The sequence below is a fragment of the Pelobates fuscus genome, chromosome 3 (assembly GCF_036172605.1).
Source record: "Pelobates fuscus isolate aPelFus1 chromosome 3, aPelFus1.pri, whole genome shotgun sequence".
Classification (NCBI taxonomy): domain Eukaryota; kingdom Metazoa; phylum Chordata; class Amphibia; order Anura; family Pelobatidae; genus Pelobates; species Pelobates fuscus.
In genome coordinates this window covers 322153293-322225381 of record NC_086319.1, presented here as the reverse complement: position 1 = coordinate 322225381, position 72089 = coordinate 322153293, and the positions used below count along the sequence as shown (strand labels likewise).

The 72089-nt window shown below is 42.4% G+C and overlaps 1 protein-coding gene across 1 annotated transcript; it reads left to right on the top strand.

The window, feature by feature from the left end:
* The first annotated feature begins 52730 nt into the window (after positions 1-52730).
* Positions 52731-71319, top strand: LOC134601202 (zinc transporter ZIP1-like). The gene is made up of 3 exons (XM_063445658.1): positions 52731-53142; positions 69274-69404; positions 69686-71319. The coding sequence occupies exons 1-3, from the start codon at positions 53028-53030 to the stop codon at positions 70316-70318; spliced, it is 879 nt and encodes a 292-aa protein (XP_063301728.1). The 5' UTR covers positions 52731-53027; the 3' UTR covers positions 70319-71319.
* Positions 71320-72089: the final 770 nt, after the last annotated feature.

The following is a 72089-nucleotide window of genomic DNA, read 5'->3' as shown; positions in this document are numbered from 1 at the left end:
AAAATAAAAACAAAACATTTTTTTTAAAAATAAAACAGCTACAAACTGTGAAAATAAACAGCTCATAGAGGTAAGTATATAAAGTATTGCCACTATACGTGAGGAGACTATTCAAAATCCTATTGTTACAGAGCGAATGATAAAGGGCTGTCTCAGTGTCAGGTAATAAAACATTCAGCCAGAGGGTTGAAATAATGCCACAAGGATTTAATTAAATACAGTTACCTGGTAAGAAAAAAAAGAGGTACAGTGAAGGAAAAAAGTATTTGATCCCCTGCTGATTTTGAACGTTTGCAAACTGACAAAGAAATGATCAGTCTATAATTTTAACACTGAGAGACAGAAGAACAAACAAAAAAATCCAGAAAAACGCATGTCAAAAAAGTTATAAATTGATTTGCACGTTAATGAGTGAAAAAAGTATTTGATCCCCATATCAATCAGCAATATTTCTGGCTCCCAGGTGTCTTTTATACAGGTAACGAGCTGAGATTACGAGCACTCTCTTAACCCCTTAAGGACCGGACTGTTTTTGCGATGTTGTACATTTGCGACCAGGCATCTTTTTACACTTTTGTGGTGTTTGTGTTTAGCTGTAATTTTCTGCTCTCTCATTTACTGTTCCCATACAAATTATATATTGTTTTTTTCAGGACACCAGGGGCTTTCTTTACATACCATTATTTATATGATCTCATGTAATTTAATTTTTAAAAAATGAAAAAATATGATGAAAAATTGAAAAAAATACATGTTTTTTGACTTTTATGTGAAAAATCTTTTACTCATCTACAAAAGCGAATGAAAAAAACTGCAAAATATATTCAAAATGTTGTCCTGAGTTTAAAAATACCCAGTGTTTACATGCTTTTTGCTATTTTTTTGCATGTTATAGGGCTATAAGTACAAGTAGGATATTGCGGTTTCAAAACATACATTTTTAAAATGTATCAATAGTGACATTGTAACACTATTATCTGTCATAAATCGCTGAATAACACCCCACATGTACATATTTTTTTTAAAGTAGACAACCCAGGGTATTCAATATGGGGTATGTCCAGACTTTTTTAGTAGCCACTTAGTCGCAAACACTGGCCAAAGTTAGCATGCATATTTGTTTGTGTGTGAAAAAAGTAAAAAACTAAATTGAACGCTAATTTTGGCCAGTGTTTGTGACTAAGTGGTTACTAAAAAAGACTGGACATACCCCATTTGCAATACCTTGGGTTGTCTTCTTTTGCAAATGGTATGCCATCATGGGGGTAATTCTCATTCCTGGGCTACCATACGCTCTCAAAGGCAACGTAACCAACCTGGCCATTTTTAATGTAAAAATATTTGACCCATATATTTGACCCTGTAACTTTCAAAAACGCTATAAAACCTGTACATGGGGGGTACTGTTATACTCAGGAGACTTTGCTGAACACAAATATTAGTGTTTCAAAACTGGAAAATGTATCACAACAATTATATCATCAGTAAAAGTGCTGTTTGTGTGTGAAAAATGCAAAAAAAGTCACTTTCACTGACAATATCATCGCTGTGATATGTTTTACTGTTTTAAATCACTAATATTTGTGTTCAGCAAAGTCTCCCGAGTAAAACAGTACCCCCCATGTACAGGTTTTAGGGTGTCGTAGAACGTTACAGGGTAAAATACAGTGATAGCAAATTAAATTCTCTGGACTTTCGGCCTGGGTTGGCAGGCAGGTCCCTTAAATTGCAATCAATAAAATAACTTAATTATGTAAAAATATTACATAAATACGCACGTAGAATTTAAATATATATGCATATTTATATATTTGAAGTCTACGTGTATATTTATATAATTATTTATGTAATTTTGTATATGGACATATGAATAGTTCGTATTCTTTTTATTTATTTATATATACATAGATATATATACAATTTCATTCTAAGTGTATTTTGATATAAATATATATATTAATATCAAAATACAGTTAGAATAACATTTCGTATAGATATATAATTTTTTTTAAAAATGTTATTATTATTTTTACATGTTTAATTTAATTTAAATTACTTTTTATTTGTATTTTATAATAATATATCTATACAATATATATAGTTATTATATATATATTATATATATACACGTGTGTAATTTAATTATAAGTGTATTTTTATATTAATATATGTACATATTAATATAAAAATACACTTAGTATGACATTATATATATGATATATAGACATATATTATATAGGTATAATATATGTCTATATATCATATATATATACACATATATAATAATTTTTTTTAACTTATTTTTTTTTAATGATTTTATACTAGCAGGGAGACTGCCTGTCATCACAGACAGTCCCCCTGCAGGCAGACACATGGACACCTATTGTGACCATGTGGTCGCCCTGTTGGGCGATCACATGGCCACAGGGGTCCTAATCCGCCATGGGGAGACTGTCTGGGCTGCAGGCAGTCTCCCCACAACGGGAGCACCGCCGATCGCCGCCGGGGGAACGACGGCGATCGGGTAAGTACATCTTAGATTTAGGACGGTTCAGGACCGTCGTCGGTCGGCAATGGAAAAATGCCGATGACGGTCCTGAACCGTCCTGCGTCCTTAACCCCTTAAGGACCAAACTTCTGGAATAAAAGGGAATCGTGACATGTCACACATGTCATGTGTCCTTAAGGGGTTAAGGGGTTAAAGCTTTGTCCTAATCTCAGCTCATTAACTGTATAAAAGACACCTGGGAGCCAGAAATATTGCTGATTGATATGGGGATCAAATGCTTTTTTGCACTAGGATTTGGTCATTTTTGTATTTCAGCTACGAATACGCACACCTCTGTCCAGTGCAACTATTACCAATATATTGTTTTCATACAACACGCTCCACCTACTGTATGAGTTTTGTGAAGGTGTATCAAGGGCTAGGGAAAACCTAAACATAACCTCAGCTCATGAGCGTACAAATAATAAAAGGTAAAACAGTCCTAGCAATATATAGTCTTCAAATACCCTTAGACTACCTGAGCACACGATAGAAAGAGCCTACATAACCAAAGAAGTTCACCCACTCAGAAGGAGCAAAAAGGAAAATAAGGTGCTATGTGCTACCCAAGTGTAGGCAAACAAACACACATTTCAGTGTGTGCACACACCTTCGTCAGGGGAGTTAAGTGGGGATCAGTCACACACCTCATATTTAAAGGACCACTATAGGCACCCAGACCACTTCAGCTCAATAAGGTGGACTGGGTGCCAGGTCCATCTAGGATTAACCCTTTCTGCTGTAAACATAGCAGTTTCAGAAAAACTACTATGTTTACAAATGGGTTAATCCAGCCTCTAGTGGCTGTCTCATTGACAGCAGCTAGAGGCGCTTCCGCGCTTCTCACTGTGATTTTCACAGTGAGAAGACGCCAACGTCCATAGGAAAGCATTGAAAATGCTTTCCTATGGACTCGCTGAATGTGCGCGCGGCTCGTGCCCCGCTGATGACGGGAAAGGAGGCGGAGAGTCCCCACCGCCGAGGGAGCCCAGCAGTGGAGAAAAGGTGTGTTTAATGTGTTTAACCCCTTCCTCACCCTAGAGCCCGGCAGGAGGGGGACCCTAAGGATGGGGGGGACCTATTGACCTTATAGTGCCAGGAAAACGAGTATGTTTTCCTGTCACTATAGTGGTTCTTTAAACTGGTGCTAAATAATAAGAGTTGAACATTTGTCCATCTCGAAAACGAGATTGTGACCTACATCCCCCCACCCTCTGTATATTTTAATATCTGCTTTGGTTTTCTTGGGAAGTTGCATTGTGTTATTATAAACTCAGTCACTGTCTATTCCAGGTTTTAAATTAAGGTTCTGTAATTATACACATATATTGTCTTAACAGGGTTTCAATGGATTCAACACATTGTATAGCACTATGCAACATTTAAATCCCTGCATTATAATTTTATAGGAATTAATTTAGCATTCTTTTACTTTTAGGGAACTGTAATTTGACCGGTGTTTTGCTTACTTCAGGATTTGTTACTAATCAGATTTTTTGTAGTCAATTTAAAGCATACTATAATCACCCGAACAACTACAACTTAACGTAGTTATTCTGGTGTGTATAGTATGTCCCTATTGGCTTTTTAATGTAAGCACTGTCTTTTCAGAGAAATGGCAGTGTTTACATTACTGCCCAGTAACACCTCTGGTGGCAGTCACTTAGATGGCCACTAGAGGTACTTTTTGTACTGGAAGAAGTCACAGTATAATTATTTATTTATTTATAAAATATTTTACCAGGAAAGATACATTGAGATTTCTCTCGTTTTCAAGTATGTCCTGGGTCCACAAAACATTGCATTGATACATTAGGGTACAATAAAATACAAAAACAATATCAATACACAATATGATATAAATACACAATACATATAGAATACTATAAACATTATAATAAACAAGACAGGGTTATTAACCAGACTTCGAGTTGTTTCGAGTTATAAACCGAATGAAAAAATGTTGGCAAAAACATTGGTTCTGTAAAAAACTCGAAAAACCCGAAAAACTCAACTATAGTTACAGAGTAGTTATTTAATCCTAAATTTTACTAGGAGTGAACTGGAGGTCAAGCACTGGCTGTGAACTTCAGCTAGCTTCTGATTGAAGTGGAGAAAAAAAAACCATACAGATAACATTAGGGGGTTACTGAATAATGGGTGGGGGAGATAGTTCACTAAAATGCACTGGAGACTGAAAAGGACAGTAAGGTAAAAAGAGGTGGAAATTAGGTAGGGGCTTATGACTTTTAATGCTGTTCTTGTTTCCAATATGTCTAGTTGTAGTATTGTAAGTTAGCGCCCTCAACTGGTCACAAGTGAAAATGCACTTTAAAATTGCTTTATACTTTATAGTTATTAATTCTATTCTTCGGTGTTGTATAACTGCAAGTTTCAAATGGAATTAAAGAAATTAGGAATGTCATCTAGCTTAATTAGTACTGAAAATTAAGAGAAATAATGATGCAGATAATCTATGATGTGTTTCTTCCTTTAAGTAAAGCTAATTAACTGAATCATGTTGGTAAAACAGTAATTGGATAATTATTTACAAAACAAACTAGGACATTTACTAATAATTGTATTAAAAATGTATGTTCATGCTTCTCCTTTGCACTCTTCCAAGTAGAAAAATAGCAGGCGTATAATAAAATATACTTGTAAATGAAGAGTATTCTAAAACAGAATAGACACTAATGGTCATTTTAAGGCAGGATAGGCTTTATATGAAAAATTACAAAGTGTGATTATAGGTGCCGGTATCTTGGCCAACCCCTCAGACCAAAAAATGAAATATCCAAAATACAAAAATTGTATTTCATATAGGAACGTTGATAGTGTATTTTATTAATATTAATAGTGTAGTTTATTATAATATTAGCACTTTAAGGTGCTAGTAGTGTACCCATCAATCTCCTTACTAGATGAGGGAGTTTCGCTGTTGGCATGTCTTCCGAAACACCTCGTACCTTCAAGTTATTGCAGCGGTGCATGTCTTCTAGTACAGCGAAGCGCTGTTCAAACACTTCGTTCTGTTTCTTGAGTGTTTGCATTTAAAGTTGTAGCTCCGCAGTGGACTGAGCTTGTTTGTCCATGGAGGCCACCCAGGTGACCCACCAGGCCCGTGAGGTCTGTGCAAAGCAGGACTATATCTGCTTGAATAGTTTTTTGCAGGTTACCCAGCATGTCTTTTAACATTGTGGCTGTTACAGGCCTGGAATCTCCATTCTTTGGGGCAGTCCGTGGTTGCAGGGAATGCAGCATCTCACCTCTGTCTCTTTCCAGGGTTAGGTCTATCGAGGAGTCCAAGAAATCCTTGAGGTCGACTACGGCACTGTGCCTCTATTCTTGAAGGGATCTTCTTTCACTGTATTGACTATCAGTCTAATTGTCTGCATTTGTCTCCACTCCTGTGTAATTATACTGCTTAAGCCTAATTTGTGCTTTGGGTGAGTCCTGCCTGTTTGGTCATTTCTTTCTATACACACCTTATTAACCAGATTTTGGAGTAGCAGTGGGCAATCCATAGTCTGGCAGCAGACCAGAACATTGGTATTGCATCCCCACTGGATTGAGACAATTGGACAGTGATATGTGAGCTAGTGGTAGTCCTTTTTTTTCAATTCTTTATTTCAGGCCCAGTAGGTGGTATAAGGAATCGCAGTAACACTCAACATGACAGTACCTAGTAGCAGTCCTTAACCCCTTAAGGACACATGACATGTGTGACATGTCATGATTCCCTTTTATTCCAGAAGTTTGGTCCTTAAGGGGTTAAACCATTTAGGGAAGCCACTGACAACATGAACTACAGTACTGCCAGCCTAAAGCTCCTGAACTGATGCTAGCTTGCCTATGGGGTCCTAGAACTAAAGGGAAACTGGCACTCAGAAGCCTTGCAACTTGGCTGCGTTAGCACCACAACACTGCTGAGTGGAGCAGAAAAGAGGTAGTGCCTCCAGAATGGTCAGAGTTTACCTCTCTGAGCCTCCTTGGCCCCCTAAAGTCAACCCTCTTGGCTAATGAAATGACAAGACGCGTTTGTGGCCTAATGTCTCTCTGATTGCATGGAGCTCTTAACATGTCTGCCAACAAGAGTCCAAAGCACATTGTTTTAGTTATAGTAGTAGGGAATATTCTGAATCCCTGACAAATGTTACCTCATCTTATGAAGCAGGTTGCCTTTCTGAACTTCAATTTGCCCAAGTTGGGTTAATAAATGTTGCCTGCTGCCTTCTGTTGGCACAGCTAAGTTATCACTATGTTAGTCTGCTTCCTACACCAAGGACTGAAGGTTTGCAAATGCATTGTCCTGTGGCAGAAACAAGGGAGTGTGGTCGTCAAATGCCCACTCACTCCACATTCCCACTTTCATTTCCATCTCTCTTTCTTTCCCTTTTATATTTTAACCCTTTCAAATAATTTAGTGGTGCTTGTGTCCCCCATTTAACTTTGCTTGTGTTGTGACAATGCCTGCCTCTGTCCTCTGGCAAAGGCTGTCACTCACCAGGACACTCTAGAAGACCGCTTCCTATGCCAAGGACTGAAGGTGTGCAAATGCCTTGCCGTGGGGCTGAAACAGGTGAGTGGGTCATCAACTCCACACTGACTCAATTCTTCCAACTTTCATTTCCATTCAAATTACTCTTTCTCTGTAAATCTTAGTTTCTTTGTTTTTCTCTTTTTTTTAAGTTTCTTAGAAAGAATTCACACAAATAAACGGTCACACACACAAACAATAATAAGCAACAACACACAGTCTTGATCTCAAAAAAAGTTAGTGTTAGTAGTTATCCATGCCACACCTATTGGCTTTATAAGTTCAAGCGATAGCACCTCAACACACAACCAATACCACATCCATTCCATCCTCACCAATAACATATCATGACATAACATCTCTAGATTTTCAGTGAGTGTGTGATGCTGTGGACTTTAGACTCTATGCACCACCGTGCACTCAGAGACACTCAGTACAAAATCCACAACCTCACACACTCACTCACTGACCCATTCAAACACAGTAAGCAGGAATATGAAGAAGACTGTTGATGGAAATGGAAGAGGACTACATGCAGACCAGGGGGAAGGTAAATAGAACAGACAGTTGGACAACAACAGACCATTCCTGCTGCTATACACAAAAGTTTTTGTATTTCTGTATTATTGGAATATTTTTTTTAATCTGGCTCCATAACACTTACAGTGCAATGTAACATGGTTAGGTCCAATTCTCTCCAGGCCAAATTGTCATTTTGCATAGGCGCTAGCCGTGAGGGAGTTGACTCCCCCCTATGAACAAAGCATTGCCATGCTATGGAGAAAGAAAAAATAATGCTCTCCCTCACTGACTGCTGCTGTGCCTTGATGACATCCTCAGTGTTCTATCAGCTTCAGGCTGCCCTTATGATGTCACTGAACAAGCACTTTGACCAGCCAGCACAATTGAGGTCCAGGCTAGTTCAGCATAGACTTTGTCAGAAAAAGGTAGCAGTATGGCACAGCTCAGCACCAGAGAGGAATGATGTATCCAAATTGGAGGCAACACGAAGGCAGGTGGGGTATTTTAAAGCTATGCCCTGTGCAGACAAGGTAGGAAAGAAGAAAATGAAATTTATTTTAATGTTGCTGTTTTTCGTGTGCTGTTATTCATGTAGCTGTAGTATATATTGGTTGCAGGTACTCAACCGTATTTGTAAGTGTGGTGATGATACCACTCTCACATAAAATAGATATTCACTGTTATCCTTTATAAGAATGCTTTTGTACACTACAATCTTGCAGGCACTTAGAGCTGTGGTAGGAGACGTAGTGCGTGTCTGTAAACGATGCAATGCGTGTAGGAAATTCAGTGTGTGTAGGGTAGAGCTATAGCTCGGTCACTTGTCAAGCGGAGAGGAAATCTATGTTGGCACTCCCCTCCCCAAATTGGTGTTTCACATTTGCATCCACTCATCCCTATATCTGTTAATCTTACTTTTTGTAACTTCGTGTACCTCGTCTCTGTCTTAACATTCTTACCCTTTTTTGTCCTTCAAGTGCATACACAGTGACATGCATGCATGCATACATAGATATGCATTTATACATGCACTCAAAAACAAACATGAAAAAGCAGTTATATTGAAAGATGCACAATCACACATAGTCGCAACATAAAAAAAATACTCAGTTCTACAGAAAGTGACTTACACATACATACCTACGTACCTGAACACACAGTCACATACATGCACACAGCCACACACATAGATAATGAAACAATCATACGCAGTCACACATCTACAGAGTCAGATAGACACGGTCACACGGTAGTCAGGTGCACAAAGTCAGACACATACATACACACAGACGCAAACAGTCACATGCACACGCATAGTGAAACAAACATAAATAGTCACAGACACGCACATAGTCACATACACACGCACAGTCAATGGCACATATTTACAGTGTCACTAAGTTACAGACACACACACACAGAGTTAAACATCACAGATGTCATCACAAGCACACAGTCACAAATAAAGTCAGTGTCACTGTTACAGGGGGACACAGGCACACACACAGTTACAGTCACATACACAGGCACATACTCACAGTCACAGGCATACACAGTTATAGGCACACACAGTGATGTATCTATCGCAAGGCAAACAAGGCATTTGCCTTGGGTGGCACTTTGCAGGGGGCGGCAAAAAAAACACCCCCAAACGCCCAGGCAGATCCCTTGTTTGCCTCGTGTCCTGGGAGGCTCAAGAGCTGGCTGGCTGGCTGGCTGGCCACTTTTGAGCCCCCCCAAAGGAGCATGCTCACCTGAACTGTTCCTGCTCAGCTCCCTCGCACGCCGCTTAATGAAGACGGGAGCCGGAATATGACGTCACTCCGGCTTCCGGCATCACTAAGAGGCGCGCGAGGGAGCTGAGCAGGAAAATCAGCCGCCTTCTCAGCCTCTCCGCCCCCTACCTGCCCGCCCAGCAGCCCCACTGGGCTAACAACAGGTTAGTAATCCACTCCAGCTCTCCCAGGGAGGCTGGGTGGATTTAAATTAAAAAATAATAATAATTTGTTAGTGTTGGGGAAAATGTGTGTGTGTGTGTGTGTGTCTGTAAGTGTGTATGTGTGTGTGTCTGTAAGTGGTTGTGTGTGTAAGTGAATGTGTGTGTGTCTTAAATGAATGTGTGTGTGTCTAAGTATGTGTGTCTCTGTAAGTTGGTAAGTGTGTGTGTGTCTGTAAGTGTGTGTGTCTAAGTGAATGTGCCTGTGTGTGTATGTGTGTGTCTGTAAGTGTGTGTGTCTGTGAGTTTTTGTGTCTGTCAGTGAGTGTGTATGTGTCTGTCAGTGAGTGTGTGTGTGTCGGCCAGTGAGTGCGTGCATCTGTAAGTGAGTGCGTGCGTCTATCAGTGTGTGCATCTGTCAGAGTGTGCATCTGTCAGTGAGTGTGAGTCTGTCAGTTTGTGTCCGAGTAATAGTGTGTGTCTGTCTATCAGTGTGTTAAATCAGTGAATGTGTTTGTATGTCATTGTTTGTCAGTGTATATGAGAGTGTGTGTCTGTCAGTGAGTGTGCGTCTGTCAGTGAGTGACTGTCTGTCAGTGAGTGAGTGTCTGTCAGTGAGTGAGTGTCTGTCAGTGAGTGAGTGTCTGTCAGTCAAAGTGCGGCCTTGACAGGAAGAGGTGGGGAAAATTTAAATTAGGTAAGGTGCCCAAGCACCGTCCTGCTTAAGGCAGCACAAATCCAAAATACAACACTGGGCACACACACAGTTACAGCAACACACAAACATTTAGAGGCACATACATACAGTCACACACACACAGTTACAGTCACACACCCTACTGTCTAGTGGTTTGGACTGCCTTCTGCTTCCCAATCAACATGCAGTCATTTCCAGGATGCCGTAAAGGCATGGTTTGGCCATCGTAGTAAGCCTCTGCGGCTGCTGTTTCAGTGGAGGGTGGTGCCAGCTCCCCACTTCATACGGTGCCCAGGGCACATGCTCCCCAAGCCCTCCTCTAGTTACACCACAGGTGAAGAGGATATGTTGTGTGTATAGTGGATGCAATGTGCAATGATCAGTGGAATAAAAATGAACTCAAATCTGGGAATGACAGCTACATTAAAAATGGCAGAAGAAAAGCAGCACCATCACCATGAAAAGACATTTCTTTTTCTTCTTGCCTACCTTGTCTGCTTTGTCCGTTTTAAAAAACTTTAAAAAACAAACGCCTGCCATCTTGTTGCTTCTAATTTGAATACCGTATTTGTTCCTGGTACTGAGCTGTACCATACTGCTACCTTTTTCTGACAAAGTCTATGCTGGACTAGCCTGGACCTCAACTGTGCTGGCTGTTCAAAGTGCTTGTTCAGTGACATCATAAGGGCAGCCTGAAGCTGATAGAACACTGACGATGTCATCAAGACACAGCAGCAGGCAGTGACGGAGAACATTATTTGTTTCTTCCTCCATAGCAAGGCAAATCTTTGTTCAAAGTGGAGAGTTAACTTCTTTCACGATGAAAGCCCATGCAAAAGGAAGGAATGGAAGGGATTTTTCATCTGGACAGTTTGGCCTGGGGAAAATTACCAGATTTTACTAATTACATGACGTAAAGTCATGATTTTATTAAGGACACGGAGGCTCATATTAGGCTTTATCTTTTTCTTTATTCCTCAGCAGCAAAGAAAGAATATTAAAGGGACTCTCCAGGCAGCCGAATTTACTTACCTGGTTCCAGCGCCAGGAGCCTTGTGAAGCCGCGCCCCCTATTTCGTCAAAATGACGAAATAGGCGGGCACGAGCAGGGAGCAATCAGACGCTTCCATTTGGAAGCGTCATTGCTCTCTTGTGCGCATGCGCGGCTTCGCCGCACATGCGCACATACTTCAGAGGGCGGCATTCTGAAGTCCTCTGAAGTCCTGAGCGCATTACCGCGCATGCGCGCGGTGCGCGGCTGCAAGCTGAGCTGACTGACCGCTCAGCTCGCGGTCTTTGCCCGCCCCCCTCCTCTGCTGACAGGCTGGAGAGAGAAGGCGCGCACACAGTGCCTTCTCTCTCCTGCACACGTCAGACGTATTTTAATACGTCTGACGTGTACAGGGCCTTTTTAGGGCCCTGCCTGATAGGAAGTCCCTCTGGTGGCCGTTTGAGTGACGGCCACTGGAGGTATTCCTATCAATCAATGTAAACACTGTATTTTCTCTGAAAATACAGTGTTTACATTAGATTGCCTGCAGGGAGCTATAGATCATACCTGAACAACTACATTAAGCTGTAGTTGTTCAGGTGACTTTAGTGTCCCTTTAAGATATTAATAGAAAATAAAAACAAATACCCTTAAAGGGTTAACCATTAACATATTCAACCAATGGGAGCAGTCCTCATTCCATATACTTCCAGGTGACCCTAAGCCACTCCTCTTTCTTGATGATGCGGAAGCCGAAATTCAATGATAAACAACCAACATACAACAACTGACTCGACATGACCAAGAGTCCAACATCCGAAAAATGCGTAGATATAATGCAATAGTAGTGGATCCTAGAGAGCATTGCAATCATGGGAAGAAAACTGGTCCCAATTAACCCATTGTAAAGGTTCAAGCTGTAAGAGACAGAAAAACAAGTGGTAAAATATGTTCAAATACCGATGTCGTACATTTGTATCCGTGACAATTAAAACATATAAAACTGAACATGTCACCATGAGTCCAGCAAGAGACACAATTATTCTAAGTATTCGGTAACCCAAACTAAAGTCAAGTCAAAACCATGCATGTCGTCGAAAAATTGGGTGGGGAGACAAAAAGTAAGACTTACCTGTCTTCTGGGTGGGCTAATACTCGCCTCGGTGTCCTTAAAAAATCATGACTTTACGTCATGTAATTAGTAAAATCTGGTAATTTTATTAACCCCTTAAGGACCAAACTTCTGGAATAAAATGGAATGTGTCCTTAAGGGGTTAAAGGATACGGAGCCTCATATTAGGCTAGTTTAAAGCTGTGAAATAACCATGGAAGAGATGTGTTCTGCTGGACGAAAATAGTAATCTCTGAACGTCGATTCTCGAGACCAATCAGCTGTGCGGAGAAGGTCCTCAAGTTTACAACTCAATGTGAATGCTTTTGAAGCCATAGCGCCTCTAGTAGAATGAGCTCCATAAACTGATGTGTCAATGTTGGCAGACGACATTATGCATTTCACCCAGTGGGCCAAAGTCACCGTGGATACTTGGTGATTAAGTTTTTTCAGATCCAGGAACAAGTCGTGGTATGTTGGGTTCCGGAATGACTGAGTCCGTAATTCATACTCCTGAAGGCATGCCACCAGGCAGAGATTAACATTATGAGGAAAAGAGGGGTGGAAGACTGAAGTAATCTTTGATTTTGTACGCCTGGTGATATTAAACAAAACACCGGCGGAGTTTAGGAACGTGCGTCGATATCCACAGCTCGGAAATCTGACACCCTTTTGCAGGAAATTAAACACAAAAGCATGGACAATTTTGCAGACACTTAATTGAGCGTAAGGTCCGGGTTTGTAGGCCAATCCTCCAACAGATGATGAACTAGGTTGACGTCACACAGAGCCGTGTATCGAAGTTGGGGTGGACGTGCAAATCTAATGCCTCGCAGAAGGCGACTGACCAACAAGTGTTTCCCAGCCGGAAAACCATCCCTTCCGTTGTGACCAGCTGAGATCGCCGATCTATATACGTTTATCGTGCGGTAGACCAAACTTTGATCATAAAATTGTAAGGGCTGCGACAATTTCTATAACAAAATATAATGAGCAGTGTAAATCACAACATAAAATAAGTAAAAATCACAACACATAAAATAAGTAAAAAAATCCAAATATCAATAAAAAAAGTCCAATAAAAAGGATCTTACTCAGATCAAATATAGAATAAGGTGCTTAAACGGGAGTAATATCCTCAGTGTCTTTTTAGGGATGAATCCACTCATATGAAAGAAAAAAAAAACAGATAAAAAGAACCAATAGTGCAATATGAACGGTCCAATATGTATATAGATTAAATAAACGGGAATAAACTCACATTTAGTAGAGCTATAGCTAGTTCTAGTGTGAAGGGCGTACAGCGGTATAATCCCCGCTTATGGGATATGTTGTGTGTTTCTTCCGTCTGGGGTATGACAACATTATATAATATAATTAAAATAGTACTAACAAGCAAAGAGCAGGCTAACTGCTCCATGGTAACAGCGCTGGTGGTATGATCCCCAGCTCGGATTTCTTGGAGTGCAGGATACTAAAAAATGCCAGGTAAAAATCAAGTGTATAAAAAAGATAGTTGGCACAAAGGAAGTGGTATTCCTTTTTGATAAAGAAACACTTTTGTGGATTTTTAATTGTGTATTGTAATAAAGATTATTTTGGTTTTTCTGCATCAGTTCTGGTCAGTTCTGCATAATGGCACTAGACTAGCAAAAGGGAACAGTCACCACAGTGGGTAGAAAGGAGTTAATCCTGTCAGCAGTAGGTAACTAGTGCTGAGCAAGGGAGGAAGCACAGTGCATGGGCGGCGGCAATGGAAGCAGTTTAGGGCAGCCAGGGAGACTCGGCCTGAGGTAAAGGGGGGGGGGGAGGAGGACCTTGGAACCCCGAGGTTGTCCCGTGAATGGCTAAACCAGCTTATAAACAACCCGAAGTTGCAAAGGGGTAAGGGTTAGCCCTGGGAGAGGGGGTGGGGAACCCCTGTATGGAAAAACAAAACCAAGCAAAGGGAGAGGAGGGGCTGTACAAGAGGGCCCACCCCAAATAGACAAACAAATAAAAACACAGAATAAATGCCGTAGATTAGTCTATAGAGGAGTGGCTTAGGGTCACATTGAAGTATATGGAATAAGGACTGCTCCCATTGGTTGAATATGTTATATGGTTAACCCTTTAAGTGTATTTGTTTTTGTTTTCTATTAATATCTTAATATTCTTTCTCTGCTGCTGAGGAATATATCAAGAGATAAAGCCTAATATGAGCCTCCGTGCCCTTTAACCCCTTAAGGACATATGACATGTGTGACATGTCATGATTCCCTTTTATTCCAGAAGTTTGGTCCTTAAGGGGTTAATAAAATTGGATATTGTATAATATATACAATACACAAGAACCAGCGCACTCACTTATCCACTAAACAGCAACTTCAATGTTGACAGATTTTATTCATTTTTTTCAATATACGTTTTATTGGGTTTTTGGTAGAAAAGTACATATACAGGTTTAGGTACATTTCAAAAACAATATGCAGTTGAAAACATTGCGTCAACAGGGTATGCAGATGAAACATCAGGGTCAAGGTACAGGGGGGAGTTGGTACACCAAGGTAGTTTGAAGCGATATACATCCTCATTAGTAAAGTTTACATACAGAGAGCTTTCCTGACATGGGCCCTGGATCTATATATTGGCGTGGAGGTTCAATTTATTGAGTATTAAGCACGCCCCTGCCCAACTAGCTGCTGGTTGTATAATTCTACCCACAGTGACCATGTTGTGTTAAAAATCTGTGCTGATTTGGCATAAGGTGTAGCCATTCTTTCATAAATGTAGAATTGTTGTATTTTGTCCCATAGCTGGTTTTTGGTAGGGCACGTTGTGGACTTCCAATGTAAAGCTAATAGGTTGCGGGCTGCTAGGATTGTGAGGGCACTTAGTTGTCTGTGCGAGTGTTTGTACGTTAGAGGGAATCTCAGCAACAGGTACGTTTCAGGGGTGTTTTGAGCGTCAGGGAGTTTAAGGGCGTGTAGTGTAGTGCGCACTTCTGTCCATAGGGGTTTGATTTTGGGGCATGTCCACCAAATATGCAGAAATGTACCGACTGCCGCAGAACATCTCCAGCATAGCGGGGGGGGGGGTGTTCGGGTAAGTTTTGTGAAGTTTGTGGGGAGTTAAATACCACCTGTATAGTAGTTTTTTATGTGCTTCTATGTGCGAGTAGCATTTTGTCCATTTAGATAAGTTATTTAGTATCTGTATCCATTCCTCATATGTGAGAGTTATGGCACAGTCCGTTTCCCATAGCGTTTTGCAGTGTGGTGTCGTGTTGGGTGTCGTGTTCCCCCACGCTGTGTAGCACATGGAAATAGTTTTTGGTTTTGTGGGGTGCTTCCAACATCGGTCTAGTATTGCCATTGTTGGTGGTGACATGTTGTCGGGGTTTGTGTATCTGCTGTGTACATGCGAAGTAATGATCCCCTTAATTTGTAAGTATGTGAAGATAGTGTTGTTGGGTAGATCCCATTTCTGTTGCATTTCTGGGAATGGTATCACCCCTTGGGGTTGGAATAATTGGTGTATGTGCGTTATCCCTGCTTGCTCCCAGCTCTTTAGGCGTATATCTGGTGAGATGGATCTGAGGGCCATCAGAGGGGCCCTATCATGGAATGTGTGTTTTCTCCCTATGGTCTCCAAGTATGTCGTCCAAAACTGGCCAGTGAGTTTCGTGGTGGGTAGGAGGTGTGGTTGCACTGTCCTGAAGTTGTTTGGTGTCCAAAGATGTGCCAGTGCCTGGTTGTCCCTGAATTGAGCTTTTTCCATGTCCACCCACTGTGTGGTTCCCTCCTCGGTGTGCATCAGTATCCCCGTGGCCAAGGCAGAGGCTTTGTAGTAGAGGCCTATGTTGGGTAACCCTACACCGCCCTGTTTTGTGTGTTTATATAGTATTATGTGTTTTTTTGTTTCCCCAGATGAAAGCATTACAGATAGCCTGGAGCGTTTTTAGAAGTGTTTGTGGAATGCAGATGGGGAGCATTCTGAAAATGTAAAGTAGTTTCGGTAAAATCATCATTTTGTATGCGTTTACTTTGCCCAGCCAAGAAATGTGTGTCTGCGACCATTTGTGTGTGTCTTTTTTGCACTGTTGTGGAAGGGTGAGGTAGTTTAATTTTTGCATTTCGGCTATAGAAGGTGCAATCTTAACACCAAGGTAAGTAAGTGAGGATGTCCTCCAATCGAACGCATACTGCTCCTTCGGGGAGGATGTAGTGTGATGGGGAAGTTTGATGGGCAATGCTTGGGTTTTGTCTTGGTTTAGGCGATAGTGTGATATGTCTCCAAACTCCTGCAAGGTCTCCATCAGGTGTGGTATTGAAAATCGCGGGTTTCCCAGTGTTATTAGGATATCATCTGCGAACAGTGCTAGTTTGTATTCACGTCCTAAAATAGTAATGCCTTGTATGTTGGGATCATTTCTTATTTTTTGTGCAAGGGGTTCGAGAGATAGAATGTAGAGTAGGGGCGACAGGGGGAACCCCTGTCTCATTCCATTAGATATCTGGAAGGGGTCTGAGATGTAACCACCATGAGCTACTTGTTGAGCTACTTGCTGGTGTTGTGTACAATGCCATAATGCCTTTGATGAAGTTATCAGGGAAACCGAATTTTTGCAACACCCTTAGCATGTATGCCCAATTGAGTCGGTCGAAGGCCTTCTCCGCATCCAGTGCCATGAGGAGGCCTCCGTCCGATCCCCTCTCCATTATGGCCAATATGTTGAGGACTTTACGGGTATTATCTGAGCCCTGACGTCCCTTGACAAACCCCGTTTGGTCATTGTGGATTAATGTGCTGATTATGGGTGTGAGTCTATTGCTTAGAATCTTTGCGTATAGTTTGGCATCCCCGTTTAGGAGGGAAATAGGTCTGAAGTTTTTGCAAGCGGTGGGGGGCTTGCCCGGCTTGGGCAGCGTGGAAATGTGAGCTAACAATAGTTCCGAGGGGAGCGTTCCAGTTTGGACACTATGCTGGTATAAATTTAATAGGTGAGGGAGCAATATCCGTGAGAAGACCTTGTAGTATTTATTGGAGAGACCATCTGGCCCTGGGGACTTGTGTGATGGCAAGTCAGCTATGGCTCTGGATATTTCCTCTATGGATATCGGCTGGGTCAATTGATATGTTTTATCAGGTGATAGGGCTGGAAGGTGTATATGATCTAAAAAATTGTCAATGTCTGTAAGTGTAGGAACCTTCGTCCCGTCATCTTCTTTGAGATTATACAGTTTGTGATAATAGTCCGAGAATTCATTTACTATTTGCTTTTCTGACCATTAGATTTGTTTAGGAAGGCAATCCTGGAGGCGGTTGATCTTTGTTTGAACTGTGAAGCTAGTTTAGCTCCCGCTCTGTTTCCAGAGGCAAAGTATTTGTGTTTATGTTTTTGTAGTAGATACGTGGTTTTAGCCAATTCAAAATTTCGTAGTTTGGTGTGGGCTTGTAATAGGGCAGTCCGTGTCGTGGTTATGGTAATCGTTTGTTCCTGTGGGTTAAGGAAGTTATTTCCGTGATGATTTCTGTGTATGTGGCCTGGCGTGCTTTCTTGGCCTGACTGGCATGCTTTATAAAGCTGCCCCTTATTACCGCTTTGTGTGCAAGCCAGAGATAGTCTGGGGATGTGTCAGGGTGTATTGTACATTGTCAGTGAAGTAATTTTGGAGGTCTGTTGTAATGTGGGACACTATGACAGGGTCATTCAGTAGAGATTTGTTTAATCTCCAAGAGGTTTTGCCACCCATGGGGAATTGTTCAGATATAGTCAGGGGCGTACCTAGAGCATTTGGCACCCGGGGCGGATCCTCCTTATGGCACCCCCCTCCCCCCCTAAAATGTAAAAAAAACACCCAATTTTTTTTTACAATGAATGTAGCACTGAGCAGTGTTTGTGCATCTAAATGTAAGCATGGGTTTTTGTATGGAAAATGTGTGAGTGAATGTAGGGGTGTGTATTGTTGGCGTGTGAATGCAGGCATGCATTTGTGTGTAGTGTTGGCAGTATAGGGCAGTGGTGTGGTTATATCAAAAACATGGTGATGTTTTAAAGGTGTGTTTGTAGTGTTGTTTGAATGCATTGGATATGCTTGTGTGTAGTGTTGGCAAAATGCTAAGATGTATGCACATATACACATACACAAATATATACACACAATCAGACAACACATTTGCATAGAATTCATACTAGCCACCCAGATTTCCTGTTCTGCGCTGGCTGACACCTCTAAACTTCGATCTTTATTTAGCAGATAACTCCTCTATTTGATATCCCTATGTGAGATTGCCATATTTATATCTAAAGAGCACTCTAATTTGGCATATTTAAATATGGAAATCTCACAAAAAAGCATTAATTTAGGGAATTATCTACTAAACTGCTAAAAGATCAAAATTTAAAATGTCCACCCAGCTTCCCTACCTTGCTCTTGGATCTTCCCCATGGTGATTAATGGTTGCTGCTGGGCGCTCTTCCTGCACAGCTCACTTGTGCTCCCAGTAGTGATGACGATGCCATCTTATCCCAGCTGCCGGATCACTGCAGGACGCGCACTAACCTCACTGCCTCCCAGAATATATCTGTCCTTGTCCCTTGTGCAAAAAAATGTGTTTGTGACAGCATATGTATGTGCATTGTGTGTGACTGCATATGTAACTTGTGAATGTGAGTCTGTGTGTAATGTGTCTATGTGACAGTAGGGGAACAGTTGTATGTGCCTGGGTGGGTCGGAGTAGATTGGGGTCTGGGACTTCGTGTGTGATATTGCATGGGGGAATAGGGCAGGGAGGGTGAAGGTATAATGGCAGGGGGGTTATAGGTTGGGGGGGTATAGTAGTACCTTACCATTTAGGAGGGTGCAGGATCAGCAGTGTCTGTTTCACCATTTGGTGGCTGCTCTGGGGTTATAATGGTGTGGTGGAATCTCGGTAAAAATAAATTTAGTAGGCCGAGATTACCACGTGGCATGTGTACGTGCATATGCTGACGTATCGATCAGTTAGTTGCACGTGGCAAGATACGATCAGTAGTGTACGGAGCATGTGCAAGAATACAGGATATAGTATTCCCCCTCCTCCATTGTGCTGGACAAGCCATGCGGTCAAACAGGAAGTTAATTCTTATTTGTGTTGATTGGTTAAGAGAATGTGCGGGTGGAGCTTAATATGGGAGGAGTTATATGCCTATATAAGGAGCCTGCACTATTGTCCGGGGCTCAGAACTTGCTGTATTTTGGTGACGCTAGTCCCTCTGAGTCCCGATCGGTGATCCAATAAAGAATCTCTTCCTTCCTGAAGAAACCTGTGTCCATCTCTCTGTGCTTGGCTTCCGTCAGTTTCTCCGGTATCATTTGGTGCATTGGCCGGGAAGCTCATCGTTCAACGGTAGCTGAGAGGCAGAGGCGTGAGACGGTCTATCTTTGCCCACGTTCTCTACGGCTGCACCCCTGAACTTCTGCGTGGACCTCCCTTCGTCTCGGCGCCACTGGTCTGTTGTCCAGGAGATCATCGGCCTCTACGTGAGAAGTGCTGGGGTGTCCCCGTCGATGAGTGTGAACTCAGGTTCAGGAACGAGGAGGTAAGACAACTGCTGTTTTAGACGGCAGGACCCGCTAGGGGTATACCGATTGTGCGGTAGGCCCAAAGGGGTTTTTGAATCTGTATCTGCCCCCTCTGTCGGAGGGAAGGAGCGAAGGCGCACCGCTCGATCGAACGCTCTTTAGTCAGACCGTTTGATTTGGTTAGTCAGGCAGGGCGCTCTGGTGTAAAATAAGCCCTAGCCGGACACCGGTGTCTTGTCTAGACTAGCGTTCTAGGGTGTATATTTTGTTCGCTAGGTCGGAGGGACCGGGAGACTAAGCGGCGTCTGTGTAAATCCGGTTCGCTAGTTCTCATCCTATCTGGGCTAAGTGGGAAGGCGTGTAAATTTGGAACCCACTAGACTTTTGATAGTACGACTAAGAGGCGTCTGTGTAAATTCGGTCCTCTAGCTCGTTGTATAGTGCGACTAAGAGGCGTCTGTGTAAATTCGGTTCTCTAGCTCGCTATATATGTGGTGATTGGGCAGTGTGGCTAACCAAAACGTATGTAGATTGTTTTTAGGTAGTCCATTCAAGGTACTGGCCAATAGTTTAGTTGGGAATTGTAAATGTGTTAGCGATTGTTTAGTAAAGTGTATATCTTGTTAGATAGCGCGAGCTCAGCCGTCTAGCGAGAGTGTTAATAGTGTGTTGCTGTATTATAGTGCACGGTACCATAACCCTGTATATTTACTGACATTGTATAATAAGTACTAATCATTGTCGTCCATTGCATGTTTAACACCATAACCACTAATAATTGTATTGTGACCTTAACTTGTGCCTTGACCTATGCTAACCGTACTGTAACCGCTATTTGTAAAAGACGATGTTACTGGGGTGTGTTATAGACGGGTAATTCATATATAGAGAATTATAGCGTGGGTGACTGTATAGTTACGCCAAAGGGCATAATATTGATTATATAGTGACTGGTGTAACAGCTGTGTGTGTACGGGAATTCCCTGAGTGTTTATTGTTATTGTGTACGTTTCACTTGGTAACCGTACCACGTGGTGCTGTTGCCAGAGGAAACGGGTGTGACTGTTGAATAGTACGCGTGTATAGTATTCGTTGTCGACGACGTTCCATTGTTTAATATGGGTGCGTCGCAGTCAACAATTCCGGATCCCTTAGGATGTATGGTTAAGAATTTTAAAAAGGGATTCAAAGTTTGTGATTTTGGGGTAAAGATGTCTCCTGTACGTTTGGTCACTTTGTGTACTAGGGAGTGGCCTACTTTGGTTGCGGCATGGCCGCCACGTGGCAGTTTGGATCCAACTCTGGTACAGCGCTTACACGTGGCTGTATCAGGTAGGCCTGAACTTTACGGCCAGTTTCCTTATATTGACTGTTGGAGACAGGCCGTAAATGACTCGCCAAAATGGCTCCAGACATGCCACGAGGAGCAGTGTCGCCTCATGGTAGCTAGGACTTGTTCGTCCACTAGGACTGGTGTTAGGCCCATTTTGGACACGCCCCCTGAGTCCGAGATCCCTTTGCCGCCCCCTTACTTTCCGTTAAGAAGAAGTGACGCAAACGCAGGAAGTCCTGCACCCCTCCCCTCATTACCCTCATCCACTTCCGCTTCCTCCTCCAGTACAGGATCCACCCCCCCTCGTACTAAATCTCCCCTTCCGGAACCAGAACCCACCCCCATTAGAAACGAATATCCTGATTTGGCGCCACTTCAGACTTCCGGTCAAGCTTCATCTAGCTCGGCTCGAAGTGTTTTATTTACGACCTTTTCCCAAAACCAACCTCCCACATCCCCATACCCTATCTCTCCCCGACCGGAACCCATGACTGACGCCTCTCTACGTAGCCCTATCCAAACCCGACAGTTGACCGGTGCCCAACAATTAAAGCACTATCAGATGCCTCTTCGCCTGAATCCCGGGTCAGCCTATATCGATGCCGCAGGTCAAATGGCACACGCTGACCCAGTCTTCGTATATGTCCCATTTACCACTACCGACCTTTTAAACTGGAAGACCCATAATTCCTCGTATACTGAGAAACCACAAGCCATGACTGATCTGTTCACCTCAATAGTACAGACGCATAATCCGACATGGGCTGATTGCCAGCAGTTACTAATGACTTTATTTAACAATGAGGAAAGGACAAGAATAAATCAAGCAGCCATTAAAGCATTAGAAGATAGAGCCCGTGCTTTGAACCAAGCTAATCCAGCAGCATGGGCCGCAACACATTATCCCAACACTGATCCCGATTGGAACGTAAATGGTGCTGATATGGTTCAACTCAGAGCCTATAGAGACGCTATAATTGCTGGCATGAAAGCCGGAGGAAAGAAAGCCATTAATATGTCGAAGACAGTTGAGGTGATCCAGAAAAGCGATGAAGCGCCCAGTGTCTTTTATGACCGATTATTGGAGGCGTACCGCTTGTACACCCCCTTTAATCCGGAAGACGCAGACAATTCCCGAATGGTTAACTCCGCCTTTGTCAGCCAAGCATACGGAGATATTAAGCGCAAGCTACAAAAGTTAGAAGGGTTTGCAGGTATGTCCATCACCCAACTAATGGAGGTAGCAAATAAGGTTTACATGAACAGGGATACAGAAAGCAAGAAAGAGGAAGAGCGCAAGATGCGTAAAAAGGCTGATATGCTAGCGGTAGCGATCGCAGGCGTAGATAGACGGGGCCCAGATAGAGGCGATAGTAAGTGGAATGAGGAACCTCTAAGTAGAAATCAGTGCGCTTACTGTAGGGAAGAAGGGCATTGGAGAAATGAGTGTCCGCGAAGAGAACAGTCTGAGAGAGACAGACCTAGGTCAGGTTACGGAAACTTTAGAGGCAGAGCGAGAGGTAGAGGAGGCCCCGGAGGGAGTAATGGGTATAGAGGGAGTAATGGGAACAGAGGAAGTGTTAGGGAAGATAGGTATATTCCAGCAGCGCAAAGGTCCCGCGATAGAGAAGGTAGGGACTTCGTAGGATTGGCTGACACGGTCATGGAGGACTATTGATACCGACCGGGCTCCATCCCCCTTGGTCGAGCGGAGCCTATGGTCGATGTATCAATAGGGGGGAAAAGGAGTGCGTTCATGATCGACACTGGTGCTGAACATTCAGTGGTGACTAATCTAGTTGCTCCTCCATCTGGAAGGACTATTACTGTGATAGGAGCAACTGGAAGAAGTGCTGAAAAACCGGTTCTTAAAAGTCGACTCTGTACATTGGGAGGCCACGTAGTAAAACACCAATTCCTTTATATGCCTGAATGTCCAGTCCAATTGCTGGGACGTGATATGCTATCAAAATTACAAGCGCAGATTACGTTCCTACCAAATGGAACAACATCCTTAAAGTTTAATGGACCTTCAGGTATTATGACTTTATCCGTACCAAAGGAAGAAGAGTGGCGACTTTATACAGTGTTGACTAGCCAAAACCCTAGGAGTGATGAGACATTGTTTAACATACCAGGAGTTTGGGCAGAGAACAACCCACCAGGACTGGCCCGCAATATTCCACCAATAAAAATTGAACTGAAACATGGGGTTTATCCAGTGAGCCTAAGACAATATCACATTCCGCAGAAGGCTAAGAAGAACATCCAATCCTATCTGGATAAGTTCATACGGTATGGTATCCTAAAATTCTGTACTTCCCCCTGGAACACCCCATTGCTGCCTGTTCAAAAGCCCGGTACAGATGAGTATCGACCTGTGCAGGACTTAAGAGCAGTCAATGATGCGGTTGTTAGTATACATCCAGTTGTACCCAATCCATATAACCTGCTTGCTTTAATTCCGGGCGGGGCTACTTACTTCACAGTCTTAGATCTCAAAGATGCCTTCTTTTGCCTCCGAATTGCCGCAGAAAGTCAATGTATTTTCGCTTTCCAATGGGAGAACGCTGTAACGGGCTCAAAACGCCAAATGACTTGGACAAGACTGCCCCAAGGGTTTAAAAATTCACCTACCCTATTTGGTTCAGCCCTAAGTCAAGATCTATTGGATTTCGAGTCCATCCCAGGAGAGTGTGTCTTGTTACAATATGTAGATGACTTGTTGATAGCAGCAGTTACAAAAGAAATCTGTCAGCAAGCAACGCACGATCTACTACACATTCTCTGGAAGGCAGGATACAAGGTGTCTAGAAAGAAGGCTCAGTTGTGTTTGTCAACTGTCAAGTATCTGGGATTCCATATCTCTGAAGGTCAAAGGATTATGGGGCCAGAGAGAAAAGAAGCTGTCTGCCAAATACCAATACCCAAGAATAGAAGACAAGTGCGAGAATTCTTGGGGGCAGCAGGCTTCTGTAGGATATGGATTCCCAGCTATGCGATACTGGCAAAACCTCTGTACGCAGCTATCAAAGGTACAGAGCACGACCCCTTCTTATGGACCCAAGAACAGCAAACGGCATTTGAAGATGTGAAGAAGGCTTTGATGAGTGCCCCAGCATTAGGTCTACCTGATCACACACGACCATTCTACTTATATGTACACGAGCAGAGAAGAATGGCTGTGGGAGTGTTGACACAGTACTTGGGATCATGGCAAAGACCTGTTGCCTACATGTCTAAGCAACTGGATGCAGTGGCCAGCGGACTTCCACCTTGTCTAAGAGCCGTAGCTGCAGCCGCCCTGCTAGTAGCTGAAGCCGATAAACTCACTCTGGGTCAAGAACTTTATGTACGAGTCCCACATGCAGTACAGACGTTGTTGGATTACAAAGGAAATCATTGGTTTAGTAACAGCCGTATGACCAAGTATCAAGCAATGTTGTGTGAAAACCCAAGAGTGCATTTAGAGACTGTAAACACCTTAAATCCAGCTACCCTTTTGCCACAACCTACTGAAAGTCAACATGATTGTTTGGAAGTAATGGATGAAGTATTCTCAAGTAGACCAGATCTTCGTGATTTTCCCATCCAGAACCCCGATGTTCAATATTACACCGACGGCAGTAGTTATGTGAAAGAAGGGATCCGCTATGCAGGATATGCAGTAACAACGATAGACAAGGTGATAGAAGCTCGGCCACTGGCAAAAGGAACATCAGCACAAAAGGCAGAATTAATAGCACTAACACGAGCGTTACAATTGGCTGAAGGTTTAAGAGTAAATATCTATACGGACTCTAAGTATGCGTTCTTAACCACTCATGCCCACGGAGCTTTGTATAAAGAAAGAGGACTACTGAATTCAGAAGGCAAAGAAATCAAATACGCAGCCGAAATCCTACAACTATTGGAAGCAGTGTGGGAGCCGAAAGAAGTCGGTATTATTCATTGTCGAGCGCATCTGAGAGGAGATGGTGATGTAACCAAGGGAAATCGGATGGCAGATAGTGCAGCTAAGCGTGCTGCTGAATCAGGAAGACAGGAGTATGTGGGGCATATAGCTGCTCTTATACCAACTCCACTGTCCCAATGGACTCCAGTTTATACAGCTCAAGAAGAGGAGTGGTTAAAGACTGAACCGGGAAAGTATCTGGAGAACAAGTGGTATCAGCTAGAAGATGGAAGAATAGTTATACCAGCATCGCTAGCGGTAGAAATTGTCCAAAATTATCACAACGGGACACATTCTGGGAGATACAGTACTGAAGAATCTCTCAGGAAACATTTCTACATACCAAGATTGTCCAACTTGACTCAGGCCATTGTACGCAGATGTGTAACGTGTGCTAAGAATAATGCAAGACAAGGACCAGTAAAGCCACCAGGAGTCCAGTTTATGGGGGGACTCCCCATGTCCGATCTACAAATAGACTTTACAGTGATGCCTAAATCGGGTGGACATCGTTACCTGCTGGTAATTGTGTGCACCTATTCAGGATGGGTAGAAGCATGTCCTACTCGTACAGAGAAAGCAGGAGAAGTTGTAAGATTCCTGCTACGAGAAATAATACCTCGATATGGACTACCCTGTTCTATAGGATCGGACAATGGTCCAGCTTTTGTTCACCAGTGCCTACAACAACTGACTCATATGCTTGGTATAAAGTGGAGGCTTCATACTGCATATAGACCCCAGAGTTCTGGTAAGGTAGAGAGAATGAATAGAACTATAAAGAACCAGTTGGCTAAAATGTGTCAGGAAACCCAACTTAAGTGGAACGTTCTCTTACCTATAGCTCTATTGCGAATCCGCAGTACCCCTACCAGAAGGATGGGCCTCTCTCCTTTTGAAATTATGTATGGGCGACCACCTCCCGTACTTGGTAACTTAAGGGGGGACTTGAGTCAGTTGGGAGAAGGAATTACCCGGCAGCAGGTTGTAGAGTTGGGTAAGACTATGGAGGAGGTACAGAAATGGGTACAAGATAGATTACCTGTGAATATTTATCCCCCTGTTCATAGTTATCATCCAGGAGACCAAGTGTGGATTAAAGAGTGGAATAATGTACCGTTAGGGCCCAAGTGGAGAGGTCCTTATGTTGTTCTTTTGTCTACCCCTACAGCGATAAAAGTAGCAGAAGTGACTCCGTGGATACATCACTCCAGGGTTAAACCAGCAGCAGTCGATTCTTGGCAAGTTACAGCAGATCCAGAGAATCCCTGCAAGATCCGATTGAAACGCACTACTCAGTCGGAGTAACGAGGAATTATTGTGGATTACAAATTTTATTGTTACAGGTGTGAGTGAGAAGGCCATAATAAAGCCTGTCCGCTTACCATCACATAGTGTATAAGCCAGGAAAGTCTCGAAGGGACACCTGTGAAGACGAGCAGAACTCCATTCCCTGCAGCCCTCACATCCTGGAAGCTGAGGTTCCATCGCACGGACGAAGACTGAGGATGACGGCGAAAGATGTGCTTTTGATTGTGTTTATTTACATGTGTTTTTATATTCAGGAAGGTAGAGGTACCGACACTCCTAGCTGTGAGGTATGCATTAAGACTACGAGAACAGGTAACCATATTTCCCAAACCCTAATTTGGCATTCACAATACGAGTGTAAAGGAGATGTATCGAGATGTAGATACTTAAATATAGATTATAGTGTGTGCCATTTAGGAGTAGGAGAACCTAAGTGCTTCAGTCCGGAGTATCAGCCTCGTACAATTTGGTTGACTCTCAGGAATGGAGATCCTCAGGGGACCCTAATTAATAAGACGGTATTAGAATCCGTACATTCTTCGGGTGTTCTGCTATTTGATGCGTGCAAAGCGATATCGAGTGGTAGAAAGCCGTGGAATGTATGTGGGGATCTTAGATGGGAGAGGACGTATGGGTCTAATGATAAATATATTTGTCCCAGTAGTAAAAATAAATATGTGAGTCCTAGATGCCCAAATAAAGACTATAACTTTTGTCCATATTGGTCTTGTGTGGGGTGGGCGACTTGGGGACAGACAGTAGACAAGGACATGATAGTGACTAAGTTGCCGACTAGCCCATATTGTAAGTCTATGGAATGCAACCCAGTCCATATACTTATTAATAACCCCGACAAGTTCCTAGATAAGTATGGAAATTTATTTGGGTTTCAGATATACGGGACGGGTTTAGATCCTGGGACATTATTGTTTATAGGAATAGAGACTGATACGGTATCCTCCCAGACTCATCAAGTATACCATTCCTTTTATGAAGAGATGAGTATAGATAATAAGATCCCCCATAATGCTAAAAACCTGTTCATCGATTTAGCTGAAAGTATTGCCGGTAGTCTTAATGTTACCAACTGCTATGTGTGTGGAGGTACTAACATGGGAGACCAATGGCCTTGGGAAGCAAAGGAGGTAATGTCCGGTTCTGAGGCAGTTGACCAATTAATATCTACACAAGCCGATTATCATATGAGTGTTAGAGGTAAATCTGAGTGGAGATTAAAGACCTCCATCATAGGTTATGTTTGCATAGCAAGGAAAGGAATAATGTATAACACTTCTGTAGGAGAATTAACTTGTCTAGGGCAAAAAGCTTATGATGATGATACAAAGAATACAACTTGGTGGTCGGCTTCAAATGTCTCAGAACCATCTAACCCGTTTGCTAGATACGCCAATTTAAAGGATGTGTGGTTTGATCTATCCATCACATCAACCTGGAGAGCCCCAGCAAATTTGTACTGGATCTGTGGTAAGAAAGCCTATTCGGAGCTGCCACAGGACTGGGAAGGGGCATGTGTGTTGGGTATGCTCAAACCATCCTTCTTCTTGTTACCGATTGAAACAGGTGAGACTTTAGGTGTTAAAGTGTATGATGTGAATCATAGGAAGAAAAGGGGACCCATAGAGATAGGTACCTGGGAAGATAATGAATGGCCTCCCCAGCGTATCATAGACTATTATGGGCCAGCCACGTGGGCTGAGGATGGTACTTTTGGTTATAGAACCCCTATTTATATGCTCAACCGTATTATAAGATTACAGGCGGTGGTTGAGATTATCACAAATGAGACATCACAAGCGCTCAATCTTCTAGCGAAGCATAACACCAGGATGAGGACAGCAGTATACCAGAATAGATTAGCCTTGGATTACCTTTTGGCAGTAGAGGGAGGTGTATGTGGGAAGTTTAACCTAAGCAATTGCTGTCTTCAAATAGATGACGAAGGGCAAGCAATAGCTGAGCTTACTAGCCATATGGTTAAACTAGCGCATGTGCCTACTCAGGTATGGAAAGGGTACAATCCAAGTAGTTGGTTTGGTAGCTGGTATGAGTGGTTTGGAGGGCTTAAGGCAGTGGTAGGAGGAGTCCTACTAATTTTAATGTTGTGTCTACTCCTGCCGTGTCTTATACCCTTAGTAGTTAGGTCTGTGCAAAGCCTGATAGGAAGTATAGCAGAGAGGAAGGCTGCTGCACAGATAATGGCGATATATAAGTATAAGGCTCTAGATCAAGGAGAACCAATGCAGGAAGATGAGTGTTAAAAAAGATTCACATCATAAGATAAGTCTGGTCTGGTTCAAGGTAACTTGCGGTGTAAGCAAAACTAAGGTTATGTGATGCCTCAAGTAATTGTAAAATATCAAGAGGCATCAAAGGGGGGAATGTGGTGGAATCTCGGTAAAAATAAATTTAGTAGGCCGAGATTACCACGTGGCATGTGTACGTGCATATGCTGACGTATCGATCAGTTAGTTGCACGTGGCAAGATACGATCAGTAGTGTACGGAGCATGTGCAAGAATACAGGATATAGTATTCCCCCTCCTCCATTGTGCTGGACAAGCCATGCGGTCAAACAGGAAGTTAATTCTTATTTGTGTTGATTGGTTAAGAGAATGTGCGGGTGGAGCTTAATATGGGAGGAGTTATATGCCTATATAAGGAGCCTGCACTATTGTCCGGGGCTCAGAACTTGCTGTATTTTGGTGACGCTAGTCCCTCTGAGTCCCGATCGGTGATCCAATAAAGAATCTCTTCCTTCCTGAAGAAACCTGTGTCCATCTCTCTGTGCTTGGCTTCCGTCAGTTTCTCCGGTATCAATGGCAGTGAGGTGGGGTATAGGGCAGGAGGGGTGGGAGTATAATGGCAGGGGGGTTATAATGGCAGTGAGGTGGGGTATAGGGCAGGAGGGGTGGTGGTATAATGGCAGGGGATATAGGGCAGGGGTGGTGGGGTATAGGGCAGGGAGGGTGGTGATATAATGGCAGGGGGTATAGGGCAGGGGGGTATAGGGCACAGGGGTGGGGTATAGGGCAGGGAGGGTGGTGGTATAATGGCAGGGGGGTATAGGGCAGAGAGGGTGGTGGTATAATGGCAGGGGGGTATAGGGCAGGGGGGTATAGGGCACAGGGGTGGGGTATAGGGCAGGGAGGGTGGTGGTATAATGGCAGGGGGGTATAGGGCAGAGAGGGTGGTGGTATAATGGCAGGGGGGTATAGGGCAGGGGGGTATAGGGCAGGGAGGGTGGTGATATAATGGCAGGGGGTATAGGGCAGGGAGGGTGGTGGTATAATGGCAGGGGGTACAGGGCAGGGAGGGTGGTGGTATAATGGCAGGGGGGTGGTGATATAATGGCAGGGGGCTATAGGGCATGGGGGGTGATATAATGGTAGGGGGGTATAGGGCAGGGAGGGTGGTGGTATAATGGCAGAGGGGGTTATAGGGCAGGGAGGGTGGTGGTATAATGGCAGGGGGTATAGGGCAAGGGTGGTGGTGATATAATGGCAGGGGGGTTATAGGGCGGGGGGTGATATAATGGCAGGGGGGTATAGGGCAGGGGGGTGATATAATGGCGGGGGGGGTAAAATGGTAGGGGGTACAGGGCAGGGAGGGGGGGTTATAATGGCAGTGGGGGGTGGGGTATATGGCAGGGGGGCTATAATGGCAGTGGGGGGTGGGGTATATGGCAGGGGGTTATAATGGCAGTGGGGGGTGGGGTATAGGGCAGGGAGGGTGGTATAAAAGTTACTTACCATTTGGCATTTAGGAGGGTGCATGGGCAGCAGCTCCTTCCCAGGCAGGCAGCAGGTGCAGGGGATCTGTACAGAGTGACCGCGGGGGAGCAACCTGGCTCTGTGCCCCCTGCTGGTACACTCCGAAATAGCCTCCCTGCAGTTCAGTGTGTGAGTCAGAACACAGGCTGGGAATCCCCTCCTTGTGCTCTGACTCACAAACTGAGCGCCGGTCTGCCGGAGCTGCAGGAGAGCAGGAGGTACAGAGCCTGGCACCCCCCTGCTGAGTGGCACCCGGGGCGAACCGCCACCCCCCCCTTAGTACGCCACTGGATATAGTCATCATAATAGGGGCGTGGTCTGACCAGGAAATTATACCTATTTCCGTATCGACCACTTTCTCTAGGGACGTAGTTTTAACTAGAAATCTGTCAATTCTAGAATAGCTGTTGTGTGCAGCAGTATAGCATGTGTAGTCTATTTCCGCCGGGTGGCGTATTCTCCAGGGGTCTACAAAGTTATGTGCCTGTAGTGTGCGACAAATGGCGGATGTTTGAGTATGTCTTTGTTTCGCCGTTGTCGTGGTTACCGTTTTTGCGGCGGAGGAGTCCATGTGGATATCAAGAAGGAAATTCGTGTCGCCTCCAAGAATTACCTCCCCAAAGCCATACATTGACAGAAGAGAAAAAACATTAGCCATAAACACTGGTTGGTTTACATTAGGGCCATAAACATTCATTAGGGTAAACGGTTGATTGTTGATGCGACATTGTAATAAAAGGTATCTCCCTGGGGGCGGGGCCTGACCGCCGAGCAGACTGGCCGCACAAAGCCAGAGCTCTGTACAAGAAACTACAAATAACCGACTTATTCCTAACTCTCCACACTGAATTTACTAATCTGAAGCAGCAGAGAGCTGGTGTTACCCCGAGACCCAACTGGCGAGACCACCAGACTCGGAGTGGCACCATAAAGCGGACACAGAGTTGCGGCCTACCAACGGATGCAGGCGCGGGAGAGGCGGCCGACCTCCCCGCCGGCGGTTCTGCGGGACAACGCTGCGGCGAATAGGGCTCTGTTCACCCCCCCTTGCCGGTGAGGGATATCCCGGTATTACCAATCGACTGATCAGCTAACAGGCTCTGCCTCAAGCGGGACTTACTTGATCCGCACCGAAACACAGTCAAAGCCAAAATGGCGACTACCATACCTCTAACATGCGGCCTGCTGGAGAATTACGAACAGCGACTGGACGCACTATTTAAAGACCTCTGGCAGAAACTATGGCGCAGAGGGGCACAAACTACAGGGAAGACCAACAAGCGACGTCACTCACCTCCCGGTGGCCTGAAACACGAAGCATGCGGACCAACCGCCAAAACACAGAAATCGGGAGAGAACAGAGCCACAACTGGCCCAGAGTCACCCAAAGCTTACTGCTGCCCTGCAGGGCTGAGAACTCGACAGGCGGGAGCTCTAGGAGGATCGTGCCCAAAAAGAACGGCCGAAGCAATCAAGCAACCACGACCCAAGCGAAGGCCCTCTCATGCAATTCCCAGCAAAGCCGCAGGGACCGCTGAACACCTCATCGTTCGGAATGTCCGGCTGCGACACCCCGCAGGCCTACACAGTCTACCCACAGGCCTCAGCCGCCCACCAACAGGTCGACTCAGGCAGGGAGATCCTCACAACGCCATTCTGGGGGACAACACTATTCCAGCAGCGGGCGTGGGTTAAGGGACTCTCGAGATGGCCCAGCACAGGTGACCCAGCCAGTGTCCCATTGCTCACGGCTCCGTTTGTTGGACATTCCTGACAAAGTTCGGGACTGTACCCGACTACACTGCACCTGTCGCCTGACGGAACTCTGGCAACACGGCACGACCTATCTGCAAATGTAAGCCTATAGCCCAGCCGGGATAAAGGTCAAATGACTGCCTAGCTGTGTTTCAAGCCAGATCATCATTTTTATTTATTTTTTCTGCCTTCTTTTTCTTTTAGCTAGCGATACATAGCAGAGCTATCCACACATCTTAACCACTAGCTGAAGTCCACAAGCTTTTGTCAGATCAGACTTTCACTTTTCTTTTTTCTATTGTTTGCTTTTTTGTATCTCTCACAATAACTTAGCTATGCACCAGATCTGACATGTTATGACAAAATCGTGACCGATTACCATTAATACTCTGTCTTCTATATCGCATCTGTTGCCATGATAAATGTTGAATTATATACAGCAGTGTGTCGCTGGACTAACATGTATAGGCGTGTCTATAACTATAACTCCAAAAGTCTTACTGCTCATGTTATAAGCGTATTTAAATTTTTATCTTTGGTTAGCTTGTTCATAATAGTTTATAAGCTGTTTCACATGTCATATAATAGCTGGTGCACTTGGCACCTAGGTTATCGTTTATTAGTATTTTCTTTAATTTTATTCTGCAGTGAACTTAAAAAGCATAATGTCTCACTCTGTTATGTTACACTGCACTCAGCAGCCATGAGAGTAAGGCCCATGGCGTCCAAGCAAAGTCACTGCTTCTCACATGTTATCTACACTATGCAAATCGTGCCTGATAGCTAGCAGGACCTTGAAACCAATACTATGACTCAAGCATCCTCAGGCACTCATGACATTACCTTGTCAACCTATAAAAAAGCTCAGTATAACTCGATTGTTATATGGAACAACAATAGCTGCACCTAACTGTAGTATCGCACGCACTCAAGCATGATGTTTTTTCAATTTCTATTGTATTTAGATTGTTACTCTCGTTGCAATTGAATACCAGGCTAGATGGTAAACCCGAAGGGGGACAATACATGACAAGCCCAGCATAGACCTGTATCCCTAGCCTATTGGTTAATTCTGTATTATATAAAAAAGAAAATGTGCACAGTATAACAAGTCACACTGTCATTTAACACTGTTTATTGCTCTGATAGCACCAGCTGTTGTGGCGGTGCAAATCTGTTCTGTTAACCCATGCACAACCTAAATAAAGAATTAAAAAAAAAAAAAAAAAAAAAGGTATCTCCCTTTTTTTTTTTTTTTTTTTAAATAAATTCTTTATTTTTGTTGTGCATGGTAAAACAGTCGGCTCACTCAGCCACAATAGCAGTCGTAAGCTCAGAACAAGCATCATAAACATAACATGGTATGGAATATTCAGCACAAATTTTAAATTTTTTGTAGGGAACAGGCTGCACAATTTTAGATAACATGCATAACAACAAGTCTAATACAGTTTAGGCAGTGGCAGAAAAAATAGTACATGGTAGTATACTGACATTCGGCTAAGTGTACGCTAATAGTGTAGATACAGGCAAGGTTGGGGGGTACTGCACTGAAGTGCTTTTATGATAACATCATGCTGAATAGCCAGAAAATAGTATATGAGAGGTACAAGTAGCAAAGGTCATTTCGTTTATACAGTTTTGTTCGTTAGTGCATAAAGGATGTAACAAAAACGGCGGTAGGTAACTATAAGGTCTTGATACCCAACTTATCGTTGGGAGAACCGTGTACATTTTTAGGAAGTACCATGACAATAAACAGTGTATTTAAAAAAAAATTTTAAAAATTGAAAGAAGAAAGAAAATTAAGTGTTGTCAAAAACTTGTAGTAACATGCGGTCCTTAAGTGGTGAGGGTTTTCTCTTAGGATGCGTGTTAGTCAGAGTGTTAAGGTAGTATGCACGATAACTCGCTAGTCAGTCAGCGTACCTACTGTGTGTCTTCGTATCCTAGAGTGGTAAACAGGCTTAGGGTAATGTACGTGGTGGTTCTCGTTTAGGGTGCGTGTTTGGCATGATACATTTTTACATATCGATCGTGTTTGTTGCGCCGCACTAGTGGTGGACAGTCGAGGAGTATCTATATGCAACTAGGCTTTAGGAGTACTGTGCAGTTTCGCCTACATTCCGACGTTTGAAAAGCTGTGCGTTGTCTCAACCTACGTTAATATGCAGGCTTTGCGTGGGATATGTGAGGGTTCTCCGTGAGGGTGTAAGTAAGACATAGCAAGGTTGAACTTCGATAACAAATTGGCATATTGGGGAGGGTAAGTTAGCCACTGTGTGTCAAGTGGTTTGCATGAGGTCCAGAGAGTCGTGAGAGTATACTGTCACCTAAATTGCCTGTGGGCCGTGTAGGTGTGGCATGTGCCTGCGTTCAGCTTTGTATGAGGAAGTGGTGGTGTGATCGTATGTTAAGTCGCTACGCTGGTAGCAATAATTGGTGCCCTAAACTAGGTAAGTGTTAAAGTAGTAGATCGAACAGTACATTTAACAATGAATAGAACAGGCTAGGAGTGATCTTGAGTAGTGATCTCAGTCTTTTGTAGAGGTTTTAGCTCCCCCTTCTCATCTGGTCTGCGAAGGTGTCTTCTCTCGGGGAAAGCACCTCTGGTGCCCAGGTCACTCACAAACATACGTGGGGGGTGGGATGTGTCTGGGGCAGTTGGTTACTGACCCGGACTGTCGAAAAGGTGTTGGGGTATAACTTATGTCCCGACTGGGTGAGCGTACCTGATGTGTTCCAAGTCAATCATGGAGGAGGTAGAGAATGGGCCCCGTCGCCTTTAGGTAGTGGCCCGGGCGTAAGGCTCCGCTGTGGTCGATCTTGGCTCGAACACTGCTGCCGTCTGTGGGTTCCAGTGGTGCCGGTGTGCGGGAGTCTTGGGTAGGGTATGGCCTGTGTCCGTGAGGCCCATATTCTGTATAATGGCCGCTGCTTCCTTGACGTCCTGGGCTGTGTGGGATACCTCCCCGTGGTAGATGGTTAGGGCACGTGAGAAGTGCCAGCGGTAGCGGATTTTGTGCTGCTGTAGCATCAATGTGAGTGGCCGAAATTTTCTGCGCCAAGCAAGAGTGCTGCCTGATATGTCGGTATAGAAGTTGATCTCCATTGCTTCAAAGTGGTATGGCAGCTTGTCCCTAGATGCCGCCAGCATCGCCATTTTGTCTCTCCCATTGCGGAATTGAACCACCAGGTCTCTCGAGGCATTAGGTGGCGCTTTCGGCGGTTTGGGCACCCGGAATACCCCTTCTATCTCCACGGATTTAGCCTGTCATGGTGTAATCAAAGCCGCCAGCAGGCGCCTGACCATGTGGGGCAGCTCTGCATCGGGGACTGTGTTCGCGACCCCCCTTATTTTAAGGTTGTTTTTTCTACGTGTGTCCTCCTGGGCCGCGAAGCAGCGTTCGTATATAAGATTTTGCTTTTGTAGGTCACGGACTGCCGTTTGAAGTGATGCAATTTGTTTTGTACCTTCGGTGGAGGTTCTTTCCAAGTCCCCGAGGCGGCCTGTCAGGCCCTGTATGTCTCTGCGTATGGTAGCCATATCGGCCATGAGGTTCCGCTGAAGGTCCGCTAAGAGCTCCTTCATCACTGCCGTCGTTACAGGGGCAGAGGTGTTGTGCTGCCGAGGCGTCTTTGGCGCGGCTGTCTGCGTGGCTGGGTACTCCTCGCCCAGATCCGTGGACTGGTCGTCGGAGAAGTCCGAGCATTCTCCCATGAGGGCCGCCATCTTGGCCTCTTGCTCGCCTTTTGCCTGCCGCCACATGTCGCCGATGGACATCCCCAGTCGGGGTTTGTCGGGTTTCATTTTTTTTGTTTTCTTCCCCATGGTAGTTCTATTAGCTTGGGGGACTTCTTCGGCCCAAATGCGCCAGTAGATGAGGTTGTTTAACGCTGGTTTGGGCCTTAGTTTCCAGGAGCTCTGGAAACATGCGACCGCTCGCTGTGGCTGTTAAGCTCCGCCCTCTATCTCCCTTTTTTGTCACCTATCTTATGGATCAAAGACAACATTCTTACTGATCAGTATTGAGACACCTCTCTTTTTTTTGTGAAAGCACGTATGATAGGCTAGTGGGAACCAAGAAGAGTCGAACCTGGGTTTTACACCCCATTTGAAGTGGGTTTCCTGGAAGAAAGCCACGTGGGCTCCATGCTTCTTGGCCTCCTGGAGTGCAGCCTGCGCTTATTGGGTGAGTTTAAGCCTTTCGCATTGAGTGACAGGAACTTAAGGGGCATGATAGTTAAATAGCTGCAATATAGTGTATAGCAACTGCTCTGGTTTAGTTTTGGTTGGAGGAGTTCGAGTAATTGTGGATGTTATCGGTGTTATGGGTAGTCGGCCCCGTTTGGGCAGGTTGGTGCGGGTGGAGGAAGGGAAGAACTATGTACAAAAATCCGTTAGCCTTTAGGGCCTTATGCAAGGGTATGCAGACGGATATATGTTGGCCTACTCTGTAAGCTTAGCGCGGGGGTTGGTGGTAGTGAGATGCAGGGTACAATAATCAATGGTTATCTTATTCGTCAGTTGTAATAAAAGTAAAAACAGTTATAGGGAAACTTTTAATGCGAGTCACAGCGCAACAGTGAGCGGTGGCTCAACGCCGGTCATGGGCCTATTTCTTATGGCCGCTGTTTACTGTAAGTACGTTAAAACATTAGGTATATATATATATAACATTCAACCATAAACATATGCATGGTGGTGGTGTCTTGCCTGCGAGTGTCAATCGCTGGGGTGGAGATATTCCAATCTTCCAGGAGCTTTAGGCCTTCCTCCAGCGACATGATGGCTCGGTCAATTCCGTTTCTTCTATTAATTAGCTTGGTAGGAAATCCCCATTTGTACAGGATATTAGCGTTGCGTAGTGCCGCTGTTACGGGAGCAAATTACCGTCTTTTGAACATGGTGGTCGCTGATAGGTCGATGAAGAGTTTGATGCCTGCATAGTCGCCTGGTAGTTCCGTATTGAGTCTAGACGTCTGCATTATCTGGTCTTTCACCGTGAAGTAGTGGACTCTGGTGATGACATCTCGTGGTGTGGTCGCAGGTAAGTACCTTGGTTTGGGAAGCCTGTGCGTCCTGTCTAGGCGAAGGTCCTCCTTCGTCAGCGTGGGGAGTATAGTTTTAAATAATGTCTTCACTTATTGCGCAAGGTCTTGCGGTTTAACGTTTTCAGATATTCCACGTATTCTAATATTGTTTCACCTATCTCGATCTTCATTATCAGCAATCTTTCCTTCTAAGTAGGTTACCTTATTTTCTAGTGCAGCATGGGCTTCTGCAAGGACATTGTGGGCCTCTTGCAATCCCTCTGTTCGTTCTTCCAGGTGTGCTGTCCTGTCCCCCAGTGTTTCGATGTCAGCTCTTATGTCTGATGCCAGTTTGTGGAAGTCAGAGCGCAGATCTGCTTTTAGATTGTCAAGCATGGTGCTAATTGAGGCATCTGTGGCTGGGGCAGTGACAGTGTTGGGGAAGCTGCTTTGGCTATCGCCTGCATCTGAGTCCAATGCGGGCGATCCTGTTCTCCCGCCGCCATCTTGGATCCGTGCAGGAGTAGCTTGCTGCACTTGTAAGTGTGCTTCCATCGTTCTCTGCTTCAGCTTTTTGGCTGATTTCGTAGCCATTGTGCTCAGGGTGTAATATTCGTCGTGGGTGGTTGTGATGAGCGGCCCGATCGCTGTAAAAACACGCTGTGGGACCCACGGCTGGGCGGAGCTCACAGCTTATGCGACCGTTTCCATGCGGTCCGTGGCCACGCCCTAGATTTTATTATTTTTTTTTTTAAACACCTAGTCTAGGCAAAAGTAATGGGGGTTTAGTTACATTATATGATCATACATTGCATAAGCCTGTCACAACGTCAATGTTCCCCATCTTTGGCAGGTCCTACTCTAACAGACTAATGTCTGCTCTTATGAGATTAACCCACTTACTTGGGCAAAAAGATCCATGGGGCTCTCTGCAGTACATGGCTAAATAGGGCCCTGGGATGAGGCACCTGTGACTAGATTAGGTGTTTTTTTTAAAAAACTAATAAAATCTGTAAACATTGAAGTTGCTGTTTAGTGGAAAGGTGAGTGTGCTGGATCTTGTGTATTGTATAAATTGGCCCCCATCAGCACCTCATTTATTCATGTTCAGGTAAGTGCAGCCCCCTGGTTTTGTATAATTATATATATATTATACAATATTCATTTTTATTTGTTTACTTCGGTGGCCATAAACATTATAGGTCATTGACATAGTCAGGAGGTACGAGAAAATACCAATTTTCCCTCTATTTCCTCAGTCTGAGGTGTCTGGGTGCAGGCCAAGTTAAATGGTTTAAGAATCGCATAGCGACCACATTTTGAGGGCAGGTTGTCTGATTTCTTTAAAGGACCTCTATCAGGTCAAAGCAGCCTAGCTCTACTTCAAGGAGGCCAAACGTGTTTTCAATTTGGGCCCTCTGGGCAGATACCATAGAAGTCAGCATGTGTCAAGGGAATACTGTGGATGTCCTGAGGGATGACTGGCTGGGATCCAACACTGCCAGGGCAGCAGGGGAAAAGGGCTTGATTTCCGGGTCAACTCTTCAGTTGCCAAACTCTGGAAACAACACCCAGGGAACCAGTTTTCTCGCAGTGGCCAAAATCTTTAAATAGCACCCAGGAGATTTGCTTTAGTCAGCCTTGCAGATATGAGTTGCAGCTACTCAGAGCTTGCTGCCTGGTTTCCCCACCCAGCACTTGTGCTCCCTCCCCACCCCCCGTAGCCAAATTCTAGAGACAGAACAGAGGAGAAGCCCAACCCCAGCCTTGTGGGTTTGGGTGGCAGGGATCAACGGCATGCTCTCCAAGTCTTCCTTCAGCAGCTAGTGTCCTCAGGTGGTCAATTTCTAGAAACAGCTCTCATAGGACAAGCTTCACCCCACCCTTTTTGGAAGGGTGGCAGGTATTCAGTGCTCACTCTTAAGCTCTCCTATCTCTAGAGGTGGCGCCACCTGTGGTCAAAATCCAGAAACATCACCCAAGGGGCCTGTTTTACCTGGGCTTTTTTAGATGGGTGACAAGGAATCAGGATTCACTCCCCAGGTCGTTCTCCTCACAGATTGCAGCCTCCTGGTGACCAAACTCTTGAAACAACACTCAGAAGACCAGCTTCACCTCAGCCTTGTGGGGATGAGTGGCAGCTACTCAGGTCATGTTCTCTGGATCTCCCACCTGGCATCCCCTTCCCTCCGTAGATGATCTCTGGAAACAGCACCCAGAGGACTAGCCTAATCCCAGCCTTGTGGGGTTAAAACCTGGGTCCCTTCTCACAGGTGGCATTACCAAGTGGCAAAAATGTGTAAACAGACCTTGTGGAGATGTTTAGAAGGGACTCAGGGCTTGCTCCCCGGGTCTCCACTCCACAAGTGGAGCCCATCAACAGCCAAACTCTGGAAACATCTCCAAGGGGACCAGCTGCAAAAGAGAGACTGGGGCTAAACAGAACCCAGCAAAGGTCTGCCCTCTCTTTGTTGGAGCCCTCCTGTTTACAAATTCTGCAAACAGCTTCTAAGGGAGCAGGTACACCTCAGCCTTGTAGAGTTGGGTGGCAGGGAATCAGGGCTCCCTCCTTGGATTTGACCACAGTGTCTACATTCTGGAAAAAGACCCAAAGGATGTACAAGCTGCAGGTGGTGCCACCCAGAAAACTTGGCCTGAGAAAAAGTCGTTTGTGTGCAATGTTTAATTAGGACAGATTGGCCTGGACAACTTGGCCTTGGTAAATATACTACCAAGATTTTTTCTTTCAAGACACCCTTGCTTCAGAGTCAAACTTGGTCCACTGGCTGCTGTTTCTAGAAATTGTTATCAGAGTTGGGGGGAACTTTCTGCATGGGGGGACATCCAGACATCTTGGCCTGGAGTTCAAAAAATCATCAAAAAGGGACTCAGTGCTTGCTAGTTGTCTCTCCCCATGCAGGTGGTGCCTCCAATGACCAAACTCTGGAAACAGCACACAGTTGGCCAACTTCACTACACCATTGCAGGTTTAGGTGGCAGCTAATAAGGACTCACTTTCTTGATATCACACCAAGCATATGCACCCCTCCCCCAGTGGCCAAACTATAGATTCCACACCCAGGGGACCAGTTTTACCCCAGACTAGTGGGGATGGGGAGCAGGTCCTCAGGAACTGCTCAGCTGCTATCTCCCGCTGAGGGCTCTCACATGTTGCCTTACTCTGGAAACTGCTCTTTGGGGACCAGCTTCATCCAACCTTGTGGGGATGGGTCAGAGCTACTTAGGGCGTCTTTCTTGAATTTCCCACTTAGCAGTTGGTGCCCCTTAAATTCTGGAAACACCACTTAAAGGACAAGCCTAACCCCAGACATGCAGGAATGGGTGGCAGAGACTCATGGCTTTCTTCCTAGCTCTTCCTCAAGCATGATGATCAAACTCTGGAAACAAATCCCAGGGGACCAACTTCACCCCTAGACTTGTGGAGATGTGTGGCAGGGACTCAATGCTCGCTCCCCATCTCTCTGTAACATATTCGTCATCTTGCGGTATCTGTGCTCAGCAGCCATACGTCAGTGTTGGTGGATAGAGATGTCGCGAACATAAAATTTTCCATTCGCAAACTGCGAACGCAAACTTCCGCAAATGTTCGCGAACGGGCAAACCGGGCGAACCGCCATAGACTTCAATAGGCAGGCGAATTTTAAAACCCACATAGACTCTTTCTGGCCACAATAGTGATGGAAAAGTTGTTTCAAGGGCACAAACACCTGGACTGTGGCATGCCGGAGGGGGATCCATGGCAAAACTCCCATGGAAAATTACATAGTTGATGCAGAGTCTGGTTTTAATCCATAAAGGGCATAAATGACCTAACATTCCTAAATTGTTTGGAATAACGTGCTTTAAAACATCAGGTATGATGTTGTATCGATCAGGTAGTGTAAGGGTTACGCCTGCTTCACAGTGACAGACCAAACTCCCCGTTTAACGCAACGCAAACAACCGCAAACAGTCCATTTGCACAACTGCAAACTCCCCATTTGCACAAGGTTGCATACCAAGCTAGCCATGTCCCGTTCCTTGTCCTCACTGATGTCATTGAAGGTCTCTTCCTCCACCCAGCCACATACTTCCTCCCCGAAAGGTGACAACAAGCCCCCTGGGACGCCTGCTGTGTTTGGTCTTCCACCTCCTCAAAGCCACCTTCCTCCTCTGACTCCTCTTCTTCAGACTCCTCTCTCTGCGTTGTCTCTCTCTGCGTTATTATAAGGTGTGTTAAGTAGTACTATTCCTATCAGTTTAATCCCAGTTACGTCCCCTATCAGGGGACGTGTATATGGCATCGATTTTAGGAACCGGGAGATGGAAAAAGATGCTTGGTCGGTCCTCCTACTTCAAATTTGGGGCACTGCGCGTGCAATCTACTGTGCCACCAGATAGGAGTGGTGTGTTAAGTAGTACTATTCTTATCAGTTTGTTTGTTTGTTTGGTTTTTTTTGTTTGTTTTTTTTAATTCTTTATTTTTGTTGTGCATATATTTATCACAGGCAGGTAAGAGGTGCCCCAAAAGCAGTCCTCCAACTTTTCCCACGCTCAACATGCGGGGCACAGAATAAACAGGCACATTTTTAAAATAATAACAAGTAGAAACAGTCGCTTGTGTAGGTAGCTTGGTTACTTTAGGCTAGGTCTATGCATCGGCTATGCTTTCGATATCTAGATAGTGTTGGCTTGCAACATACATTGTGAGAACAATCCAGAATATAGTGAGATATTGACAATGTTAACTATACTAGGATAGCAGGGGGCGGGGCCTGGCCGCCGGCCGGATCAGACACGTTTTGTCTGAGCTCCTGCCTCGGAGCTGGTAAATCGGCGCAAACTGCGGGCCATGGGCTTATACCAGCCCGAAAAAGCAATCACGACATCACCCAGGCGATGGCGATTCGAGGGGTACCCGACAGGACCCCCAACGGCTTCAAAGTCACCCGATCGAGGCCTGAGGCCTACGGGCTTGAGCTCGGGTGGGACGGCCGCTCACCCAGTTCTCTGGCCGGAGGTCTGCCACCCCCCCCCCCTCTGGGCCGGGGGGGTCATCCCGGTCCCCACAGGAGACCACCACCGCACACAGCTACATTCCTACTCGGATCGAGCACTGTGAAACGGATGGCGCGCACCAAGATGGCCGACCCCCAGCCATGCGGTATAACCATTAGCAACGCACTAACGAATCCATTACCTCGTGGCGAAGAACTGCTGCGGCCTCCTCACCAAGCCCACCTAATGCCGTCCGGGCTAACGACCTTGCTCTTCAGGCACTGATGCAGGCACACAGGAGAATTTCAATCGGAAGCCATGACTACACGCACTGCCAGTGGCCCCAAGGGGTCTCTAGCTGGACTCGCACTCTGCCCACACAAAGCAGCGGACACAGCACACAGACAGTACTCTGCACCCAAAGCAAAAGCTGGAAGAAGCACAAACGCAAGTACAACCATGGCTAGCAAGTCCCAAAGCAATCAAGCACCAAGCGGGGAATTATACAGGACTTGACGATGTCCAGGATGCCAGCCGAACCAGCGCAGCAGCAAGTGTGGCTAAGCGGCTGAATATATATATATATCAATGTATGCATGTAATTATCATTTTGGCAGAGCACTGTTTATTATTGAACCAGGCATACCCCTTTTATTATTTTCCTTGATGTAAATGCAATAGCTAGTACTACTGTTAATCCGCATAGATATTACCTGTATTGCCTGACAACTAAACCTGACTAGCCCAGTGATTCGCTGCCCCCTGGTGGTCAACCTTAAGCGGTGTGAAGAAACTTGTACCACGAATTTATGTAAGCCTGTAACCTACTACTTGTAGCATCCCTACTCAAATAAGCATGTATAGCTCAGTTGTAAAGTTTTATCAGCGTACACTAAACCTGTTCTATCTAAAAAAAAAAAAAAAAAAAACTATACTAGGATAGCAAACCTAAAGTAGGTAAGTAAGGATAAACTAGAGCCTATGCATCAAGATTACGTTAGGCTAAGTGGATTTGGTCAGTGGTTAGACAGTAAGTTAAATGTTTTGCCCTGATCTATACATTTTAGCTAGGTACTGTACTGCTCAAGGTGGAGTTAGACTGTTTTTAAATACAGATTCACGTTTTCCTGACATTCAGTAGGCTATACACCCTTTGTATGCTGCCAGTCACTTAAGCGCTAAATAACTAATATATGCTGTACCATCAGGCGCCAATATAGAGACATGAACATGCCCACATGATTGTCCTGCCCGGAGAATGGAGGGAAGTTTGGGACGTTAAGGCTTGCGCAAGGTATGGCAAGGTAGTGACTGGCCTGGTGCACTTGCTGACCCGGCTATGTATATGTCAGTGTAGTGTCCATCTAGTGTGAATGTCCGCAAATAGGTTGCAAGGGGATGTTGACTTGTCCAGCGCCCTCTACGGTGCCGCGAGTCTTAAGTAGGGTTGGTGCCTCAAGCTCGCCCCTCTTGTTGCTGCACCGGTCTTTCAGCCGATGCCCCTAGGGTGTTTGTTGGTTACTCTTGTACACAATCCATTGCTAGGTGCAGCGTTGTGCTGTGGGTGTGAGGTGCTTCCCCCGCTGTGGGGTTGCCGTGAAGCCGGATGTCTGCTACCTTGCGCCCGCTGTCCTGTGGGGTCCTGGATTTTCTTGGGGGGGGTTGTTGCTGTTGTTGCTGTGGGCAAGTGGTGCCCCTTGGTGGACATCATCTGGAAACAGCACCCATTTGGAACCTGCTTCACCTCAGGTTTATGAAGAGGGTGGCAGAGGCTCCTGAGTACTCGACTTGGGTCTATCCCTCTTAGGTGGTACTCCTGGTGGCCATACTATGGATACAGCACCCAGGTGACTAGCTTTATCCCAAACATGCACGGTAGAGTGACAGGGGCTTAGGGATCGCTCCTCATCATAGGTGGTGCAACCCAGTGGCCAAATGCTGGAAACAGCATCCAGAAGATTGGCTTTACCCAAACTTGCAGGGATTTGTGGCAGAGTTCAGGGAGGCTAGGCCCTTTTCTCATTCCCACAGGTGCCCCCGTTGCGACATTGGCCTGGGAAATAGGGGACTTCGAGAAACATTTTGTTTTATAGCCACCACCGCCTCAGGGCAAGAAAGTTTCCAGCTCAGGCCAGTGGGGTATGCCATCTGCAGAGTGTTGACTCAGAAATGTCCCTGAGCTCTTACCACCCATCCCCAAAAGGCTGGAGTGAAGCTGGTCACCTGAGGGCAGTTTTTAAAGTTTGGTCACTGGGGGGGGGGGGGGGGGGGGGGTTAGAGGGTTGCCGACCTTCAGGAGAAGACCCAAAGTTTTTTCAGCCCTGTCCACCTGAGAATCCTGCAGGTCGCCCCTGCTGACTTCCAGGAGTCCTTTACCACACTTGCCAAACAAATACGAATGCCCATGTCTAATGAATTATAATGGGTGATCATGTTAAAAAGCTAAATAATTTTTCTGACAGACACTGAACTTGTACTTTCCTTTACAATACAATGTAAGCATAATGGCACTTATTTTTATGTATGTTATGTATGAGTTGTGTTTATGTCAACTATTAATGTTATGGGTTTATCACCATATAATATATTAGACTTGTGTATTCGTTTTTGGATGAAAACTGGCTGATTTGGTGGCCTACAACAAGACACCTTGACCAGGAAATTATCTGATTTTTAAATTGGAGACCTTGACCTGTAAATAAATTTTACAAGCTACACATGCTTTAGAGAAATCAAGCTGCCACCTGTGGTTGGGTAATTCCCCTGAGCCTTCAACACTTATACCCACACGAGTGGGATGCTGCTGGGCCCTTTATAGTGAGTTGCCAAATCTGGGTTACTCAAGATACCCTTTTATTGGGTGCCAAATCTGCACAGGGGGATACCCAAGAAGATAGCCCAGAGTGCCACCCACCCAATGGCTATGGTGAAGCCCCTGCTTACAGGAACACTGGGAGCTGTTTCCATACTTGGGCCAGCTGTGGCTGTCACCAGAGGAGGAAGGCGGGAGGGGGGAGGAATAACCCCATGGCCCTGGCTGGATGAGCCTCTGGCTAGTCCCCCCTAGGACTTTGCCACACTTGCCAACGAATCAACCATTTTGTTTTGTCAAAATATAAATGCAAAAGCACAAAAGTATATGCAAAGGTTTAAAGGAACACTATAGTCACCTAAACAACTTTAGCTTAATGAAGCAGTTTTAGTGTACAGATCATGCTTTTCAGGTTTCCCTGCTCAATTCACTGCCATTTAGGAGTTAAAACACTTTGTTTCAGTTTATGCAGCCCTTGTCACACCTCCCCTGGCTCTGATTGACACAGTCTGCATGAAAAAAACTGGTTTTACTTTCAATCAGATGTAATTTACCTTAAACAATTGTATCTATTTCTCTGTAAATTGAACTTTAATCACATACAGGAGGCTCTTGCAGGGTCTAGCAAGCTATTAACATAGCAGGAGATAAGAAAATCTAAATTAAACAGAACTTGCAATAAAGGAAGTATAAACTTTAGATGACTCTTTACAGGAAGTGTTTAGGAAGGCTGTGCAAGTCACATGCAGGGAGGTGTGACTAGGGTTCATAAACAAAGTGATTTAACTCCTAAATGGCAGAGAATTGAGCAGCGAAACTGTAAAAAGCATGATCTCTACACCAAAACTGCTTCATTAACCCCTTAAAGACGGATGACAGACCAGGTCCGTCATCCTGGAGAAACACTTAACGCCGGATGACGGACCCGGTCCATGATGCGTTAAAATTAACCCCAGATTGCCGCAGTGCCTGCGATCGCTGGTTAACGCTGATGTTGGGTGCCTCCGAGTCAGGGGCAGACCAGCAACAGCAAATCGCGATGTCCCAGCGCATGTGATCGCTGTGACAGGCAGTTACAGCGGTCCCAATGCTGCTGGGATATCAGATCCGTTTCCCTCCACCTCTTGTGGGTTTTTGAAGTGGAGAGAGTCGGATCGTTGTTACTTTGTGTCCCTGAAGAGATTAAGTGTGAAGAGATTCCAAATTCCCTTTACCCTGTTCTATTTTTTTTTTTTTAAATTAACCCTTTCCCTGCTGATTGATCGTACTTTACTGTGATCTAGTTTTTTTTTACCCTCAAGGGTTAAATGTTATTTTTTTTTAGTAACTTTAAGGGGTTACATTTTAATATTTTATTTGATTAATTTGTGATTTATTTAGTTGGGTGGGTGGAATTTAGTGGGAATTTGGGGAATTTAGTGATAAGCTAGTTAGGGGTAAAAAAAAAGGTTTTAAAAAAAATTTAAGTTTAGTTATTTAGTAAAAGTTTATTACCTTAATACATAATGCTTAGGAAGTATAGTGCAGAGGAGGCTTATGCTCTGTTAGTGGCCGACTCAGAGGCGACCAACACTGACTCAGAGAATGACACAGGGAGTGACGCAGGGGACAGGGACAATGTGCCAGATACTGCAGGACCATCAGGAGAAATCGCTGATTCCCCTAATGCTGAACATGGCGCAGATGACTGGGTACCTTGTAATAATTTTTCACCAGACATCCCAGAGTTCACTGCCAATCCTGGCATACAGGCTGACCTGTCTGGCTATAATGCGCTGGATTGTATGCATGCAGCTGTTCTTGGGGGATGAGATTTTTGAGGAGATAGTCACCCAGACTAATCTGTATGCTAAGTAGTATTTTGCACGCAATCAAGAGTCTCTTATCGCCAGAAAAGAGTGATGGAACCCAACCAGTGTGCCAGAATTTAAACAATTCTGGGCACTGACAATGCTAATGGGGATAATTAAAAAGCCCACAAGTTTATCCGCAATTAGGATGTATTGGTCTAAAATCACATTTGCAATACCCTATTTTTTTCTCAGACAATGAGTAGGGACAGATATGGAGACATACTGCGATTTATGCACTTTAGTGACAATACGAAGTGCCCCCCAAAAGGTCATCCGCAGTATGATCTTCTATATAAAATACTAATTGCCCACTTTAACAAAATATTTGTCACTACCCCCCCAAACATTAATTTCTATTGATGAATCCCTCATAAACTTTACAGGAAGACTAGGGTTTAAACAGTACATCCCATCAAAAAGATCCCGATATGGGATAACATTTTTATAAATTGTGTGAAAGTGGCAGTGGCTATGTGTACACTTTCCGTGTATATGAAGGAAGGGATAGCCACCTTGATCCCCCAGGTTGCCCAGATTTAGTAAATACTGGAATGGACAGGTCTCCTATATGGCACTGTAGCTTCACGAAATAGTGCCAAAGACATTCATTGGGGGTATCATTTTACTCAGCAGATGTAGCTGAACACGAAATAAAGTTTTGTACAGGAATAGCACACACCAACTTTACAAAATATACATGAGAAGTTTTTTGTTTTAAGTTTGTGTCAAAAACCCCCAAAAAACACAACTTTACTCCAATATTTAGCAGCGATTGGCGGTAAAATAGCTACATAAAAAGTGTCAAAACAACCTTAGTTAAATAGCCTGTGGTGTCTACTTTATATAAATTTATTTTTTGGTGGCAATTTTGTTTTCTTTTATGGCTATTAAGCTTACAAGACAAACATACCAAATTCTAAAATCACTCGACATTAAAAGTTTATTTTACTCCTTGTGCTTTGTGACCTGTAACTACCAAAAAAAAACTTTAAATCCTAGACACATTATATATTCTGGTAAACCAGAGCAACTAAATTCATATATTTTTTAATTACTTTCCTTAACCTGCACTAATTATGCACACATTATTGTCGCAAAAACTGTAAAAGAAACCACAATTTTTTTTCATTTTTCTGTATTTTTTTTTTATAATAAATAAGCATTTTTTCAAGACCTTCTTTTACAGACTGAAACGTCGCCTGGAACGTTGTGTGAATTTGTAATTGTTCAATAAAGCAACAGTTGAAATTTACTTTGAAAGACTCCTGAGTGCTCTCTACTGGTATCGTATACAATTTGGTTGGAGACAGCACCGGAGCATCATTAAAAGACCAGGAACATCGAGTGCTGGGACATATATATATATTACATCAAATTAAAGCCCTTTCTGTCCTTTAAAAACGTAAAAACAGTATATAATATGTGTTGGTGCAATAAATTAGTAAAATGCAAATTGCAGTTGAACACAAACAACAAACAATGCAAAAATTGCATGTGTCATTAAGTGCAAGGCAACTTTTGAAGCTGTGTCCTTAAGGGGTTAAGCTAATGTTGTTTTGGTGACTATAGTGTCCCTTTAATTATTTATAATGAAGTGTGAGCATGTCAAAAGTTAAAGTAGTACTATTTCCTGACTGACACAGAATTGTACTTTACCTTACTATATACATTGTAAACAAAACAGCACATATTATTACATATTAAGCTTATTACGGGTTAAGCTAATGTTGTTTTGGTGACTATAGTGTCCCTTTAATTATTTATAATGAAGTGTGAGCATGTCAAAAGGTAAAGTAGTACTATTTCCTGACTGACACAGAATTGTACTTTACCTTACTATACATTGTAAACAAAACAGCACATATTATTACATATATTATGTATGAGTTGTGTTTATGTTAACTATTAATTTTAGGGATTTATCATTGTATTATACATTAGACTTGTGCATTCCTTTTTGGATGAAAACTGGTTAATACAGGGGTCTGTGCTGGAAAAAGTTCCCTGGAAATGTTATTATTTAGTGTGATTTTTGAACTGGACCACTTTTTTCAAACTATCCACAAAACAGAGCTAGCAAGTTCCCTACTCTGGTCACTGGGCAGGACACCAGCTGTGAGGGGAAGACCCAAGCCAGGTCTCCCTGAAACCTTGCCGTCCATCTCTGGAAGGCTTGGGTAAAGCTCGTTCCTTTGATGTCCTTCCAGATCTTGACCACTGGTGAGTCCTATTTGCATATGGGGAAATCAGGAATAATTGGTCTGTAGAGAAAGAAAATCATCAAAATGATTCTGATGAAAGTTAGTCACTTGTTTCCCTAGGCCAAGTTGTCCAGCGACACCATCTGAGGGGGCACAGCCAGAGAGAGTACCCGATGTGCCTGACATTCAATTCTGGAATAGTTGAACAAAAATTGTAGTCCAAGCATTCAAGGATCAATGCAGCAGGTTTATTGGAACAAAGTGCAATGTTTCGATCCCACAAGGGATCTTTCTAAAAGATTGTGGTAATGAAACGTTGCACTTTGTTCTAATAAACCTGCTGAATTAATCCTTGAGTTCCTGGGCTACAATTGTTGTTCAACTATCACAGGAGGGGTAGCAAACCCCAGGTCTGGTTGCACCAGGATTCTAATAAGTGTGCGGTATTTCACTCTTTTTTTTTTTTTGGGTTTATTCAATTCTGGAAGGCTGAAATTAAACTTGACCCTTAGAAGCTGTTCTGAAAATTTGGCAACTGGAGGGAGGTGAACAAGGCGGGGTCCTGTCACCCCTTCCCACCAGAATAGGGTGAAGCTGTGTAACGGCACCCCCAGGCATAAAAGGGGTTAACAGCCGTTTAGTAGATCTTCCCCTTTCAGAGACACAGGCACAGCTACTGTAGACACCAATCCACCGAACCGGAGAAGCATATGAATGCTCTCAAACATACGAATGCTGTAAACAGCCGAATAGGAAAAACCATACAAATAGGTTTATACTCCTAGCAGTCAAACTGGAACAGCATACAGTAAATCCCCCCCAAGAACGAGACAAGGCTCCGTTTTGGGGGTCAAGCAGGAACAGACAGAGCTGTGGGTTTATTGTTCTTATATACACATTAGTACCACCCACAGGGTTTTGGAAAACAACCAATAAACACGTACAATACACTGAGACACTCCCACACAAAATCCTCCCCTCTGCCTGTGATACAATTACCTTACACAATGGGTAATGTAATTATCACAAGCAGAGAAATACAGTTTTTCCACATTATTCATAACTTTAAAAGTATGCATCACATTCATATAAAACTTACATTTTCAAATACTGCAAATACAAACATACGTCAAAATCATACAAATTAGTCCAGTGGTTCAAAAGATAGATCATAGTCCTTTGTGACCAAATGAAGCATGGCTTTTCTGCCCAAAACCAGTTCCACATAGTCTTCTATCCTGGAGATAATTGGGAAGTAATCCAATTATCTCCAAGGACAGAGGCAAAACTCCATTGAACACATGGCAGCAAAATACATAGTTACATAGTTACATAGCTGAAAATAGACTTGCGTCCATCAAGTTCAGCCTTCCTCACATTTTTTTTTTGCTGTTGATCCAAAAGAAGGCAAAAAAAAAACCAGTTTGAAGCACAATTTTGATACAAGCTAGGAAAAAAATTCCTTCTTGACCCCAGAATGGCAGTCAGATTTATCCTTGGATCAAACAGTTATTACCCTACATTGAAAGATTATATCCTTGAATATTCTGTTTTTGCATCTAGTAGCTGTTTGAACATCTGTATAGACTCTGATAAAACCACTTCTTCAGGCAGAGAATTCCACATCCTGATTGTTCTTACAGTAAAAAAACCTTTCCTTTGCCTTAGACAAAATCGTCTTTCTTCCAGTCTAAACGCATGACCTCGTGTCCTATGTAAAGTCCGGTTTGTGAATAGATTTCCACACAATGGTTTGTATTGGCCCCGAATATATTTGTATAATGTTATCATACCCCTCTCAGGCGACGTTTTTCTAAACTAAATAGGTTTAAATTTGTTAACCTATTAACAATAAAATACATAAAAATATATAACTGTGCAGCCGTTGCCTAAAACAGGTACATACAACATATCCCCAGATAGCTCAGATGTGAGCGCACATTATTACTGAATGGCTCTCAGATCACATACATACAGTTCAATTGCCATGGAGCTAAAGTCTTTCCCATAGTCTTTCATTATAAGAATGGGCTCCATGGCATAGCTATCTGGGGTATCACCGCTCAAACAGGGCAAGCACCGAATGACCCGGCTTTCGTGTCTTTGCAGGGGAAAATCAAGCGTTTCCACAAGGGGCCATAGTCTGAAGGCAGCAGGCGGGCGACCAGGCTCCTCCAATGCAATGTGGCGAGATTGGTCTCGTCACAAGCTGGTTCCCTGAAAACTGTTTCCAGGGTTTGGTAACTCAGGGGGGGAGGGGGCACACTTGCAGAGTGAAAGTTGGAAAGCAAGCCCTAAGTTTCTTACACACATCCTCACAAGACTGGGATAAAGCTGGTCCACTGAGAACGATTCCCAGAGTTTTGCAACAGGGTGGCACCCACTGTGGGAAAAAATCCATACAGACAGCCTTGAGTCCCTGCCACCGATACCCACAATGCTTGGTTGACCTGATCCCCTGGAGTTGTTTCAAGAGTTTGGCAACTGAGCCCCCCAAGGGGAAAAGTCAGGGAACAAATCCTTTGTGTTTGCCAACATATCCCCTCATGACTAGGGTGCAGCTAGTCCTCTGAGAGCTTTTTCCAAATTTTGTAATGAGGGATGGGAGTGAAAAGTCAGGGAGTGAGCCCTGAGTCACTGACACCCATCCCTGCATGGCTGTGGTAAAACTGTTCCCGGAAATATATAGACATCCTATATTACATGTGTCTCCTCTATAGGCATCAAAGTTGTACACTCACCAGGAGTGTAAGAAAGAAAATGGTGGGGCATCAGGTAAGTACAAATTACCTCCACTGCACCATCAGTGACAGAGTCACTTAAACTTAATTATAATAATGATATCTTCTAGACACACACTACACTACCTACACATGTCATTACTTACAGGGAAGTCTTAACAGCATTATAGGCACCTGGGCAAAGCAGTGCACTGCGGCCCTGTCTACACTGCCACTCACAGTATCAATAAAATTGAGCTTAGATTTATTGTTACCTCCAACAAAATCAGTGTTTAAACAAAATAAGATGCCGTATAGCAGAGATTAATCCACCCAGACATTTGGACAATATAACATGAGCCTTGAAGTTGAAAAGCAAGAAATTAAAAAAAAAATTGTACTCCGTTGGCAGCTCATACAGACGGATATGAGATGGCACAGTACGACATTACTATGAATTGTTTATTATTAATCAACATAAATTGTTGATTAATTAACACAAAACATTTGCATAATTTCTTTGCAGAGAATTGTTTTATAATTGGCCTGTACAGATAACAGCGGATAATGGGGTAATTAGTCTACCCATGAATTTTACTAAAGAGGGTTTTAAGGTTCTGAATAGATCTCCTGGCATAATATACCGAAAGGTTGGCAAACCTATGGGGCCCCTATGCTCGTGGGGGCCCCACAACTGCCCAGAGAGCCCATGTGTTAAGATGGCTCTGATTACAGGTCACCAAAAATTGTGGGGGTTAACTACAGTGGATCTTCCTGATCCTGGGATACATAAAGCACTGTGTGTTTTCAGCTGTAGATCTTTGTGATCTATTACCACATACAACACTGCATGTTTTTATTATGGAGGAGCTTTGTGACACACTCATACACACTGCACAACACTGCTGGTTTCCAAGTGGCATGCTCAGTGTGTTTTGAGGCAGGGCATGCCGGTAGTTGTAGTTCCCGGTTTCAAGTCACATGTCCGAGATCCCGCTGGATACAGAGCCCCGCGTGCCAGCATCTCTCCCCACACAAACTGCGCGCGCTATGTGTCGCCCCCCCCTACCCTCTCCAGCACAATTCCATAGCATTCTATATTCCGGCAAAGGGGGCGGGGCTGGGCGGCATGGCTCGCCGGGCAGTCACGTGACACACACTGTGTAAATCCCTTCCCAGGCTGGGAGTCAGCACAGACCTTCTCTCCTGCAGGACAGCAGACCATGCAAAGAAACGTGGAGCTGGCCCCAGCACTCTAATACACAACAAGCCCTGCTCTATGAACAGTCCGCCAGCCCACACTGCGAGACACACAATAACCCTTCCCATTAAGGAGTAGTGCGAGCGTTGCGCGGAGTCCCGGCGCTGCTGGCATGGAGTATTTACTGCAAGTGAAGCTGGGCTGCCTGTTCGGGCTCCTGCTACTCACTCTGTTATTTGGGTTAGGCCCCTCCACACTGAAATGCTTCCGAAACGCAGCTGGGAGGGGTAAGTTCTTAAAATAGGAAGAATGTAATCAAACTATCAACTAGTTATGTTAGAATAATTTTAAGAATTTGGGTGTTTTTGTTTTTTTCTTGTTTTGTAGAAACTGGCACTGCTGTGCACTAATATACAGTAATTTTTAATAAACTAACAATTTGTGCTCTGTTCTGATACTTTTAGTTCACTGTAATCACTGTTTTCTAGGAATGTCTGGGGTCAGGTTTTTGTACATTCACATACCAAGCTACATCATATGCTTTGACAATTTTTGCGTAGATTCAGTCATCTGATATGTGGAACAATGCGCTCTTATCCCATACTTGGAAAGACTGCCAGTATGCAACTTTAATGACCTAATTCTTGCTACAAAGTGGTTATATTATTATTATTTTCAGCATTTTAGATATGTTGGCACTTAATATACAGTGTCATTTATTTGTTAGCAATTTTTGCAACACATCTGCATATGTAAGGAGCTTGCACTCTAAATTCGGTGCCAAGGGGGTTTGTAGTATAATTTCGTTTGTATTTTTTCCTATTTGTTTTTGGTGGTGATGGTGTTGTATATTCTGTACTCTATAACTAAAAGTGGTATCTTACATTTTTAACTTAAAAAAAAAAAAAAAAAAGAAGGTTAAGATGTAAGTTTACTATATATGTAGAATGAAGGAATCAAGGTTATTCACTAAACTTTGAATTGGAACGTACTACATTCTGAATGGTAAATGTGAGTCTAAAATAGATTAACTGAGCTGGAAAATATTTCTAAATCAGCTATGTTAGCCTTAATTTTGTTTGGATTTTAAATTTGCTTCATTTCGGAGTTGGGTGTATTGATGCAAATTAAAAGCGAAATTCAAGCCAAAATAACAGTTGTATTTAAGAAATTGATGGAATGGTAAAAAGGCTTTTTTTTTTTTTTTTTTAAGAGAAGAGAAGAGTTTTTTTGAAGGGAGTATATGAAGATAGATCACAAGGTACTGAGTAAGTAGATGCAGGGCACGCACTATTTAAAAAAAACAAACAAAAAGCTAAACTTTTTTTCAGAAGTAGATTATCTAGAGAGGAGAAAAGCCTTATCTCAGCATTTTGTATAATATTTTTTGTTGCGTAACATGGTTGCTGGGAAGATAGCAATAGTCACGATAGGAGATAATGTGGATGTTAACTGTTTGTTTGATATTTTTTTTAAATTTTGAGAGTATAGTATAGTTGACAGAACACAGGGTTGTTTTTTTTTTCTTCAGTATCCAACTAAGATCCTAATCATTACCCCAGTTGTTATCGTTATGTTGGCAGGAGTCCCTCGATGCTGTCTTACATTAAGTAGTCAAATTATTTGATACTTACCTGGCTCCAGCCTCCTTTTATATGATATAAAAAAACAGGGAAAAAATTCAGTGCTTTTACAAAATGATTCCAGTCCAAAGGCAGCTCAATCACCAAGTATGGGGTCCTATCCGATAGAAAGCTGGGTAAAATAAGAGGTAGGTGCAGCGCCTAGATTGTCCTTGTGGTGGTATATGCAACAACAAAAAGAAGAAACAGAACCAATAGTGTAATATGTAAAAACTATTTAGAATATTGGTGAAGTAAAAATGTGCACTCACACTTTTGTGGAGCTTCAATTCAGCTCCAACTTGTACGCCTGGGTGGATTAATCCTTGCCTAAGGATATAGTACAATGCTGATTCTACGCGTAGAATCAGCACTGCACTATATCCTTTGGCTGAGATTATTCTGCCCAGGCATGCAAGTTGGAGTACATATTACACTATTGATTACATATTCTCTGTTTCAAATGAGAAGTATGTGTGTATAGATTGTAGCTGTATTAGTCCAGTGATGAATGGTGTCTATTTTCTATCAAACCTGTGTCTTATCTGCACTCTTGTCACTTTAACCCCTGTATCACAAGTCAACCTTGAATTCTATGTGTTGTCTTGCTCAGAAATGCTTCAGACTTGAGAAAGGGAAGTCCGAAAGCGTGTCATTACAAAATTGTTAGTCCAATAAAAAAAAGGTATTACGAGATACAAATTTTTAGTGTGTGTGTGTGTGTATATATATATATATATATATATATATATATGTATGTATATGTGTGTGTGTGTGTGTGTAATGGTTAAAAACTTTAGCTCAACTGGCCAGAGTTATTTTTATTTTTTAATACAACTTTTTGAATTGTGCATTACCTGAGAGAGAGAGAGAGAAGATTGAAACACCAAGGGCTGGTTTCCTGCTGGGGAGTCTGATGTGCATTTCACCCTTATGCTGAACTCATCAGGAGGACTCCTGAGAAATTCGACCTGCAAGTGATGCAAAACGTGCACCAGATTTAGCTTAAGAGAGAATAGCCCTCGGTGTTTAACGTTTCTCTATTTTTTTTTTTTTCTTTGTATAATATACAATTCACAAGTTCTAATTTTGACTGGTCCACCTAATAGTCAATAATAACTCTGACCTGCAGAGTCCCATTTTTGGGACTGAACAAATGTGACGTTTTAACATTTATTTTAATAAGACAATTTCTCCCCCTTCCCCCTCTTAATATTAGAAGCACCTCAGGAGACACAGGTAAGTGTCAAAGCATTTGAAAACTATTTGACATCTTTAGGATCATGTCAGATATGGCACCAAAACATCTAGATTTGATTGTTATGGGGATGAAATGTAAGGAGCGACCAGCCATGAAACCAATAGCACATTATCAGATAAGAGGGAGAGGTGTACCAGATCATTAATCACAGTTCTGAAAGATCTTTGTCTCTTCTGACATTCAGCTGTGCACAACTTAAGTGTTAGTAATATCCTGCGTTGCTTTCATTACATAGTTTGTTAGTATTGCACACGTGTTGTTTGAGGTAAGGACATCCTTTCCAAATAATTGGCAGTACACCAAGTGGCCAAATACACAGCTTGTCAAATCATGAAACATTCAGATACTGAGTAAGCATTGCACGGCTAATTGAAAACTGCTTCACAAAAAGTCCAATTATTACAACACTAGAGATTTGGTTCTACAACCCTATAAAACAAGCATACAAATAGGATAAAGCCATTCAGGCTAAAAAGCCCTGGATTGTACTGTAAGTACACAGAGCAATGAGAAAAGTGACAATTCAAATAAAACATTTTTTTACAAAAATACCACAATCCATTTCAGAATGAAAGTCTATGAAACTTCCTCCTCTTTTTCATCGCCAGGAGAGTCTTTTCTGCAGCTCCGATCAGCCTCCTGTGAAGCTGATGTCTGGCCATTCAGTTGTTTTGTCAGAGAGAAGCATTGGGATGCAAGAATGGGACTTTGAGTTTGACTACAGTTCAGTATGAGTGTGATAAGAAACTTATCTGGCTCTCTTGTTGTAAATCAGGAGGTCTTTTAAGGGAATTTATAAAAGTATTTCTCTTAAAATCCATAATTAAAAAAAAAAAAAATTTAGCCAAGGATAGTATGCAGTTAATTTTGAAAACTAGCTAGGAGGACTGAAGGTTCTCTTTTAAAGTTGAGTTCATGGAGTTTGTTGTGCGTGGATGTTCACTCATAGCAAGCTGCCCATATCACATGCACTCAGACTTGTCTCAGGAATAGTCTACATGGATCTGATGTGATGATAATGGAAAAGCTTTGTTCAACACACTGTATACAAATATCCATTTAAACTAAAAAAAATCCGGTTAATACTTTTTAAAATTCATTTTATTTATTTTGAATATACAATTTTTATGTACTTTTTGTGTTTTTTTTTTTTTTTTTTTCTTTGTGAATAAAGCTTTAAGTCAAATCCATGTGGACTATATCTGAGACGAGTGTGTGTGTGTGAGATCAGAAGAGCTTGCCTTTAGTACACTTCCTATCAGGGAAACCAGCATGATCATGAACGATAAGCCTGATAAGACAACCAAACCAACAGTCAACTCTGTATTGTCTTACCATCAAGTAATCAAGGGGTTGAGAAATTTGCTTTGGATCTAGGAGCCAATTTTTGTTCAGTGACAAACATACATTTCTTAAAGGGACACTATAGTCACCAGAACCACTGTAGCTTAATGTAGTGGCTCTGGTGTCTATAGCCTGTACCAGCAAGCTCTTCAATGTTAACACTGCTTTTTCAGTGAAAAGGCAGTGTTTACATTACCGCCTAGTAACAGCTCTAGTGGCAATCACTCAAACTGTGTGTAGTAACTGCTCTCCTGTAGTTAGCCTGGTGGTTGACTCCTCACTATTCCTTTCATTCTGATTTGTAACTCGTTTGATACAACTTGATAAAGATGGGGAGGTAGAGAGGGGGGAGGAATCCTGTTACAAAATGTAATTAAATTGCATACCTTTTTTGTGTCCTGTAACCTTTTTGTTCTGCAAATAAGAAATGCACACGTTAGTTTTGTATTATTATTCCTTTGTGTCTTTGGTGCAACTCACTTCTTTTGCTGTTGATCCAAAAGAGAGAAGAAAAAAAAAAAAAAAAAACCAGTTTGAAGCACAATTTTGCAACAAGCTAGGACAAAAAATTCCTTATTGACCCCAGAATGGCAGTCAGATTTATCCTTGAATCAAGCAGTTATTACCCTACATTGAAAGATTATATCCTTGAATATTCTGTCTTTGCAAGTATGCATCTAGTTGCTGTTTAAACATCTGTATGGACTCTGATAAAACCACTTCTTCAGGCAGAGAATTCCACATCCTGATTGTTCTTACAGTAAAAAAACCTTTCCTTTGCCTTAGACGAAATCTTCTTTCTTCCAGTCTAAACGCATGGCCTTGTGTCCTATGTAAAGTCCGGTTTGTGAATAGATTTCCACACAATGGTTTGCATTGGCCCCGAATATATTTGTATAATGTTATCATATCCCCTCTCAGGCGACGTTTTTCTAAACTAAATAGGTTTAAATTTGTTAAATTTGTTAACTTCAACCTATGCCATTCAGTTATCAAAAGGATAACAACCTCAGGCACTCACTGATAATTTCAGCCAGATTTAATGGACACAATGGCTGTGAGTAGCCGAGATTTTTTTCCTTTTGATATCTGTTTTATGAGGTATGCTGACCCATACATAGTCAGCACCCTGTGGTTTATTTGAGTGCAACCTTTTCTTCTGATCCAGTCTAACAGTGTCAGTACCAGGAGAGCATGTTTTCTTTTAATGCATTTGTATAATATGTAGAGAGATTTTTATCAGGGGTGATAGCGGTTACAGGGGTTTTCAACTTGTATTTATGTAAATGGCTTAAAATGTAGTTATTTTCTTTGGTTTTATAGTTAACAATATTCTCCTACTCTGGAAGGTATGAGGGTTCCATTGCTCACATTTTATGCTGATGATTAGTTTGCATTACCAGGTGACTGTGTTCTACACGTGATTGTAGGTCATTTTGTAAGGATGAGTCATGGTTTCTTTCACAACAAACATACTATTTGTTAGATATTCCATAAGCGGTTTAGGTGTTGATATTTCATGCATTAGGTTAATATGTAGCCAGAGGTAAACAATGTTGTTGGACTATGTACATCTTTGGGAAAACAAACTTGACTTTTTACCATGTCACAAGACAGATTATTGTTCTATTGTATTAAAACACTACACTAAGATGGAATTTGATCACACTTGTGCATTAAAATAAATTTGACAACCCTATGGATAACTAAAGAAGGAAAACATTACAGAATCTCAGATCCCATGGAAGGGCCGGCGCTGATGGAGGCACTAGGACTAACGAATCGACGCGCAACCACAACATCATGCCCTAGACAGGGGACAGCGGAGAGCAGAGAGGCCCCAGACCACAGGGGAACCCAAGACGCTATGTCTTGACCCCACACCAACTATTATCAACTCCTGTTGAAAAACTGGGACACTTCTAGTTCTACAGATGGTTTCCCTACTCGCCCCAGTTAGTTCTACCCTTAGCCATTAGACAAGTAACCGGAGCTCTACCACCCCCCCGAGACCCGGGTTATAGGCACATTACCCTCAACGGAGCTTCCTCACAACCCAAACAATTCCAGACGGACACACGCACCACTTCAGAAATTGCCATAGTCAGACAGTACGGACAGACCAACTTTACATGCTCCGACTCTGTTTTACATAGACCCATCCTAGCTATGCCTTAATAAGCGAAGGACCAAACTACACATCTAGACCACCCACAACTAGATTCAGAATTGCGAGCCACCGCACAACGCAAGTCTTTACGACTACTACATAGACATACATAACTGGCTTAGTTCTATACACGGGGAGTTCACCCCGGGAATAGCATCGGGACGTGGGCAACCATGAATACTAAATCAAACCCATTAGACCCTCTACCCACTACCCTCCACTAAAAAACAGGCCAAGATTGCGTTGTTAGCAATCTCAGAGTAACACACACTCCTAATAACATACATCCACATATCGTTACAACCCACTAGCCCAGTCACAAACAAAAACTTGTGCTAAATGTACTTTAACTATGCCTTCTATGTAACACGTTATGCTGTTGACAATATACCATGCCCATTGCGGCAATACGTTTGTGTAAACCTTATATTTTGCACTGTAAATAAATCATTTGAAAATAAATTTGACAAAAACTTCCTTAAACAAATACTACAAGGGGCACAATCTCAGACGAACTAAGTTGGGGTGGCTCACCACTGGGGACAGGGGTACAGCAATCCGCATCCTGCCTGTCACTCTTTGTATGGTGGTTGCGTGGGATACACTAGAGTACATTTTGGTCTTGAAGGAAGGGAGCTGCATCAATTAGCCCCTTCCTTTGGAAAGATATTTAATAACGGTTTGTAGCTGTGTGACTGGTGTGCGTGTGACTGTGTTGCATCTGACTCTGTGCCTGTGACCATATGTGAGACTGTGTATGTATGTGGTTGTACATGTGTTGTCTGTTAATGTAACTGTGTGCCCATGATTGCATGTATACTGATCAGCAACAACATTGAAACCACCTGCCTAATATTGTGTGGGTCCCCCTCGTGCTGAGAGAACCATTCTGATGCGTTGAGGCATGGACTCAACAAGACCTCTAAACGTGTCCTGTGGTATCTGGCACCAAGACATTAGCAGATGATCCATTAAGTTCTGTAATTGAGGTGTGGATCGGATTTGATATTCCAGTACATCCTGCTCAATCAAAATGATAAATTGGACATTCTAAGACTAAAGGAACATCTTTAACTCTGTCATGTTCTTCAAACGCATCCTGCAACACTGCAAGAATTGTTGAGGAATCATTTGTGACAGACCACCTGGTCACCTAGGACTGGTACATGTCTCCCAGCCTCCACCTTCTCCTCCTAATAAGAACTCTCACTAACACTTCTCGCCAGATCAGAGGCAAGACGTTAACTTGAACTTCCACCTATCTTAGGCCAGCCACATTAATCTGAACGCTTTCTGACTAAGTGGGAGCACTAAACCAAGCTTCCTGGGGACATCAGTTGTATATGGATGTGGGAACGGAAACCAAAGTTATAGTGTGTTTTGTACCATGGTGCCAAGGTGTCTGGTTGCTAATTAAATTACCAGCTCAGGTACAGACACAAAGGTGCCGGGGATGTCACAATCCTATTCTCCCTAGGGACCTACTTAGAAACTTAGAAACATAGAATGTGACGGCAGATAAGAACCATTCGGCCCATCTCAATTTTCTAAATACTTTCATTAGTCCCTGGCCTTATCTAATAGTTAGGATAGCCTTATGCCTATCCCAAGCATGCTTAAACTCATTTACTGTGTTAACCTCTACCACTTCAGCTGTAAGGCTATTCCATGCATCCACTACCCTCTCAGTAAACTACCCTCTACTGTTGAGTCCCCAGGTATAAACAATGACCTGCTTTTCCCAATAAACAAATTCTCGTTCACCTTTCACTAAGTCTCTACAAGTGTTTGGGTGAGACAGCTCTACGCTTTTGCAGAAGAGAGCTTAATCATTCTGGGGCTATAACACACTGGGAAAGGGCGATCTAGTTCGTAGTAACCCAGCTACTTGCAGGTAGGCAGCAACAACATTATCCTGCTGAAACAGGCCACTGCCATCCGGAGATTGGTGGTACATTTCAAAGTAACATCCACACGAATGTCAGAACCCAAGATTTCCCAGCAGAACATTGCCAAGAGCATAACCTCTACCATCTTCCCATAGTGAATTCTGCTGCCATATCTTTCTCGACACGCATGCACCTGGGCATCCGCCTGGTCTTAATTTTTTTTTTTTTTTTTTTATTTATCTCAACAGGCAACGTTTTCTATTGTAACAATCTAGAAAATAAGTGTTGAGGCGCACACACTGATTAAAATTGGTCCCTTTTTAAAATGATTAATATGTCCTTTAAATATAAAAGTCCTCTATAACATAAATAGAAAAACACAGTGTAATATGTTAAAATCCCAGATGCAGTAGTGGAATAAAATGTCATACTTTACAGAGCCCTTAAAGAATGGCTATGAAACTGTATCAGCATTTCATTCATCTTTTGGGATAATTGGAAATAGTAGTGTAGTCTTTTCTGTGATGTAGTGTAGTCTTTTCTGAGATGATGTAATATCCAGAAGGACCAGGAACCAAAAGGTAAGTGACTATAGTCACCTGAACAACTTTAGCTTAATGAAGCAGTTTTGGTGTATAGAACATGTCCCTGCAGCCTCACTGCTCAATCCTCTGCCATTTAGGAGTTAAATCCTTCTGTTTATGAACCCTCGTCACACCTCCCTGCATGTGACTTGCACAGCCTTCCATAAACACTTCCTGTAAAGAGCGCCCTATTTAGGCTTTCTTTATTGCAAGTTCTGTTTAATTAAGATTTTCTTATCCCCTGCTATGTTAATAGCTTGCTAGACCCTGCAAGAGCCTCTTGTATGTGATTCAGTTTAGAGATTGAGATACAATTATTTAAGGTAAATTACATCTGTTTGAAAGTGAAACCAGTGTTTTTTTCCATGCAGGCTCTGTCAATCATAGCCAGGGGAGGTGTGGCTAGGCCTGCATAAACAGAAACAAAGTGATTTAACTCCTAAATGACAGTGAATTGAGCAGTGAAATTGCAGGGGAATGATCTATACACTGAAACTGCTTTATTTAGCTAAAGTAATTTAGGTGACTATAGTGTTCCTTTAAGTCTTCATTAGGTGCAATCTAAGTAAACAATGATGCAAAGGCTATTTTATACTCAAAAAAAAAACATGCGTAATTACATACAGATGAAATAATTACTCCTAATGTCTAAATATGGTTTGGACCGCATCTATATTGCCACCACTAAGATGGCGATGCATCCGTTTTCGGCCATAAAGCAAGTTCCGGTTGCCACCCCCAAGATGGCCGGGTGTCAGACATAATGATGTGGCTCGATGTAATAAGTAGTCTATTATGTCTGTCAACATCATGGTAGGCGGTCCGTAGTATCCTCCGATTATGCTCGCCACTTCTCTTGGCCTCAGAGTATACTGTGGCGTGCGCATCTCCGACCTTTGTGCCTCCGGTATAGAACTACAAACATGGCAGATAATCATGTTCCCATAATGCCACTTCCGCCATATTTGCAGGCAGATGGCAAAAGTTTATATACGTCCATATTCCACATAATCCACCATATGAGGCATGGGCAAAGGGAATAAATAGTTATAGTTAGTGGAGAGAAGGTAAAAGAAACAATAATATTTAAATTAAAAGAGAATATTCATATATTTCTCACAGTAAAAATATCACAAACCATAATAAACCAAAGTCGTAAAAAAATAAATAAATGGTAAAGTAGGAGATTGGGGAAATGCGCCCCCCCCCCCCCCCCCAAAAAAAAAAATGTATATGTATTAAGGCCGTTTGGCCTGTATTTGTGGGAGGGGCTTAAATTAGTTCACTCCCCTATATAAGGGACACCCCTTACCTGACTCATATCGCTTGAGGTCAGCATCAGAATGACCCTCCCACCCACTCCTCATTTCAACAATCTTTTCATTTACTTTACTTTCTTACTCCTTGGTGGGCCCTCTTTATTTACAGGACTACCGTATCGTCAGTCTCGGCACACCACAACCGACTTGCTCCCTTTATACTATCCTTCGCTTATGCTGGATCCTTACTCCATATACGGCTATTTGCCCCTTACACACACATATATATATATATATATAATTTAAATTCAAATATTTTGTAAAAATATTCAAGCCTTTTGGATTTAAGATATGAAGTACAAAAATCCATTTGATAGTGTGAAACTCTAAATCTTTTGGGTCTGACCTATGTTTTTCCAGGAAGTGTTTTGACACCCTATGATTTATAAAACCGTTTTTAATATTTGTTGTATGTTCACTAATTCTAACACTTAAAATTCTAGAAGTTTTACCTACATACTGATGGCTACAATTTAATAAATATAAAAACAAAATTTGAGTGGCAAGTAATGGGAGATTTGAATTTATAACTTTTTAAAGTGCTATTAGATTTAAACAATTTAATATTTTTATTACTGATATTCGTATTCTTACACACATTGCACATGCCACAATAATAAAAACCTTTTCTGGATTTTTTTTTGATTTTTTTTATTACTTTTTCTATAAAACTTTGTTAAAATTTTTGTTGTGTGCCCTCCTAAAAATAAATTTAGGTTTAGTTCCTGTGAATTTCAAAATATCTTGCTCTTGGGTTAAAATGTGGCAATTTTTTATTAATTATCTTTTTAAGATTTCCTATGTGACTTGCATAGTTACAAATAAAAGGAATGTGTTCATTATTCTCCTAATTTATTGTTTTGTCTTTATATTGTTTTGACAAACTCCCCTTCCCACATGAGTTTGCCACAAGCTCCTGGAGGAGCCTGCTTGCCAGCCTCTTGCCCACAGACTATGGTCCCTGTAATATACACTGTGTATTTGGACTATATGGTTTGGGAACTGAACAGCCGCACGAACCGGAGACCACCCTGGAGCTTGTTAAGCCTAATTGCTACTTTGTAGCAATTTCCACCTGCAGTGTTCTAAGTGTTCGTCTGGGTGGCTGCATTTCCTATAGACGACACAAGGTGGCGGCCATCTTGTTCGCATGAACGCAGGCAGCGGTGTTTGGTCGTCGAGTTCATGGAACTAAAAACTGACACAGAAACTCCCGAACATCGCTGGACTTCCAGAATCACCTGCGTTCGGTTCTACCACACTTAAGAGGACACTGTTCGATGGAAATGTTCCCAAGAACAAAGGAAACAAGCTCCAGGGTATGAATATTGACTGTTCGATAGTTCGGTTTTATACTACCAAACTAGACCGACCGCTAGCCCTGATCTTATGGAACTGTTTTGGGAAGAAGCCTCGTGTGCGGTTGCTCAAATTAGGACTTTAAGGAAATTCCCGAACCACTGAATCGATCTGGGTTTTTTTTTGTTTTTTTGTTTTTTTATGTTGGTCACTTGGCTATCAGGGGATGTAACTTTATAAAAAAAAAAAAAAAATGTAAATGTATTTTAAAGGTATTTATAGAATGTGACGGCAGATAAGAACCATTCGGCCCATCTAGTCTGCCCAATTTTCTAAATACTTTCATTAGTCCCTGGCTTTATCTTATAGTTAGGATAGCCTTATGCCTATCCCACGCATGCTTAAACTCCTTTACTGTGTTAACCTCTACCACTTCAGCTGGAAGGCTATTCCATGCATCCACTACCCTCTCAGTAAAGTAATACTTCCTGATATTATTTTTAAACCTTTGCCCCTCTAATTTAAGACTGTCGTCTTGTTGTGGTAGTTTTTCTTCTTTTAAATATAGTCTCCTCCTTTACTGTGTTGATTCCCTTTATGTATTTAACCCCTTGAGGACGCAGGACGGTTCAGGACCGTCATCGGCATTTTTGCGTTGCCGACCGACGACGGTCCTGAACCGTCCTAAATTTAAAATGTACTTACCCGATCGCCGTCGTTCCCCCGGCGGCGATCGGCGGTGCTCCCGGTGTGGGGAGACTGCCTGCAGCCCAGACAGTCTCCCCATGGCGGTTTAGGACCCCTGGGGCCATGTGATCGCCCAACAGGGCGACCACATGGTCACAATAGGTGTCCTAGTCTCTGCCTGCAGGGGGACTGTCTGTGCTGACAGGCAGTCTCCCTGCCAGTGTAAAATCATAAAAAAAATTAAAGTGAAAGGTAATAAAAAAAAAATATTATTATATATGTGTATATATATATGATATATAGACATATATTATACCTATATAATATATGTCTATATATCATATATATAATGTCATGCTAAGTGTATTTTTATATTAATATGTACATATATTAATATAAAAATACACTTATAATTAATTTGCACACGTATATATATAATATATATAATAACTATATATATTGTATATATATATTATTATAAAATACGAATAATAAATAATTTAAATTAAATTAAAAAAATTAAAAATAATAATAAAAAATTGAAGAAAAATTATATATCTATACGAAATTTTATTCTAACTGTATTTTGATATTAATATATATATATTTATATCAAAATACACTTAGAATGAAATTGTATATATATCTATGTATATTTAAATAAATAAAAAGAATGCGAACTATTCATATGTCGATATACAAAATTACATAAATAATTATATAAATATACACGTAGACTTCAAATATATAAATATGCATATATATTTAAATTCTACGTGCGTATTTAGGTAATATTTTTACATAATTAAGTTATTTTATTGATTGCAATTTAAGGGACCTGCCTGCCAACCCAGGCCGAAAGACCAGAGAATTTAATTTGCTATCACTGTATTTTACCCTGTAACGTTCTACGACACCCTAAAACATGTACATGGGGGGTACTGTTTTACTCGGGAGACTTCGCTGAACACAAATATTAGTGATTCAAAACAGTAAAACATATCACAGCGATGATATTGTCAGTGAAAGTGACTTTTTTTGCATTTTTCACACACAAACAGCACTTTTACTGATGATATAATTGTTGTGATACATTTTCCAGTTTTGAAACACTAATATTTGTGTTCAGCAAAGTCTCCTGAGTAGAACAGGACCCCCCATGTACAGGTTTTATAGCCTTTTTGAAAGTTACAGGGTCAAATATATAGGTCAAATATTTTTACATTGAAAATGGCCAGGTTGGTTACGTTGCCTTTGAGAGCGTATGGTAGCCCAGGAATGAGAATTACCCCCATGATGGCATACCATTTGCAAAAGAAGACAACCCAAGGTATTGCAAATGGGGTAAGTCCAGTCGTTTTTAGTAACCACTTAGTCACAAACACTGGCCAAAATTAGCGTTCAATTTAGTTTTTTACACACAAACAAATATGAACGCTAACTTTGGCCAGTGTTTGCGACTAAGTGGCTACTAAAAAAGTCTGGACATACCCCATATTGAATACCCTGGGTTGTCTACTTTTAAAAAAATATGTACATGTGGGGTGTTATTTAGCAATTTATGACAGATAACAGTGTTACAATGTCACTATTGATACATTTTAAAAATGTATGTTTTGAAACCGCAATATCCTACTTGTACTTATAGCCCTATAACATGCAAAAAAAAAGCAAAAAGCATGTAAACACTGGGTATTTTTGAACTCAGGACAACATTTTGAATCTATTTAGCAGTTTTTTTCATTCGCTTTTGTAGATGAGTAAAAGATTTTTCACATAAAATTCAAAAAACGTGTATTTTTTTCAATTTTTCATCATATTTTTTCATTTTTTTTAAATTAAATTAGATGAGATTATATAAATAATGGTATGTAAAGAAAGCCCCTTTTGTCCTGAAAAAAACAATATATAATTTGTATGGGAACAGTAAATGAGAGAGCGGAAAATTACAGCTAAACACAAACACCACAAAAGTGTCAAAAAGATGCCTGGTCGCAAATGTACAACATCGCAAAAAAAGTCCAGTCCTTAAGGGGTTAAATGTTTCTATCATATCCCCCCTGTCTCGTCTTTCCTCCAAGCTATACATGTTAAGATCCTTTAACCTTTCCTGGTAAGTTTTATCCTGCAATCCATGAACCAGTTTAGTAGCCCTTCTTTGAACTCTCTCTAAGGTATCAATATCCTTCTGAAGATAGGGTCTCCAGTACTGCGTACAATACTCCAAGTGAGGTCTCACCAGTGTTCTGTATAATTGCATGAGCACTTCCCTCTTTCTACTGCTAATACCTCTCCCTATACAACCAAGCATTCTGCTAGCATTTCCTGCTGCTCTATTACATTGTCTGCCTACCTTTAAGTCATCAGAAATAATCACCCCTAAATCCCTTTCCTCAGATGTTGAGGTTAGGACTCTATCAAATATTCTGTACTCTGCCCTTGGGTTTTTACGTCCAAAATGCATTATCTTGCACTTATGCACATTAAATGTCAGTTGCCACAACTCTGACCATTTTTCTAGTTTACCTAAATCATTTGCCATTTGGCTTATCCCTCCTGGAACATCAACCCTGTTACATATCTTAGTATCATCAGCAAAAAGACACACCTTACCATCAAGACCTTCTGCAATATCACTAATAAAAATACTAAAGAGATTTTAAAGAGATTAAGAGACAGATTCCTAAGATCCACACATGAAAGCTTGGGAACGGATGGGGCATGTCCTCTCGACTAAAGAAATGTCTGTATGGTAATTTGTAGCTCTTTCACATCTTTTCTGATTTTCCTTTTATGTTATAAAATTAAAAAATACCAGGGAAGACAGGGAATCGACGTTGTACCGTATGTTATTCACACTCCAAGATACATTGGCTTAGTAAAAGTATGCAAGGAGTGTCAACTTACAATCCTTAAAGATGCAATGGGGATATGTCATATAAAGTGTTAGAAAATCTTACAATGTCTTGATATATTGTGCTTTCACTGTAATGTTATACCTTGGAATAAATAAAGAATAAAAAAAATATATATATATTAAAGAGACTGGGTCCAAGTACAGATCCCTGAGGTACCCCCACTGGTGACAAGCCCAAGCTTCGAATATACTCTGTTGACTACAACCCTCTGTTGCCTGTCACTCAGCCACTGCCTTACCCATTCAACAATATTGGAATCCAAACTTAAATATTGCAGTTTATTGATAAGCCTTCTATGTGCAACAGTGTCAAAAGCCTTACTGAAATCTAGGTAAGCAATGTCTACTGCACCACCCTGATCTATAATTTTAGTTACCCAATCAAAAAAAATCAATAAGATTAGTTTGGCATGATCTCCCTGAAGTAAACCCATGTTGTCTCTGATCTTGAAATCCATGTGTTTTTAGATGTTCAACAATCCTATCCTTTAACATGGTTTCCATCACTTTCCCCACTACTGAAGTAAGGCTTACTGGCCTATAGTTGCCCGACTCCTCCTTATTACCTTTCTTGTGAATGGGCACAACATTCGCCAACTTCCAATCTTCTGGGACTACTCCTGTTAACAATGATTGGTTAAATAAATCTGTTAATGGTTTTGCTAGTACACCACTAAGCTCTTTTAATAGCTTTGGGTGTATAATATCAGGTCCCATTAACTTATTTGTCTTTACTTTTGACAGTTGAAATAGAACCTCTTCCTCTGTAAACTCACGTGTAATAAATGACTTGTTTATCCTTTTTCTTAACTGAGGTCCCTTTCCTTCATTTTCATCTGTAAATACCGAACAAAAATATTCATTGAGGCAGTCAGCTAGACCTTTATCCTCTTCTACATATCTTCCTTCTTTTGTTTTTAACCCCTTAAGGACCAAACTTCTGGAATAAAAGGGAATCATGACATGTCACACATGTCATGTGTCCTTAAGGGGTTAATCTAACTAATCATTGTCTTAATTTTCTTTTCTCATTTATGTATCTAAAAAAAGTTGTCCCCCTTTTTTACTGACTTTGTGGGATGTCTGTGAATTGTTTGTATTTATTTTTATTTTTTTGTGTTTGGAGATCGTTCAGTTCCTGACTCCATTATCACTCCCGCACAAGGGAGGAATTTGGGACTAGTCCCCTCTCAGGTCTAGGGAGGGATCATCTTGTCTGTGTGGGAGTGTCATGTGCAAACCAAGGGTTGTGATTGAAATGTGGTAAAGCTGTTGACCTCCTTTAAGACCTGGCAAAATTCTGACCTGCTACTTATTCTTTTACAGAGGGACATCAGATGTGCATGAGTTTTATTAGCTGTATAGCAGGAGGAGTGTTTTTGGCAGCCTGTCTGTTGGACATTGTTCCTGACTTCTTAAGTGACATGAAGAATGAACTTGAAAGACAACAGATAACCGTAAGTGATTTTAATGCATAAAATTTGCCTTCTGATTCAGAATTTCTTAAAATGACGCTACATGCTGAAATGTAATTCATGGTGTATATCGCATTAAATTGGAAAATATTTTTTTTATATATATATATATATATATATATGTGTTGCTTCTACAGTTATTTTTTCAATGGACTAGAAAGTCTATTTTTGTAATATTTTTTTTTCCTCTTAAGTTTTTCTATAATTTTATTGTTCTGCCGAATACATACGCTTACAGGTTAAATTTTTCTTCTGTGTACCAGACAGACTATCCTCTTCCAGAATTTGTCATGTGCATCGGAATTCTCCTGGTTCTCATTGTGGAACGTATTGTCCTGGAGTGTAGCCATGGGACGACTGAAGAGAACACGCCACTTATTCAAGATCACGGAAACTCTACTGATGCAGAGCAGGGGCGTCATCACTTCCACGTGGACTTCAATGCTCATTCCTCCTTCCGCTCTTTTATCCTTATTCTGTCCCTTTCTCTGCACTCTGTATTTGAAGGAATTGCCATTGGACTCCAAAACGCCCAGTCAGAGGTTATGCAGATTGCTATAGCCATTCTAGTTCATAAGAGCATTATTGCTGTTAGTCTGTGTCTGCTACTGATGCAGAGCAAAGTTCGGACACGATGGTTTGTGCTTTCCATGGTAATGTTTGCACTTATGTCACCAATTGGCATCGCGATTGGCATTGGGGTGATGCAATCTCAGTCTGACGGGAGTGCCATGGTGCAATGTGTTCTGGAAGGACTTGCTGCTGGTACTTTTGTCTATATAACCTTTTTAGAGATCCTGCCACACGAACTGAATTCAAGCAAATGGAGGTTACCCAAAGTCCTTTTTATTCTGATTGGGTTTTCTGCAATGGCAGCACTAAGATTTTTAGGGTGAAATGTCACCATTTATTTGACATTCTGAATATTCTACCTCTCAATTTTATTGAGACCATTTGGAGGAGAATTATGTACCTCCTTCTAGTGTTTCTTTCTTTTAAAATTTTGCAAATGCTTCGTGCCACCAGAATTATGGAAATCTCCCAAATCTGAATGGACTGAAGGAGAAAGCAACTAAACTTGGCACAATCTGATTGCACTGCAGGAAAAGAAAAGCATGTTGGTTTTTTTTTTTTTTTTTTTTTTTTTTTTCTATTTTGTATTTTTATGCAGCTTTTTAAATAGGTTTAGAAAATACCATATTTTAATAATTTTGTCTCTGGCCAGAGATTAAACAAACCGTGCTGTATGATTAACAAACACTGTACTCTTGTATCCATGTGCACTCTATGCACAGAGATTGACAGACTAGGGTGATGAATATTACAGGTTTCACTGGAGGAGGGGGTAAGGCTTGCGTTGTAGGAATGTGACAGTACATTTTATACGAGATGCTATACATTCCTGTTTTCTGCAAGTTACTTAATTGTATAGGATTTGTATGCCAAAACGCACAAAAATGGGTTCAGTGCATACATCAGAAAAAAAGTAACGTTTTATTTTTTTAGAATTCTAAATTTGTTACCAAAGTGAAGAGGTACATATAAGTGCTGAGTTGAGGAGCTAGTGGAACGTTTACATGTTGTGGTCAGTATCCTGTAGTTTTGTTTAAGTATTCCCCTTTTAAAATATTTTCACTACAGTGTTGTAGAGTCCGGAATTCATTGTGTATTACAATCTGCTGCTACACATTAACTTGCCAATAAAGCAAAATCCTTAACTCTTCCTCTTAATGTACTGTAGTAATACAAAGGGCCAGCATAGGCCTGCAGTCTGTCTGAGACGTATTCTGTAAAATCTGCTTCTTCGTCTACCTCTGTAATTTGTATAATATATAAATCTGTTCATCAAATAAACCCAGAGAAATGTACGTTCTTATGATGGAGAGACAAACTGTAATTTTTTTTTTCCTTTCTTTTTAAACTGCTGAGTGTTATTTGCCTTGCATAGCTTATATTTGCCTGTATGAAGACTTTTTTTTTTTTTTTTTTCATATTTCACAGCAGAACAAATAACAAGTAAGACTAAAAGCAGAAGTTAGTTTTTGTTTCATGCATTTGTAGAGAACTTAGTTCCTTCATTATTAGGAGATGAAAAGTACCGGTAATGGTCATGTTTCTATTTTTGGTATTTATCTGAAATCAATGAGGACTCTGCCCGGGTAAGTACCCAGTAGCAAAGATATATATATATATATATATTATTTAATTTGCACAATAAAAATGGTGGGGACCATTATTTAGTACATTTCCCATTATACAGAATTATGTTTATATAACAAAATTGTGCATACATTGTTTTATTTTTTTGGGTGTTTTACAGTGTCTTCTGCTCAGTAGCTGACCTTTTATTTAAAAGATTACTCCAGTTATTGTAACTACTACAGTTCATAATTCCAGGAGAACTCTAGCCTAGTTGCCTGGTAATGGTGCAAGCTGTTTAGCAACTACTTACCCCCTTACCTAGGTCCCTGCCCAGGTCAGAGGTTCCCTGGTGGTCCTGTGACATCCTTCTAGCTTCTACAGAGCTCTGGAAACTGCAGCCATTGCCATTCATTGTCTGAGAGTCGACTGAACATCGAACCAAGCCAAAGGCTGACATTTTGTTCAGTGAAAGTTGTACAAAATTGCCATTAGTCAGCCTGAAACTCTAGTTCTGGTTGGCTGATA

Excerpts from the sequence above, each read along its gene's own strand:
- LOC134601202 (XM_063445658.1), top strand. The coding sequence starts at position 53,028 with ATGGAGTATTTACTGCAAGTGAAGCTGGGCTGCCTGTTCGGGCTCCTG. Across the intron at positions 53,143-69,273 it reads CCGAAACGCAGCTGGGAGGG|AGGGACATCAGATGTGCATG; the intron begins GTAAGTTCTTAA and ends ATTCTTTTACAG. Across the intron at positions 69,405-69,685 it reads TTGAAAGACAACAGATAACC|ACAGACTATCCTCTTCCAGA; the intron begins GTAAGTGATTTT and ends TCTGTGTACCAG.